This window comes from Trachypithecus francoisi, unplaced genomic scaffold, assembly GCF_009764315.1.
Source record: "Trachypithecus francoisi isolate TF-2019V2 unplaced genomic scaffold, Tfra_2.0 Lachesis_group18, whole genome shotgun sequence".
NCBI classification, from domain to species: Eukaryota; Metazoa; Chordata; class Mammalia; order Primates; family Cercopithecidae; genus Trachypithecus; species Trachypithecus francoisi.
This window is the reverse complement of record NW_022681463.1, coordinates 27,483,767-27,555,855: the sequence shown is the minus strand read 5'-3', so window position 1 is coordinate 27,555,855 and position 72,089 is coordinate 27,483,767.

The following is a 72,089-nucleotide window of genomic DNA, read 5'->3' as shown; positions in this document are numbered from 1 at the left end:
CTACCCACTGGAAATGGATGCCCAGATGTTGAAAATATATATATCGGGATAGGGATAGAAATATATGAATATAGATCATGTAAACTATGGAAAAGGGGAAGGTAGGATTATGATTGGATGGACAGAAAAGATTTAGATTTGTGTGTATTTTTTATTTATATATGTATATATCACAGTGATATATATATATACATATACAAAATATTTATATATAGATTTTTAAAATTTTCTCCCATGGACTTGATATTTTAGGTGATCCTTATTTAGCTCTTAATCTTTTGAATCAGATACATTTCACATAAGACACAATGTAAAACAACCAACATTTTTTCCAGATTAAAAAGAAAAAATTATAATACTAGCTTTTAAATAATACATCCATCCTGCAGTAATCTCTATCCTAAAGCCATCTCTATAATGTCAGCCTCCAGGTATGAATAAGATTTCTATTGTGCTTTACTGATATGTTTTCCTTCTGCACGCATATTTTGTACCGTTTATATAACTGCTACTTTGAATTAATCCTTATATCTACTTATATCTACATGAACTGTCTTCCCTGTGTGTTCTTCTCTTTCAAACTTGTCTTGGCTCTACCTGCATTTTTATTGTTACTTACTTTCAGAATCAGCTTCCAATACAAACTTGTTGCCATGTTGATGAGCTTTGTATTTATTAACATGGGAACTGACATACATTAATTCACATATTTCCCTATGAAGATCTAAGGACATACGTAAATTGAAAAATTGTCTTCCTCAAGGGAAAATCTAGGGATACGTTAATTCAAAAATCTCCCTAAGAATATTTTTGTTGCTAGTGTAAAGGCATATTAATGTTTATTGTATTTTCTAGTTGGTAATTCCTGATATATAGAAAAGGTATTGATTTTCCATGCTGACCACACAAAATTGCTGAAAGCACTTTACAGTTCCTTGAAATGTATGTATAAATTATTTTTGATTTATCATGTTGGTGATTATGATGTATCAGTCAGGCCTCTCCAGAGAAAGAGAAGCAATAGGAGAGATAGATTCTATAAATAGATAAATGGCTATATGTAAATATATATTTTATATTAACATATTACAATTTGATATTACATAGATGATTAATACATAGTGTTATAAATATCTTATTTTATATATGTATACACATATATGTGAATATTTGTGTATTATATATGTATACATGTATGTGTCTGTATATATGTATTATATATAGGAATTAGTTCAGATAACTGGATGCTGGAAAGTCTGAAATCCATAGGGCAGGCTGGAACCTCAGGAAGGAATTTTATGCTAAAGTCTTGAGACAGAATTTATTCTTTCCTGGGAAATTTGTTTTTTCTGTTAAGGTCTTCAACTAATTGAATGAGGTCCACCCTCATCATCCACGATAATGTGCTTTACTTAAAGTGAACTGATTTTAGATGTTAATCACTCATACAAAATACCTTTATAGCAATATCTAGACTAGTGTTTGGCCAAACAACCGAGCACCATAGCCTGCCAAACTGACACACACAATTAACCATTACACATGCAATCTACAAATTACTGTAAAAAAATTTTCCCTCACAGTCTTTAGGCTTCCTATTTAGTTTACGTACTGAACTTTTCAGTTACTTAAAAATGATTTTAAACATTAGTGGTAAAAGCAGGCATTCTTGTCCTTTTAATCTGTAATAAGAAGATGTTTTTAAGTTTTTTCATTGACTTTGATGCCCGCCTTCTTCTGCCTTATTCCTTCTCAGGGTGTGTTTATATTCTATGTCAAAATAAGAATCTCTTACCTGTTTCTTGTTTCCTAAAAGTTTATTTACATTTTCATTTTTGAACTTTGAAAAATTATCTTTTTCAATATATTAGCATTTTCTTCACAATATTTATCAAGATTTTCTATGACAATCATTTTCTTCATTAATTATTTACAGAAATTTTCAATGCCATTAGCTCTCACACATGGGATAAAACCTACTGAAGCAAAATCAGTAATGTTTAATACACTATATAACAAACTGGCTAATTATACCAAGATTATCAAACTCTGTTCTTAAGGGTATTTTGCTCATAATTTTTTCTCCTGTAATGCTTTGAAGTATTTTATCACAAAAGTAGATTGAATTTATAAATTGAGTTGAACAAAATTTTTCACACTTTCTACTTCCAGATATATTTGTGAGAGGTAGACATTATCTGCTTCTAAATAATTTGTTGGAATTTGCCTATAAATTGCTTGGTTCTGAGGCTTTTGTCAGGGTGTACAGGGTGGGAGATAGGTGACTGGTTTCCATTGCATGCTATCAGATGTTTATTGTAGCACTCAAAGTAGTTTTTATAACCAAGTTTGCTTATTATAAATTCTAGAAAATATTGCAATTTCAGTTAGAATTTTTATATTTTGCCATTTAAAGTTTGTAGAATCTATTATGGTCTTTAAAAGCTCTGCAACCGATTTTATTACTTCATACATTTATTTCACTTTCTCTTTGCCACCCTTTGAAAAAATTATTTTTGTAATAATTTCATCATAATACTTTTTATTTTTTATTTTAATTCAACTTAGTAAGTTGAATTAAAATGAAATTTAAGTTTAATTTAATATACAAATTAAAACTTAATTTAAGTTTACACTTGTATATTTAGTACCTTAGCAATCTTTTAATGGTGTATTTTTCTTAATGTTGTGTTTTCTTAACGATGTATTTTCTTAAGCATTTTTCTTAAAAGCAGTGTTCATATATATAAAATTTCTCTAAATACAGATTTGGCTTAACTGATAATGCAGTTCTACGTTACATACGATTTTCTTGTAAACCAAGGATTATATAGTAGTATATCATTTGATCTTCAGTTATATTTTTAAAATTTACATTTCTGTAATATATTTTAATATTTGGATTATTGTTGGAAAATTTCATGTGCATTTGCAGGGAAGCTTCTTAAGATTTCCCTTGTAGCCTATTACATGGTCAGTTTGAGAGATAATTATCTGATCTAAAATTACCTCAATTTTGCTAAATCTAATGGTCAGTTTTTAACCTTACCTTACTGGACCTATAAGCAAAAGTGATAACCCACCCTCCCTGAAGTATTTTCTTTGCTAGGTTGACAGTGTACCCCATTTTCTTGGTTTTCCTTTGTTCTCACTCACAGCTTTTCTCAGTCTCCTGTGAAGGTCCTCACATCTCTAGCTCAATATATCGTAGTGAGCTTGATCTAGTTATTGATCTCTTTTGCTTTCTTCTTTCATTGTCTTCCTTCTCTTTACTTCCTTTTTCTTTCCTTCCCTCTTTCTCTTCTCTTTCTTTCTTCTTACCTCCTCCCCTTCCCTCTCCCTTGCTCCCTTACCCACTCAGTTCCGCTTTCCCTCTCTCTTCCTCTTTCTCCCCTCTCTGTTTCTCTTCTCCCTCTCATTTTCTTTCTTCCTTTTCCTCCCTAGCAGCTATATTGGAATTATCTATGGTTCTAATTAAATAAACTTATACCATCAATTTCAAGTCTTTCCAATTTGGCACATTCATATTTAGCTGCCTACTCTTCACCTCTACTTAGATATCTTATAAACACCTAAAAATGACAATTACAAAACTTAGCTGCTGATATTCTGTTCTGTATCTCTTGCTTTTCTTGCAGTATCTCCCATCTTATCAAATAAGAAAAATCTGTTTTTAGACTGGTTCAAACCAAAATATTTAGTGTCATCTTTAATTCCTAACTTTTTCTCAGCTACCACTGTAGCTAATATGGTTAAGTCAGTTTTCAAAATTAATCCACAAAAAAGCCACTTCTTAATACCTTAGGAACTATCAGTTTATGCAAACATTATTTCTTACCTGAATAATTGTCACAGCTCCCTAATCCATCATCTAGTTTCTATCTTTGCCACTTATAGGCTATTTTTAACACAGAATTCCAAAGGATCCTATTAAAATATAAATCACTCTCTGCTTAAAATACTCATGGCTTCCTGTTATACTCTGAATTACAGCCACAGTTTATAAGCTTACTTCCGAAGTCCCTGTGATAATCTCCCACTGTCTTTTCTTCTTCACCACTAGGCTGAAGTACCAGGCACTTCCCCCATTCCAATATAAAGAACGGATAATGTATATGTTCTTGGAATATTCTTCCTCACCACTTTACTCCCTAGATTCTTTCAAATCTTTACTCAACTTCACTTTCTAGGTATAGACATTCTATCCATCCCCTCCATAATTCAAACTTTCCCTGCCATATGTTTTTATCAGTACTTGTCATCATATAATGTATAATCTGTATAATTTATATAGTTTACTTATTATAGGCAACCTCCTACAATAAGGCTGTAGGATGTAAGATGTAAAATGACTTATGAGGAGACTGGGATTTTTGTTATTTTGTTTCTCACTAGAACTGCATGGTCTAGAACAGTGCTACCAACTACTAAATGCAAGGTAAGCTTTTATATAACGAATTAACTAATGAATGAAATTTCTGCACACATTAAATGTCTCTTTACCTCCCCCATGTTAGCTCATGTTGCAGGACATCTGTCAACTACCTTGGCACATAACCTGTTGGGGTTGGATTCTATCTTGAACTCAGGTAGAAGACTTTAGAGGACAAAGAGTTAACCGCTCCTCACTTACCCTGCCACCATATTTTCAGGTAACCTTGACTGTCACAGAACCTCCCAATACCACCATGTTTGTCACACTGAGTTTTTTGTAATTTCCCAGTGCATGACTTAGAGCAAAGAGTAGGCCAGCATCTACCCACCCACTATTATAGGTTTCCCAGTTTTATAGCCTTCTTTGATATTCTGACCTGTATCGATGAAGCACTGTAGCTTTTACATTCTGCTGACTGAGTTACTCACTAACTGCCCAGTACAATGTGGACAGCTTACTTCGTATAAATTGGTTCTGGCAGTCTCCTTTCATAGGCTGCCATTTCTTTCTTTCTTTTTTTTAATTTATAAAGGAAATAGGTTTAATTGACTCATAGTTCAGCATGGTTGGGAGGTCTCAGGAAACTTACAATTATGATGGAAGGGCAAGCAAACATGTCCTTCTTCACATGACAGCAGTAAGGAGAAGTACTGAACAAATGGGGAAAAAGCCCCTTACAAAACCATCATGTCTCATGAGAATTCACCCACTATTAAGAGAACAGTATGGGGGAAACCACCCATGATTCAGTTATCTCTCTACCTGGTTCACCCTTGACACGTGGGATTATTACAATTCAAGATGAGTTTTGGGTGGGGACACTTAAGAACGTAGAGTTCCCTGACTCATTTCTAGAACTCTGTGTTTTTCCTTGTAGTTTCTTTGGTTAGCATTGGAATCATCCATACCCATCTCATGTTTGTGGCACTTCTAAACTTGAGGTCAGAGTAGGAAGTGAACAGCCTTTACTGGTGAGCCACAGTATCTGGAACTTGACGCAAATTGTAAAGGCCAAAAGTTGCAATATATTACTGAAACTCTGCTTACAGAATTATTACACTTCAATGAAATTACAAATGGTTCCAGATGGAGTAAATGGCAGAAAATGATGATCATTTCACTCATTTCTTACAAGGTTATAATTATTTCTTTTGTATAGGAAAAAATAGCATAACTGCCATAGTTCAACACCAAACCATATTAGCTTTCTGTTTGTGTTTTAAAATAGTATAAAAATATTTAAAATATTCTAGTATTCAAGGAAAGAGAAACAAAGTTTTATTTTCCTCTGTGCTCTTCCATTTTTATATTACCAAACTTTATCTTTGCCCCATTAAATAAGTCCTTGCTCTGGTAGGCCAGAGGTGGAACCAGTAGACAATATTGCCTGCAGAAAAGGGTAAAGAGTGCTTTAAACTTTTAGGGATTTCAACATTAAAACACTTATGAGAATTAGGATTTCATGGGCATTTGAGGCATGAATTTACAATCAGACCAATTTTAGTACAATTTATGTTTTTGTTTTATATAACTTATAAGCATAATCTTCCCCTGTCTATGCTATTAGTTTTCTTCTCTATAAGAAATGCTAATACTTTATCAAATACATTTTCTGTGAACTCTAAAGACGGTATGCCTGCAAAGCATTTAGCAGTGTTTAGTATATCATGAGCACTCAATTAGGGTAGCCATTATTATTATTGTATTTTTATAATTCTGACAGGAAGAAAATATTTTACTTAATCAAATACACAAGGAAATGAAAATATAGAACTGCATATATGTAAGTTTGACATTTATAGATAATTTATTATTATTTAGAATAAAGTTATTTTAAGAGAGCTGAAATTTGCATTGCATTATAAACTCATGTATTTCAGGAAATGGAAAAAAATCCCTCCTAAGGGATGAAATTTTCAGCCTATTATAAAGTATTTGAGATTCACCATTAAAATCTTTGAATTGCTTTGTATTATTTATTAATAAATTATAATTTGATTTTATTGTAATCATCATAAGCCATTTCTAGCCAAGCCAACTTTCTGATTTTCTCATACCATAATTTATACAACTGTTAGATCATGAAACTAATACCAACTAAATTACCTGCCTTCAATTCAGAAATATAATTTAAAGCCAAATATAATCCCTCAAAATTTGATGAAAACTCTTTCTTATTCAAACAACATCTTCACTGTGGAGTTATTCATGAAGAATACACAGAATTTAATATAATGCTTTGCAATTGTGCTCATTTTTTCTATGCCATTTCTTCATTACTTTAGTAGGCAAAAACATGCACATACTTCAAGGAACTTCACTTCTATGTTTTCATAGGCATGTGCACCTCTCACTGGTTTTAATCATTGTTGAATTCATAATTACCTAGTTTTTTTTCCTTCACTTAGAATTAAATGAAGAGAAGAACTACTTTGCAGAAGACATCTATATATATATAGTGTGTGTGTGTGTGTGTGTATGTGCTAGCGTGAGTTTCTGTGAATCTATAACAATCAGTCAATAAGGAGCTTACATCTATTTTAAAATAGAGTGTTTATCTGCCTTTATTTCAGCTATTTAGGTATCTACAACTATTACAGCTATTTTGCCTTATAAACTTGCTCTTTAGATTCCTGATGGAAGATCAAGACTGATGATATCTTAGTGATTTCAATTTTTGTCACTGCATATGTTTAATCCAAATAAAAAAAAATTCTTATCAATGGTATAAAGATAAAAATCTTTAGAATCTATTTTTTTTTTTTGTTTTGAGATGGAGTCTCACTCTGTCGCCCAGGCTGGAGTGCAGTGGCCAGATCTCAGCTCACTGCAAGCTTCGCCTCCCGGGTTTACACCCTTCTCCTGCCTCAGCCTCCAGAGTAGCTGGGACTACAGGCGCCCGCCATCTCGCCCGGCTAGTTTTTTGTATTTTTAGTAGAGACGAGGTTTCACCGTGTTAGCCAGGATGGTCTCGATCTCCTGACCTCGTGATCCGCCCGTCTCGGCCTCCCAAAGTGCTGGGATTACAGGCTTGAGCCACCGCGCCCGGCCTAGAATCTATTAAAAATACTCTTCACTTTTCATAAATTCATATAATTCTAGAAGTACGTAGCTTTTATGTGGCTGCTAAACATATGGCTAAAATTAAAGACTGTCTATTTCAATCCTCTACGATGGTCTCATTGCTTCGAGCACTCTTAGCAGTCACCACCAAAAAAAGCAATGTGCCCTGTGTTAATAATAGCCATTCTGACAGGTGAGCAATGAAGAAAAAAAAAAAAAAAAAGACAAATGTTGGTGAGGATGCAGAGAAATTAGGAACCTTGCAAACTCTTGGTGGAAATGCAATACAGTTCAGTTAATTCATAGTATTTGGAAAACAGTATGGAAGTTCCTCAAAAAATAAATAAATAAAAAGAAAACTATCATTTGGGCCAGTAAGCATATTTCTGGATATATAACCAAAATAATTGAAATCAAATTCTTAAAGAGGTATCTACACTCCCAACGTTTATTGCAGCACTATTCACAACAGCCAAGATGTAGAAGCAACCTAATGTCCATTAATGGATGAATGCACAAAGAAAATGTGGTATATACATACAATACAATATTCACCCTTAAAAAACAAAGTTCTTTAATATGAGATAATATGAGTGGGCCTGGATAACATTATGTTTGGTGAAATAACCCAGTCACAGAAAGACAAATACTGCATAATTCCTTTTATATGAGGTATCTAAAATAAATTCATAGAATCAAAAACTGGAATGGTGGTTGTCAAGGCAACTATGGTAGGAGCGGATATGGACAGTTACCTATCAATGGGCACACAGTTTTTATTCAGTAAGATGAATCAATTCTGGAGCTCTGGTGCACAACATTAGGCCTACAGTCAACAACATTGTATTGGACACTTAAAATTTTATTGAAGGGTAGATCTCATGTTAAGTGTTCTTACTGTAGTAAAATAATTTAAGAAATAAATTTAGGGTACATATAACATTTCAATTGTAGCAAATGCAGTTTCCTTTTCATTGGAAATTGATTTGGTTACTGAAAAAGTTATTTTCAAAGAAAATTACATTTTAAAATCAACTATTAAGTCAAAATATACTAAACACATATTATAAGAAGAAAACATAGAATGAGGAGCATACTGCTAATTGTAGCTAAATAAAGGGGGTATCTCCAAAGTATGAATTGCACTCCTTTTAGACAAATTCATTCATATGTAGTGATTATCATTTCTCATTCAAGAGCTCAACTGACTTATATTTCTAACACTGATGCTTTCAGTGCTGCCTCTCAAAACCTCGCAGAATATGCTAAACAATAAAAAAAAAGATGCTATGCCAAAAAAAAAAAAAAAAAGCAAGCAAGCAAGCAGGCAATGTGCCCCGTTTCAGAGGTCAGGGAAAAACCAATTTCTCTCATATCTAGCACATCATTTACAACAAATGTGATATAGCAACTCATTTTGGACAACCATGATTGAAATTGGCCCCGATATTTTGTATTTATATAATGCAGGAACAAAAAAGAGGCTATGATTTTCCTAATTGTGTCATCTGAGTGAAAACAAAAACAAAAACAAAAACAAAAACCAAGCTGCCCGCACTACACTTCAGTAGCTTGGCCCTGTAAATAAACATGGTGCTGTTTGAGAGTTTGTCCCATTCCTGCTCATTAGAAATTTGAATAGTTTTATACTGGTTCATTTCTCTTGATGGCTTATTTTCCATTGGGTTTTAAGTTTTAGTATGTGCTAAAAGCAGGGATATAAGGATTTATTTTTATAATAAAAATTATCATTGGTTTACTTTTTCTGTTCTGCAGAGGAAAACAAAGGTAAACTTATGAGACAAATCAAAACTTTTGCCTCTTGGTCTGAATTGTTCATACAAATTAAAATCTGCTTCACTGACTTAGAGGAGTATATTCTAAACTAAAACATATAAAACTTTAATTATCTGTATTTCTATAGTGACATAATATTTTTTAGGAAATTCTCTAGAGAATAGAAGTTTATTAAAAAATTTTAATTGCTGATTTAATTTCACTTCCTGCTTTGTTTACCTTTCTGGATTACTGGGTTACATAATTTAGAGAATTCAGAGCTTTTGCCAAGAATTAAATTCAGCTATTTCCATTCTTCTAATTAATACATACATATAGGATGTATATGATTCCCTCATGTTTCTGAATACCAGACTGAATAGTATTTGATGTTTTGGTATCCACTTGCAATGCTTTTGTTCTCTGAAGTTTAAAAAGCAAATATCATTCTTGCAAATACTTTAAGACTTCAAATAGCACACATATTTGTTCAAAATAATTGGCATATTTTCCTTGCAACTCTATTGTGCTAAATCTGCATTCTAACGTAGTTTAAGATATTTTCCCTTTCTCAGCTAATTTAGTGACTGAGAATTGCGTAAAATTTAGTGTATAATGCAAAGTTCATGCTGCATTTTCAGAATAAGAATGGGAGATGAATGAATTCAAACTCTTTTTTAAGGGGAAAAATGGACCCTACTGAGAAAGACTTCTTAATGGTGCATAACTGTTTTATGAATCAGAGAAAATGAGTTGGTGTAGGCTATAAAACAATTAATGTTATTCACTGGGTCTAGAGTAGTAAAGCGAGAATTCAGTGCTAACAGCACTTCATCATTTGAAGTAGCAGAGAACAAGGATGTATTTATCATTAAGCTCTAACTGCAAGCACAATTTATGGTGGGATGTTTTTGTTTCTGCTATGCTGATAGAACAAATAAAATCTGTGAAGAATTAATTTTCTGGAAATCAGGTCAACAATGAAGACATTTAAAAGGATAATATCAAACCAAAAAAAAAAAAAAAAGAGAGAAAGTAACTGCTTTAATGCTTTGTCACATTGATGAACTGTATTATCAAATTAAGTTGATCAACTCAGTAGTAATTTTAGATACCATTTCTGATTTTCAGTGAATAACACAAAACTTAAATCACTGAAGTCAAACACATCTTTTAAATTATATACATTAGTTTATAGTATTCAACATATAATGACTGACTTCATTTACAGTATGCAGTTTGTTTGAGTAAATTACCAGAAGCATTTAAAAAAATGGAGCATACCCAACATTAAATGGATACAGCAGACACTACTAATTATAAGAACATTTTAATATTTTGGAGACTTCATTATTCATTGGGCAGAGTATATAAGCAAACAATCGCATTACAGATTTTTATGGCAAGACTAAAAACTTTAATATTATAATCGGAAGTGAGAGCAACATTTCAAAAGGAAAATAATTGAGAGAATGACCATAATACATATTGCCTTCGTGAAAAATAGTGCAAAGTTTATTACCTGAACTATGCAGTAGTTGTGTATTCAACTGCCTGCCTAGATGTGATAGGGTGAAAAGCTTGAGTTATAGTGGTAAAAGATATTTTTAGAGAAAGATAAAAATGTGTTAAATGCTGCCAAATCTAGATTTCAAGTCTCTATAACTAGATTTTATGTTATACAGTAGTATAATTTGACGAAGTGATAATAGACTTCAGTGAGAAGAGAACCAAATTATACTGACTCTGAAGAGAAAATCTCATTTGAAGACTCAACTACTCTCCTCTCTACTGTTTAGCTAGAGCATTACACTTTAATGAGAAACAGACATTCAGATGCCAATCAGCAAGTCTAGACAGTATTTCAATATTGTGGGACCAGATGAGAACTCTAAATTTGATTCTTATTTTCTGAGAATTAATATCCAACATTCATGGTGTAATAGCCCTCCTTACATTCCCTCTGTTCTGCTCTGAACGAAAGGTAAGAATAATTCTACCTCTGTCTTTTCACTCTCTTGCTCACCACTGCTTTGATACTGGTATATTTCTAATCATGGAATTCATTTGTTTAAACTTCATCTTTGGTTTAGAATTACTCTTAGGATGCACGCAAAAATCCTAAATATTGTTCACAAAGTTCTTCATTATTAACCTTTATTTCAAGGCAATTAACCTTCCAGTTTTCTACTCATATACAGTGATTATATTGAAAATATTTATACACTGGTAAAACACAGGCATGTAATTGCCAGATGAGATGCCACCTGGAGGACCTTTGCTCTGCCAGACATTTATCTCTTAGTTGACAGATCTTGGGTGGCTGGAGGTTTTCTAGGCAGGGCTGGGAGTACATGAGGGGCTCAGGGTAAAGAGGCTTTATTCCTCTTTTTTCAGACTTTCCATTATGCGTTCAATCACATAAATACTTCCCTAGCACACAACCGTGGTAAACTGTAGTTTAGTTATTGGGATCTCGACACTTGTTTGTTTCCTCTTTCTGGACATCTCTCCCATCTCCTAACATTTGCATCTGGTTAAGTAGTATACACCTTTCAGGTCTCATAGTGCCACTCAATGCTCATCACAGTCTTAATTACATTTTTCCAGTTGTCCACATATACTATAATGTTTTTTGCTTGCACAAAACAGTTAATCTTATTATATATTATTATGTAGTTAATTAACATATTCTCTTACTCTGAACCTTTGTTTTCATTTAGGGGAACTATAACTCCCTGGGGTCTGTGAAAAAAAGTAAAATCTCAGGACCCCAATTCATTATCCCAAAAAGAAAAAATGAAGCGGAAAGATGAGTCACGCAAGAACCTACTTTCGTTTTGTTCCTACCAAGCAGGGAGCTACAGATAAAGGTTATGTATCTCCATAGACAGCTACTCTGTTCACCTTATGTTATATAAAGTGCTGATTTACTGCGAGTTAGTTGAAAACTTAATGGACTATTCCCCTACCTGCTCCTTTTCTATTACAAGATGTGGATTTAGCAATGTCACAATACCGTCTCTCTTTCCCCTCCAGCCCGCATTTTCCCTTTAAATACTGAAGGTTTCAAAATCATCTTTGGAAAAAGTATGGACCACAGATTGTTCCTGTGGATTTGTGATTTTTCTTTTCAAGCAAATCCTTAACTTTGGCACAATAAACCTCTAAAGTGATTGATTCTTGCTTCCGATATTTTTTGGTTTACAAATTGGTGACAAAGTGGACTCTGAGTGGAGGTGGCCCTAACCTTTGACAAATCTTCTGTTGGTGCTTGGTACCAGCCTGGGTACCAAACCTCAAACCTTGGTACCCAGGATGGTACCAAGATTTTATTGCTCAAACCAACAGGACAATTTGCTGAGGTACTGAAGGTTTTATTTACCCTCCAGAGAATCTAGATCTCCCCTAATTTGGTTGAGATCTAAGGTTGATTTAACTGTATGACTCTTTTTCTGAGGTTTTACTCACTTACAACAGGTAAGGCAAGTTTGAGCTTTTTCCTGCTTCTAAGATGGTGGAGATCAGCTTTCAGCATTGGCCACATTCCTAGGTAAGTAGCTGAATTGGGGTTTTGCCTTGAAATAAATGTCTTAAGTCATTTTCTTTTCTTTTCTTTCTTTTTTTTATTTTTATTATATTTTATTTATTTATTTACTTATTTATTTATTTATTTTGAGACTAAGCTTTGATCTTTTTGCCTGGGCTGGAGTACAATGGTGCAATCTCGGCTCACCTCAACCTCTGCCACCTAGGTTCAAGCGATTCTCCTGCCTCAGCCTCCTGAGTAGCTGGGATTACAGGCATGCACCACCATTCCCAGTCTGTCACTTTCCTTTTTTTTTAAAAAAAAAAAATTTAAAATTATTATTATACTGTAAGTTCTAGGGTACATGTGAACAATGTGCAGGTTTGTTATGACTAAAACTTAAGATTGACAACCAGCTGGCCTTGATTTCTCCTTACCATTAGAGTGCTCAGTAATCCTATTGCTTGTTTTTCTTGTTCTTGTGTTGGCCTTTCACTCCTGTTCCCACTGGATTTCACCAACTCCACCTGGTTTGGTCAAATCTGAATGAGAATTCCCACTTATGCAGACCAAGTCCTCTGAATTGGCTGAAATCCCCTACAGCTGCAAAACTGAAAAACAAAACAAAAATAAAAACAAACAAAAAACAAACAAAAACAGCCAGAAAAAAGGATTAAAAAATGTTTTTCTACCGGGGGGCTTCAGTCACAAAACAAGGGTACCTTTTACTAAAACAGCTGCCTCTAGTTTTTCTTCTTCTAAGAAGAGCAACGGCAGCTACCATTAGCTATAGTTCAGTGGCTAAGACTCTGCCCCCTTTACTGTTGTAACCTAGGTTTGCTTCCTAAATCAAGTCCTTTCTTGTTTGATATTTATGCTCCTTTTGAATATCAGCTGATTATCTCTGCTAAAATATAATAGTAAGAGATTTGAAAGGATTTTTAAAGCGTTATATTTAAAAGTCAGCTTAATTAAAAGCTGGTATCTAAGATATCTATACCTCTACCTACCTATCTATCTATCTATCTATCTATCTATCTATCTATGTCTTCGTGCTCCTATGAGAATCTAATGCTGCCATTGATCTGACAGGAGGTGAAGCTCAGGTGTCAACACTTGCCAACCTGTCACTTATCTCTTGCTGTGTGACCCAATTCCTAACAGGCCACAAGCTAGTGCTGGTCCACAGCCTGGCAGGTGGGAACCTCTGCAATATGGGCTGCATTGGAAGAACTCAGTGGCCCAGTTAAAATACACAGAATAAATTTAAAACTACCTATCTAAATAAAATTGGTCTCCTTGTAAAATCCTATGGTAGATTTCTATAATTTTGTGTTTGGCTTGGCATCCATTTTAATCTTCCTGCAACACACCCTGACTAACTCTCTCTCTCTCTCTGTACTTTGCAATGTAAATTTTGCTGATTTTCACCTAAGAATTTCCTTTGTTATGCAAATTTAGGGTTATGTTGCTGACGATTGCTTAGGGTAATGAAAAAGGTTATCAGGAAGGCTGGGCATGGTGGCTCACTCCTGTAATCCCAACATTTTGGGAGGCTGATGGGAACAGAATGCTTGAGCCCAGGAGTTTGAGACTAGCCTGGGCAACATGGCAAAACCCCGTCTCTACTAAAAAATACGAAAATTAGCGGAGTCCGAAGGCATGTGTTTGTTACACCAGCTACTCCAGAGGATGAGGTGGGAGTATTAACTGAGCCATGGAGTTTGACGCTGCAGTGAGCCACGACTGTGCTACTGCACTCCAGCCTGTATTAAGAGTGAAACTGAATGCACTTTAACCAACACTAAATAATTGGTTAGAGTGATAACATTTTTAAAGTGTTGATTTACTTTTAATAAAATTGCAATAAATTTTAATTTCTCACCCTAAAATTCAAATTGAACTTCTGTTGCATCTAATTTTCAGCTTTCTTTTCTATTTGAAGAGGCCTGATACAATAAATCTCTCCTTCAAGCTTTTTATCACCTTATGCAACTTTTTTCTCAGGTTGTAACTGTCATTGTGGTCTGATACTAAAAATAATTTATTTTGAAGATCTAAAATAAATGTATTTTCCTGATATAATAATTTTATATTCTTGGCTTCTCCTAATATGTCTAAATGGCTCTATGAAATGTGAAACCTTCACTGATGATCAAGGATACACTCTTACTATGTCCTTTTCATTAGTTTGAAATTGCAGGTTATATCTAAATGAACTCCCCATAAAGAAATGCAATCACACTGCACAAGATCCGTTTTTTTGCTTTTTTGTAATTAGTCTAAGAAACACATTTTGATTTTATTGAAAAGTTTCCTATGTCAACGTTACTAAGTTTTTTAAAAATCTGCATTTGCTTAGAAAAAACTGAGATTTTCAAAAATTAATTAATGTTATTATATCCATGTAACTTTCTGTAAGGCTTTTAAAATCCTTGCTCTGGTATGTTACAGGGCTTTGACTCTTGGGTATAAAAAGGACCCCAACTCTTACTAAATCTTAAACATTGACCATGGTTAAAACCTCACTGTCAGACTCATGAGAAGATGACTATAAAAATGAACTGTGTTCTTGAGACACAGGGATGAAAATTAAGACTACTCAACCCCTCTAGGCCCAGGAACTATGTAGAAAAGGTAGGTATGTGAGATTGTAGGAGTCAATTTTGAGAGAAACAGTAAGTTCAGTTGCTCTACAAATTAAACATTAACATCAAAGGCACAGTGATGCAAGACCAGCACTGAGGCCCCAGGTTTTCTTAGATCTTTAATCCTCATTTTAGGGGGAAAAAAAAGTTTATAGAAAGATTTGCAAACATATCTTGTGGTAAAGATATTAATAGTTTAATAGATTTGTTTATAAGATCTGAGATTTTTAACTGGCATCATGCTGTTATTAGAGATTCTTATTTGAGAAAGTACTCTCTTCTAATAAAGAGTAAGGGCTTTTACTTTAAAAAAACAAAAAAACTTGGGTTATGTAGGCTAAATTAATGACTTGCTTTACAATAATCTCTGATCCCATTTGTTATATCTTAAATATAAATCTTTGCTATTTCACAAACTTTCCAAAATCAAATGCTAAATTTATTTTTTGATTTCATTTTTTTTTAATATTAGGTTTCTCTAAAATCCAAAACAGATATATTTGCTTATATTGGTATAATAAAACCACAGAAAGCATTGTCAACTATGAAATAATGTCTAACATGTTTTGATTATATTTATATACATGTATTATTAGTATGAGTTCCAAAATTATGAGAGATTTCTGTGACTCTGATACGTCTTAGTATATAATATTAGTAGTAATTATGATTATGTTAAACAGTTGCAAACCACAGAAATAACCAAATTTTCCTGCCATTTTTTTTTTATCATGGTTGTTCTAAGACTTATTTCATCCACAATTGTTATAGCTTAACCTTTTAAAAGGGTTATTTATAATCAGCTACAGAGCTCTGAGGAGTTCTCTAAAATATAGGTTTCTGATAAATTTAGAGACTGTGCCATTGGAATGAAGAGAAAATCTTCCAGGACTCTCATGGAGATGTGATATATTCATGAGGATTGCTGATCAAATATGGAGCAGAAAAGAAGTTCACTGCATGGAGTGAACTAATAGACGACTGAAAATAACCTTTTACGACCTTTGTTTAAAACACTGCCAGTTCTTTTTATATTTCAGAGTCAATAAAACTTTTTCCTCTTTTATGCCATTTAAACTTTTAACAACTGAATAAAATCAACTCTTATGAGCAAAATTTAAAACATAATTCTTTTTTTTTCAACGTGTTTCCAAAATTTGGAAGCTTTTTGATTATTCTTAATTTGTAGGTTATATAGCTATTTGTATAAATTCACTAAGAATCTGTTTTCTTTTATAATAAGACATGATTAGAGACAACGGTTATTTGATCAAGGCTTTGACTAGGATGACATGTTTTCAGATGACCTTGAGAAAATAGGGCTGACCTACAGAGTTTTAAAAGCCCCTTGGAAAAACAGGTCTCATATTTTGTCTTTAAGACAGTGCTGACCTGTGGTAGGTAAAGAATGTTACTTTCTGACAGACCCAGGAACCCCAAGCTTACTTGGTACCTCAAAAAAGGAGAAATTCATTCAATTCATACCAGTATCTACAGGCACGGGAAAAATCTTTGGCTGGGATCAAGACTTTTAGAAAGGTTCCAGCAAGACCGATTTTTTTTTTTTGAACACTTATATGGCAAATGATCATCCTTGTTCCATTTTAGGCAAATAACCATGTCAAATACAATAAAACTAAAATTTATTTTACAAACAAACAAAAAAAATTGGTCCTGCTATGATTTTGCCTTTAATAAAATTGGGTAATTAGAGACATAAATTATTTTTTCAAAATAATCTACAGGATACTTCTTACTAGATTCTAAGTTTGTCCAATAATTTTCACTTTTTATTATTTCCTAAAATTTGAACTAAATCCTAACATTTTCCTGGCTACAGTCTCTAAAGTCATGTTTTCTACTTTTTTCCCTCTTTTCTTTTTGTCTCCATTTTCAATGATTTGAAATCACAAGAAGTTAAAATACTGCTTTTCTTAAAGCTCTGTAACCTGAAGCTAGAAAACTTAAACATTGGAAGAAAAGGACAACAATCCCTATATATATAATATTTTATTATACATTATATATTATACATAAAATGTATACTATATTATATGTTATATATAAATATACATTTATTACTTCCTACTGATGTATGAACTTCAGAGTAATATGACCTATATACGTTTTTCAGGATTGTTTTACCTTTCTATGTGTTAATTCTCTTTTTTGTTCTTCTGTTTTCTTTCTCTGTTCCTTCCCCAATTTTCTTTAATGGAATGGGAGACTTCACAACTTGCTAACAATGAACTTTCCTCACAATATGGGAACTATCCATCTAGGAACAAACCATCTTAGCCATGAGAGATTGGACAAAATCTGAAACCAGAGACTCATTTTCATCTAATACGCTTTCTCTAAAGGAAAAAAATTTTTTAAGGAGGGGTGGGAGATGAATGTGAAATGAAAAATAAAATCTAAGGAACCCAATTATGGCCAAAAGTATAAATTAAGTTAAAAGCTGAATCATGTATGAAGCTTCCTTTCCTTTTGTTCCTAAGCAGATAGTTACAGATAAAAGGTTAAATATCACCACAGGTAACTACTCTATGCTCACATTTCTCATGTAACATTCTGAGTTACTGAGTGCTAGTTGAACTAATTGACTCTTTCTTTACTGCTACTTTTCCCTTGCAACATGTGGATTCAGTAACGTGACTGTACCCTTCCTCTTTCTCGTCTAGTCCACTTTTTTCCCTTTAAATATTTAAGTCCTCAAAATCATCATTGGAAAAAGGTATGGACCACAGATTGTTCTTGTGGATTTGTGATCCTTTTTTTCCAGGCATGTCTTTAACCTTGATTAAAAAAAAATTTCTACATTGATTGAGATCTGTCTCAATCACTTTTTGGTTTATAGATCATGGTTAAAGGTTCCAATTCCTGGAGTTCATTTTCTAACAAAGTAATAAATTCACTTTGCTATGCCTCAAACATTGACAATTTAACAAGATTCTTAGTGATTCACATGCAACTTATAATTTAAGAACTGCTCTGTGAAGACAGTATTTAAACATGCTTTTTCACATGTTGAGAAAATAACCCAAAACACAGCACAAAATGGAAAATCTTGTTGAATGAATGAATGCCTGTCAAAAATGCGTCAATGATTAAAGTTTATTTTCACGTGTCAGCTTGTGAAGTTAGATAATATTTAGTTAGCTGGAAATAGAATTAAAGTTAAGGTATAAAGAAACTTGTATGCTGTATAAAAATAAACTCTGTTGCTGAGTATTTCAGTAAGAGAGCTCTTGCTGTTTCACGGTTCCTGTGTGTCAGAGGATATTTAAACTAACTCTAAATCGCTGGTCAGTATTACTCTCTTTAAACACGTTTCTTCTTTTCCTCTTCTTCCTCTTTCCTTGTCCTTCTCTTCCTCCTTTCCTTCTCCATCTCTTTATTATCAGTTTGTTACCATTTGGTACTCTTTTGTCTCATTATTTTTTTTTTGAGACGGAGTCTCGCTCTGTGGCCCAGGCTGGAGTGCTGTGGCCGGATCTCAGCTCACTGCAAGCTCCGCCTCCCGGGTTCACGCCATTCTCCTGCCTCAGCCTCCCGAGTAGCTGGGACTATAGGCGCCCGCCACCACGCCCGGCTAATTTTTTGTATATTTAGTAAAGACGGGGTTTCACCGGGTTAGCCAGGATGGTCTCATCTCCTGATCTCGTGATTTGCCCGCCTCAGCCTCCCAAAGTGCTGGGATTACAGGTGTGAAAACTTTTTAACTTTTATTTTAGATTTCTCTTTTGTTCTGATTGGTAATCAAAGGAATGATTTAGATCGTCCTTAGCCTCTCAAGCCTAAGAAAATTATGAGGTAAATATGAGTGTAAAAATCACCCCAAAACATAAATGATTTGAAATGTTATACCAATAATTATCTAATTGTTTTGATATGTAAATTCGAATATTACATTTTCTGAACTAGTGGTGGCCTCTTTATACTTACAAATTTATACTAGTAAAAAAAAAAATACAGCATGAATTCCTAAATCAATTAAATTTGAAATAATAGAGTCTGCATTTGTATCACATAGAATATTTTGAGTTTAAGTCAAGCTTTGACGTTCTGTTCACTTAATGTATAAAGGCTTTATAAATGTCACTTATTTGACACACATGTTCATAGTCTCGGGCAGATAAACCCAAATATAGTTAACGTATAAATTATTCAACAAACCCATACATAGTAAATATGTATCTGTGAGTAAAATATATATATATACATACACACACACACACACACACACACACACACATATATATATTTACTTCTGGGAATGTTAATGTTAAAATAATAAGATATTAGCTTGCAAAGAGCTATAGAGTCCTAGTCTAAATAAGAATTGTACAGACATGTATAGGAACTTCACGATATGGTCTGTTCAGTGATTTGCTCAACTATTCTTAGCAGAGATAGGGTGAAATGCTATAACTTCCTACTTCCAGTGGAAGCCCACTCCACCAAAATATGAAGAATTTGGACTAATATTACCTGTCAATATGGTTTATAGTCTATGTGTCTCAGAGAGAATATACAAAGCTAAATTTGTTTTGGTTTCTAGTCAAAGAGCTTGGAATTTTTGTCTCATTACTAGAATTCGCCAACTAGTAACATCTTTTCAAGTAATAGACTAGTTTGGATATATTTTAGTTTTTAAAGCTACAAATTTAGCAGACATACAAACTATAAACTTCTACATAGAGGAAAGTTAGCAGTAAAATAGATTACATAAATCTTCTTTGTTACTAATCACAGATATGCTCTTTCTCATAAACTATTAATAAAAGTCAAGCCTTAAGGAGCATTATAATTTTCAGAGGCTTAGTTGAAAACATGTAAAATTTAATTTAATTTGTAAAGATATGTCTTCAACTGTTGTGCATGCAAATTGGAACATTCGGTTTTATTGTTCTAGAAATATATTCAAAGTCACAGTTAATATATGCCCTTAGGGTGATGATTTTCACATTTTTAAAATGATTACATAACCAACTGTTCAACAAAGCATACAAAACAAATTGGGGAAAGGACATCTTTTTCAATAAATGGTGCTGGAAAAACTGGCAAGCCACATGCAGAAGAACGAAACTGGATTTCCATCTCTCACCTATACAAAAATCAACTCAAGTTGAATCAAAGACTTAAATCTAATATCTGAAACCATACAAATTCTTGAAGATAATATTGTAAAACTCTTTTAGTCATTGGCTTAGGCAAATAATTTATATCTAAGACCCCAAAAGGAAATGCAACAAAAAGAAATAAATGGGACCTAATTAAACTAAAAAGCTTCTGCTCAGCAAAATGAATGATCAGAAGAGTAAACAGACAACACACAGAGTGAGAGAAAATATTTACAACCTATGCATCTGACAAAGGACTAATACCCAGAATCCATAAAGGACTCAAACTAATTAGCAAGAAGAAAACAAATAATCCCATAAAAAAGTAGGCAAAGGGCATGAATAGACAATTCTCAAAAGCAGTTATATAAAAAGCAAACAAACCTATGAAAAACTGCTCCACATCACTGTTAGGGAGATGCAGATTAAAACCACAATGAGAGACCACCCTACTCCTGCAAGAATGAGCATGATATAAAAGTCAAAAAACAATAGATGTTGGCATGGATGTGGAGAAAAGGGAACACTTTAACACTGCTGGTGAAATGTAAACTAATACAACCATTATGGAAAACAGTATGGGGATTCCTTAAAGAACTAAATGTAGAACTACCATTCGATCCAGCGATCTACCCAAAGGAACTTAAAGCATTATATGAAAAAGACACATGCACACACATGTTTATAACAGCACAATTTGCAATTGCAGAGGTATGGAATCAACTTAAATGTCCAACAACCAATGAGTGGATTAAAAAAAATGTGATACACATACACCATGGAAATCTACTCAGTCATAAAACGGAATGAAATAATGTTTCTTGCAGCAACTTGAATGAAACTGGAGGACACTATTCTATGTGAAGTAATTCAGGAATGGAAAATCAGATATTGTATGTTCTCACTTATAAGTGGGAGCTCAGGAAAATGCAAAGGCAAACAAATCATATACTGAACTTTGGGAACTCTGAGTAGGGGATGTTAGGAGCAGGGTGAGGGATAAAAGACTACATATTAGATACAGTGTACACTGCTCTGGTGACAGATGCACCAAAATCTCAAAAATCGTGACTAAAGAACTTACTCATGTAACCCCAAACCACCCATACCCCAAAACTATTGAAATAAGAATAAAGATTAACTTTTAAAAATGCTTACAAATAGAAAATAATTTTGCTGCTAGTTTTGGAGTAATGCTTCAAGAGGGAGAGCATCTATAAACTTACTGATCCTCCAGTGAGAGGACTGTATAACAGATAAGACGAAATGACAAGAATATTTCAGAAAAAGGCTAAATAATGATTTCGAATATACTATCCTTCTACAATAGTTGTTCCGGTGAAATCCTTTAGTGCAATAAAATATTACATGCAAAACATATTTTGATAAGGATATATACTTTTTTCTGGTGGATTCCTTTTTCTAAATTTATATAAATTTATGAGGTACAGTTTAATTTTGTTAAATGCATAGATTGCATAGTGGTGAAGTCAGAGCATTTAGGGTATCCATCACCCAAACTGTGTACATTGTACTCATTAAGTAGTTTTTCATCCTCCACCTGCCTCCCACACCCTCACCCTTCCAAGACACCATTGTCTATCATTTCACACTCTACATCCATGTGCACCCATCATTTAGCTTCAAATTGTAATTGAAAAGAAGCAGTATTGGTTTTTCTGTGTCTTGCCTGATTCACTGAAATAATGGCTGCCAGTTCCATTCATGGTGTACAAAATACATGATTTCATTATTTTTAAAACCGAGTAGTATTCCATTGGGTATATGTACCACATTTTATTTATCCAGTCATGGTTTGATGAACACTTAGGTTGATTCCATATGTTCATTATTGTGAATAATTCTGTGATCAACATAAAAGCGCAGTTTTTTTTTAAAATAATGATTTCTTTTCCTTTGGGTAGATAAGTAGTAGTGGGATTGCTGAATTGAATGGTAGTTGTATTTTTAGCTCTTTGAGAAACATCAATAATGCTTTCTATAGATGTTGCATTAATTTACATTCTAACCAACAGTGTATAAGCATTCCTGGCAACATCTTTTTTAGGAAATTGTTATTAATGATGGTCTTCCTAATGATGGACATTTGTATGTCTCCTTTTGAAAAGTGTCTATTCAGGTCCTTGCCTATGTTTAAATGAGGTTGCTTTTTTTTTTTTTTTTTTTTTTTTTTGGTGATGGAGGTGGTTGTTGAGATCCTTGTATATTCTGGATATTAGAACCTTGTTGGATGCACATGTGGTAAATATTTTATCCTATTCTACAAGTTGGATGTCAACGCTATTGAATATTTCTTTTGCTGTGCAGAAGCTGTATAGTTTTATTTGGTCCTACTTGTTGATTTTTGTTTTTGTGGACTGTGATATTGAGATCTTAGATATTAATTTGTTGCCTGGACCAATGTCCACCAGAGTTTTCCCTAGGTTTTCTTCTACTATGTTCATAGTTTCAGGTCTTACATTTTACTCTTTGATAGATCTTGCATTGGATTTTTTATATGGTGAAAGATTGGGGTCCTGTTTCATTCTTCTGCATAAAGTTCTCCAATTTTCCAAGCACTGTTTATTGAAAAGGGTGTCCTTTCCCCAATGTATGTACTTGCAACTTTGGCATATATAAGTTGGCTGTACATATTGTCTTTAATTCTGGGTTCTGTATTCTGTTCCATTAAACTATAAGTCAATTTTCATGCCAGTAACATGATTTTATGGTTACTATAGTAATGTTAAGTCAGGAAATGTCATGCCTCCAGATTTACTCTTTGTGCCTAGAATTGCCTTGGTTATTCCAGGCTCTTTTTTGGTTCATAGGAACTTTTGGATTGTTTTTTCTCTCTGTGAAAAATAATATTGTTATTGTGATAGGAACTGCATTACATCTATAGATTGCATGAAGCAAAATGTTCATTCAAAAATATCAATGTTTTAAATCCATGAGCATGGATGTTTTTCCATTTGTTTGTGTCATCTACAGTTTCTGTCATCAGTGTTTTTGTTTTCTTGTACAGATCTTACACCGGTTTGATTAATTACATTCTTAGGTATTAAAGTTTTGGTAGCTATTGTAAATGAGATTGCCTTCTTGATTTTATTCTCAGCTGGATATTATTGGTGTATAAAAATGTGACTAATTTTTGTCCATGATTTTGTAACCTGAAACATTGTTGAAGTTATTATTATTATTATTATTATATCTAGCAGCCTTTGGGCAAAGTCTATGGAGTTTTCTTGTTTCCATTTCATTCAGTTTAGTTCTGATTGTGGTTAATTTATTTTTCTGCTAGCTTTGGAGTTAGTTTGCTTTTGCTTTTCAAGTTTGGCTAGGTGTGATATTAGCTTGTTAGTTTGAGCTCTTTCTAACTTTTTAATGTAAGTGTTTAGCACTGTTATCTTTTCCCTTAAAAATGCTTTAGCTGTGTCCCAGAGATTCTGATATGCGGTATCTTTGTTTTCATTAGTTTTGAAGAATTCATTGATTTCTGTCTTAATTTTATTATTTACCCCAAATTCAGGAGCAAATTGTTTAACTCCCACATAATTGTACGGTTTTGAGAGATTTTCTTAGTACTGATTTCTGTTTCTATTGCACTGTGGTCCCATAGTGTTGGTATGATTTTTTTTTATTTGTGGGAAATTGCTTTATGGCAAGTTTAAGATACATTTTAGAGTATGTGCCATCTACAAATGAAAAGAATGTGCATTCTGTTTTTGTTAGATGGATTGCTCTGTAGTTGTCTGTTAGATCCATTTGGTCTAGTAACTAGTTTAGATCCCAAGTATCTTTGTTAATATTCTTCCCTGATGATCTGCCCAATACATTTGTTGGAGTGTTGAAGTTTCTTATTGAGTGGTAATGAAAGTCTCTTTGCCAATCTCTAAGATTTTGTTTTATGAATCTGTGTGCTCCAATGTTGGGTGCATATATATTTAGGATAGTTAAGTCTTCTTGTTGAATTGAATCTTTTATCATTATGTAATGCTCTGCTTTGTCTTTTTTGATTGTTGTTGGTTTAAAGTTGATTCTGTCTAAAATAAAAATAGCAAGCTCTGCTTTTTAAAAATTTCCTATTGCTTGATAGCTCTTTCTCCATCCTTTTACTTTGAGCCTGTGGGTGTCCTTCCATGTGAGACGGATCTCTTGAAGATAGCCTAGAGTTGGGTCTTGCTTCTTTATGCAATTTGCCACTCTGTACATTTTAGGTAGGTTGTTTAACCTATTTATATTTTAGTCTAATATTGATATGTACAGATTTGTCATCATGATGTTAGCTGTTTTTACATCTTGATTGGGGATTTGTTTTATAATACGGATGGTCTATATATTTGAGTGTGCTTTTGTGATGGCTGGAAATGACCTTTCATTTCCATGTTGTATGCTCCCTTAAGGACCTCTTGTTATACAGGCCTGTTGGTAATGAATTTGCTTGTCTGAAAAGAATTTTATTTCTCCTTCACTCATAAAGCTTAGTATGGTTGGAGATAAACTCCTTGGTTGGAATTTCTTTTCCTTAAGGATCCTGAATATAGGTCCCCAATCTCTTCTGTCTTGCAGGGTTTCTGCTGAAAGATCTCCTGTTGGCCTGATGAGGTTCCCTTTGTAGGTAATCTGCCCCTTATTTCTATCTGCCTTTCATACTTTTTCTGTTGTTCTGACCTTGAAGAATCTCATAACTGTGTGTCTTGGGGATGGTCTTTTCATTTAGTATCTTGTGGGGGTCCTTTGAACTTCCTGAATTTGCATGTCAATCTCTCTAGGGTTAGGGGGTGGAATTTTGTGGGCAGTATCTTCAAATAGAATTTCCAGGTTACTTGCTCTCTCTCCCTCTCTTTCAAGAATGCACATGATTTGTAGATTTGTTATATTTACATAATACCATATTTCTCAGGAGTTTTGCTCATTTTAAAATTATTTTTTCTAATTTTTTTTCTGAGTGAGTTAATTTGAAGAACCAGCATTCAAACTCAGAGATTCTTTCCTCAGCTTGGCGTATTATGCTGTCAAAACTTGACATTCTGTTATGAAATATTTGTAGTGAGTTTCTCAGTTCAATCAGCTCAGATTGGCTCCTCATTAAAATGGCTATTTTATCTTTCTTCCCTTGAAACATTTTACTGGTTCTTTGGATTGGGTCTGTGTTCCCACCCAAATGTGATGTCAAATTGTTTTGCCTTGAAGGCATTTCAGAGACCTTCATGTCAGACCCTCCCATCACAGGCCCAGAGGCCTAGGAGTAGAATGGTTTCATGGGCCAGGCCCATGGTGTCACTGCCCTGTGCAGCATCAGGACACTACTGCATGCATCCCAGTCACTCCAGCTCCAACCGTGGCTAAAAGGACCCACATACAGCTCAGGCCACTGCTTTAGAGGGTGCAAGCCATAAGTCTTTGTGGTGTTCATGTGGTGGTAAGCCTGTGGGTTCACAGACTGCAAGAGTTGAGGCTTGGGATTCTTTGCCTATATTTTGGAGGATGTATGGAAAATCTGGAATGTCCAGGCAGAAGCCCGCTGCGGGGATGGAGTCATCATGGAGAACCCATACTAGGAGAGTAGGAGGGGAAATGTGAGGCTGGAGTCTCCACATAGAGTACCCACTGGGGCACTGCCTAGTGGAGCTGTAAGAAAAGGGCCACTATTCTCCAGACCCTGTAATGGTAGAGCCACTGAGGGCTTGCACCATGTGCCTGGAAAAATTGAAAGTGTTCAACAGCAGCCCATGAGAGCAGCTGTGGAGACTGACCCCAGCAAAGCCACAGGGGCAGAGCTGCCCAAGGCCTTGGGAGCCCACCCCTCACACCAATGTATCCTGCATGTGGAGCATGAATTCAAAGGAGATTATATTGGAGCTTTAGAGTTTAGTGACTTCCCTGCTGGGTTTCAGATTTGCATGAGGCCTTTAGCCCCGTTTTTGGCTGATTTTTCCCATTTAGAATGGGAATATTTACCCAATACCTTACCCCCATTATATCTTGGAAGTAACACATTTTTTTATTTTACAGGCTCAGCACAGAAGGAACTAGTCTCGTCTGAGATGAGACTTTGGACTTTGGGATTTTTGAGTTATATGTTGGAATGAGTTAAGACTTTGGGGGACTGCTGTGAGAAGGACATGAGATTTGAGAGGGGCCAAGGGAGGAAATAATATGGTTTGGCCTGTGCCCTTGCCCAAATCTCATGTCAAATTGTAATCCCCACCACCGGAGGCAGGGTCTGGTGGGCGATTGGATCATGGGAGCAGAATTCCCCCTTGGTGCTGTTCTTGTGATAGTGAATTCTCATGAGATATGGTCATTTGAAAGTGTCTGGCAACTCCCCTGCTCTCTCACTTCCTGCTGCTCTGGCCATGTGAAGTGCTGGCTTCCCCTTCCCCTTCTGCCATGATTGTAAATTTCCTGAAGCCTCTCAAGAAGCTGAGCAGTTGCTGCCATGCTTCCTGTACAGCCTGCAGAATCATGAGCCAATTAAACCTTTTTTCTTTATAAATTAGCCAGTCTCAGGTATTTTTTACAGCAATGTGAGAACTGACTAATACAACTGGATTCCGTAGAATCCTTGGAATTTGTTTCAACATTCTTCTGAATCTCAAGAATCTTAATTGCTATCCAGACTCCAGATTCTATGTCTTTTACTTCAGCTATTTCCTTCTGACTAATAACCATTGCTGGGGAGCTATTGTGGTATTTGGAGGTAAGAAGACACTCTGGATTTTAGAGTTGCCAGAATTCTTGCACTGGTGCTTTCTCATCTCTGTGGATCAATGTTCCCTTTACCTTGGTGTGTAATTTGAGGTCAGTTGGCTCCATTTCTTCAGGTTTTCAGAGGGTCAAGGCTTTGTGCAGCATTGTTATTTTTGGCTGAATTCTTGTTCTTGGTTCCACAGGGGGATATAGTACTATTATCTAAGTATTTTTGTTGTTGAAGTTTGGGCTGTGATCCAGTAGATGACGCTTAAGCATAATGTCCTTTAGGTACGCTTTTGCTCAGCCAGGCAGCTCCTCTGTATTTCCTCCTGTTTGTAGCCATGCTCCCTCTCAGGGCTCTGAGAGTGTGAGCTCCTCGCTTACTTGAGTGCTGGCTACAGATCTTAGCTTGGCATTCTTGGGCGGTGCACCACAGCCATGGGGCAAGCTCAGGCTTTTTTCCATCTCAAGCTTGGGGGAAGCAGGGACTAGGACTTTGGTAGTGGTAATGGGAGAAGGCCTTTTCCTTGTCTCTTGGAGCTCCACCCTAGAGCAATGAAGAGCACCTGCCAATGGGAACAATGAGCCCAGGGCATGGTGGCTGCATTTCAGGCCCAAACCAGGGGCCCAAACCAGGGGTCCCTGCCTGGTAAAGAGCAGGGGGTTGGGGACTCACTGAGAAGAGAGACTCATCTCAATTCCCTGTGGTGACTGTAGCATGCTGGACGTATGAGTAAAGCACGCAGGCTGCTTGTTTCTTCCCCAGTTAGAGGGCACTACTGCTGCATCGGCAGTGGCAGAAGGCAGGGGGGATGTCTCTGATATTTACTCCTCAGACAAATGCAGAGCCCCCACCAACTGATGTGCTGTGCCCTGGCAGGGGCAGGGCAGCTACGCTAGGGGGCCAGGTTGAGAGATCCTGGCCACTGAGGAGTTACAGGATCAGGGGTTCACATACAACACAGTCTGGCCACTTTTCTGGAAGGCAGCTGTGTTATGCTGGAGGCCTGCAATAGTCCTTCATCTCTCTGCTCCCTACAGAGTCTGAAGGCAGTTGGGTTGGGGGCAGCAGCAGCAGCAGCAGCAGCAGCAGCAGCAAAAATGTCAGACCTGTCCCAGGGAAATGCAGAACTGCCACTGGCCTAAGAGCTCAGGCAGCTTGGGGTGGCTGTGCTAAGGTCCTAGGCCAATTGTCTGTCTAATGAGGCGTAGCAGAGGCTAAGCCTGCAGACCATTCACTCCTCAGCACCACGGATGAGGCCCCTTTCCTGGGGAGTGTGAAAGAGCCTGGCCTCCCTTGTTGGTAGAGCTACAGCCACTGGTGTCAAGGTGCTCAGGGGTCCGAGGCCCCTGGGACTCTGTGTGTCTTAGTGGAGGCTCTGCCCATACTCCATGCAACATTCTCTGTCACTCTGGAGGTCCCAGGAAGGGAAGAGTATCAGGGGAGATCTCCTATGCCCAGGTTTGCAAAGGTCTGTGGCAGAAGTGTGTCTGTGAGAAGAGCCAGGGGCTCTTGCTCACTCACCATTTCCCTATGGTAGGGAGCCTCACTTGGTTCCATGCCAATCCTAGGTGGGTGGCTGTCCTATCTCACTTCTCTGTTCTCCGTGGGTTCCCGTTGCTTCTTTAATGAATCACAAAGTGTTCTTGACAATACAGTTAAAAAAAAATAGTGTTTACTCACCACGCTATCTCCTCTCTCTGGGAGTGGCACACACTAGCTGCTTCTAGTTAGCCATCTTCTGGCCTTTATCACTTGAAGGATGTTTCTTCTACGCCTAAGTTGTTGAGGGTGTTTAGCATGAAGACACACAGGATTTTATCAAATGCTTTTTTTTACATCTATTGAGATGCTCATGTGAGTTGCGTACTTACTTTTGTTTATATGACGTTCATATTTATTCATTTGCATATGTTGAATTATCCTTGCATTTCTGGTATAAAACCCACTTGATTGTCATTTATTATCTTTATGATACACTGTTGGATTTGATTGGATGGTATTTTGACGAGGGTTTTGCATCTATGTTAATCAGGAATATTGGTCTGCAGTTTTCTTCTTTCAGTGTGTGCTTGTCTGATTTTGGTATAAAAGAGATATTGGCCTTGTAGAATAAGTTAGGGATAATTCTCTCTTCGTATCTTGTTTTTGTTGACAATTTCAGGAGGATTTCTATTAGTTCTTTGTAGGTTGGTAGAATAATTCAGCTTCTAATTCATCTGGTCCTGGGCTTTTCTTTGTTGGGAGATTTTTAAAAACTGCTACAGTCTCACCACTCATTATTATTGGTCTGTTCAGGTTTTCTATTTCTTTTTGATAAATCTTAAAAAGTGGTATGTTTGGGAATTTTTCTGTTTCCTCTAGGTTTTCTAGTTTGTGAGCATACAGTTGGTAATAGTCTCTGATGATCTTTGTATTTATGTGGTATCAGTTGTAATCTCGTTTGTTATATTTGATTTTGACTATTTGGATCTTCATTCTTATTTTCCTGTTTAGACTAGCTAGGAGTTTATCAATTATCTTCATCTTTTTGATGAATCAACTGTTTATTTCTTCAATCCTTTGTAATTTTTTGTTTACATCTTAATATTGTAATTTTTGTTTAGGTCTTAATATCTTTTACGTTATTTTCTTGAGCAAATTTTGGGTTTGGTTTATTCTTGCTTTTCTAGTTCATTGAGGTATGATGCCTGGTTGTTTATTTTTAACCTTTCTACCTTTTATGTAAGCATTTAAAGCTGTAAACTTCACTCTTTGCACTACTTGTGTTGTATGTCAGCAGTTTTGGTAAGCTGTATTTCCATTTTTATTTGTTTCAAGAAATTTTTAAATTTCCATCTTATTTGTTGGCCCAATGATCATTCGTAAATGTGTTTTATAATTTCCATGTATTTGTATAATTTCCAAATACTTCTTTGGTATTGTTTTCTACTTGTATTCCACTGTGATCTGAGTAAATACTTGATATGATTTCTGTTTTGCTTTTAATTTGTTGAGACCTGTTTTGTGGTCTAATACGTAGCCTATCTAAGAGAATATTCCATGTGCTGATGAGAACTATCTGTATTTTGTGGTTGTTGGGTAGAATATTCTGTAAATGCATATTAGGTCTATTTGGTCTAATGTGCAATTTAAATCCAGTGGGTTAATTTTTGTTGTTGATTTTATGTCTTGATGATCTATCTAAGCTTTGAGTGGGATGTTGAAATCCTCACTATTATTTTATTGCTGTCTGTTTCTTTGGGTCTAGTAACATTTGTTTTATGAATCTAGTACATATATGAATGGGTACATATATATTTCAAATTATTATATTCTCTTGATGAATTGATAGCTTTATCATATATAATGAACTTTTTAAAAACTGGTTTCAATTTAAAATCTGTTTTATCTAATATTAACATAGTTATTCTTAATTTTGTATTTTGTTTGTGTGGAATATCTTTTTCCACACCTTTACTTTCAGTCTTTCTGTGTCTTTACAAGTAAGGTGTACTTATTGTAAGTAGTATATAGTCAGATCATTACTTTTTACATCAGTTGCGTCAATCTGTATCTCTTAAGTGGAACATTTAATCCATTTACATTTATGGTTAATACTGGTATGTGAGGTTTTGTTCCTGTTATATTTTTAATTGTTTTTTAATTTTTTTCTGTCTACTTATCTTTGATTCAGTGGAACTCTGTAGTATTATTATTTGATTTCTTTTTTTTGATATTGAGTGTGGTGGTACAATCTTGGCTCACTGCAACATCCACCTCCTGGGTTCAAGCGATTCTTCTGCCTCAGTCTCCCAAGTAACTGGGACCACAAGTGCCTGCCACCACCCCTGACGAATTTTTGTATTTTCAGTAGATGTAGGCTTTCACCATGTTGGCCAAGCTGATCTGGAACTCCTGACTTCAAGTGATCTGTCCACCTCAGCCTGCCAAAGTGCTGGGATTACAGGCATGAGCCATTGCACCTGGCCCCTTATTATTCGATTTATTTCTCTTTTTTGTGTGTGATTGCTTTACCTGTGAGTTTTATACATTCATATGTTGTTACAGTGGTGAACGTTATTCTTTCATTTCTAGTTAGGACTCTTGATTATTTTTTGTAGGACTAGTCTGGTGGTGATGAATTCCCTCAGCATTTGTGTGGCTGGGAAAGATTTTATTTCTCCTTTATTTATAAACCTCAATTTTGCTGGATATAGAGTTCTGGGCTAGAAGTTTTATTTGTTTCAGCAGTTCTGACATGCCTTCCCATTCCCTTCTGTCCTGTATGATTTCTGGTGAGATGTCTGCTTGTTAGTCTCATGGGCTTTCTTTATAAGTGACTAGATGCTTTTCTCTTGTTAATTTTAGAATTCTTTCTTTCACTTTGACTTTAGACTGATTACAATTTGTGGTAAAGCTCTTTTTGCAATAAATTTCCTAGGGATTATTGGTCCTACTATACCTGGATGATTAAATCTCTTGATAGATGGGAAATTTTCATTAACTATTTTATTAAATAGGTCTTCAAAATATTTTAATTTGTATTTACCCCTGGGGAATATGATTCTTAAGTTCAACTACCTGATGTAGTCTCAAATGTGTTGAAGCCTATGCACATTCTTTTTAATTTCTTTTTTCTTTATTTTTGTCTGACTGTATTATTTCAAAAGACCTTTTCTGAAGTTGTAAAATTTTTTTCCTTGATCTTATCATTGTTGAGGCTTTTGAAATTTTTTAAAATTCATTTGATAAAGTTTTGAGGTCTAGAATTTTTGTATATATGTACATGTGTGTGTGTGTGTGTGTGAGAGAGAGAGAGATTGTTTTTTTTTTCTTTTTTCAGATATCAATCTCCCTGGTAAAGTTCTCATTTATATCCTGAATTTTTTTTTTATTTCTTTGTATTGGTTTTTAAATTTATCTTGCATCTCATTGAATTTCATTAAAATCAATATTTTGAATTTATTATATGACATTTCAATGACATTTTTTGTTAACACCTACTTCTGGAGAACTATTGTGTTTCTCTGAAGGTGTCATATTACTTTGTTTTTTGCTCTGGAGCAACAGTTGCTTCTTTTTAATTTAAAATTACTTTCATGGGAGGGGATTTTTTTCTCGAACATATTGCTGTGATAGTTACTTGGTACGGCATTTGACTCTGGTTCTTTGCAGTGATGAAGACTGTGTAAGATTTCCTTGGCTATACCTAGCCTTGGTATCTGTGGGTTCCTCAGTAGTTAGGGTGCCGCCATGGGTGGGGGATGTGGGGAAGTTGTGCTGAGGACTGGAATACCTAAAAGCTCTTCAGGTTTCATTCATAGTAGTGGTGGGCTCAGCATGTTTATCATTGTGACCTGGGGTCAGGTATGCTGGCACCCGAGGTGGCAGTTCCAGGCAGGCTGGTTCCTGGGCTTCTGAGTGGCTTTCTCAGATGCCAGTAGTAGCAGTGGTGCAATAAGGAGGTGAGTGGGCTTTTGGCATCCTTGGAACCTGGGGTGTTGTGGGTGATGACAGTAGCAGTGGTCATGAGATCCTTCTGTAGTTCCTGAATGTTTTTGTGCTAGCAGTTGCTATAATGGAACGAAATACATGGGCTATCCTCTAGGCCAGTAGGTGGCACTGACAGGTAAAAAAAGTAATAATAATACAGCTGTGGGAGTAGTGGTAGGATGTATAAATCTGACTTATGTTCCCTGAGGGAAGTGCTTGGGTGTCCCACGTGGTGGATTGATTTGTGGAACACCCATGAGCATGGATCCCGCACTGTTTCAGAGAGTGCGGAGAAGTTTGGCAGAGCTGAACCAGGCAACCTTGAACCCAGGCCTCCTAATGGTAGGTACAAGCACCACGCTCGTCAGGACAGGACAAGGCAATCCTCAGGGTGCCCAGCTCCACCAGTGGCTAGATCCCACCCCACACTCAATTCTCAGAACTACTGTGGTAACCTATCCTGCAGTAAAGTCCCATTTTCATAACTGCCTGCTAAGCATCCGTACCAGCCAGGACCAATGCTGCTGCTCTCAAGGACCATGCACAGTTGGCTCAGAACTAGGCTCAAGAATGGCATTCCAGGTCTATAAAGGGGCATGAAACACTCCTGAAGCAATTCCTTCTCACAGTCTTCTGGCTGCTTCTCAAGCTAGATTCAGGGATTGGGAGGTTCAGGTACTCCCCTTGTTCCTCAACCCGCACAATTCCACAGTAGGAAAGCGGACCACGGAAGCACACACACTCATCCTTTTCCATATTGAGGATTTGCACCCAACTCCTGGCTGATCCTGGCCACTCAGCCTGCACATTTTCTTTTTTCTTCCCAGATTTGAAGACTTCCCTTCAACTTTCTGTTGAAGTCCTGTGTTCCTTCCTGAATAATGTATTCAAAGTGTGATTGTCCACATACTATTTTGGTTCTGCCAAGTGGAGGAGGAATGCTTGAAATGCTTCTAGTCAGCTATCTTGGAGGAAAAAACAAACAAACAAACAAAAAACAGTTTTGGTAGACGACAATGATATTTTGATTAGTTAAAATGGTAAAACCGTTTATGTACTTATGATAACATTCATGGTTAAAAGAGAGACATAATACCTCAGTATAAATATTTAATCACCATCATGAAACAACAGTATATGCTATCTTCCTTTTTTGTTGCACATTTTACATATTAAATATATGTGCTATATTTTTAGAATAAGAACAGGAATTAATATTTTAAATACATGAAAATTGATTTAGAAAATTTTAAAGCACAACACTTACTTATCTGAATGGCTCAGTTTGATATTGATAGAAATAATCATACAGAATATCTAGTAATGATTATTAATTTAAAATTGTAAGTGCCTGTTCTGTGGAGAAATATGATTGCAAGTCCTGTAATAGCTTATACTTGGGTTTATTTACTTTCTGAATGTTCATGCTGGATGGTGCACTCGATAAACACTCTATGAAGTCACCTGATTTGAACTTGTTTCTAATGTGACTGTTATGAATTACAGCTTCATAACAAATCAGACATTACCTGTGAGGTTAATGAAATCTTTAAGTATTTCCTATTCTTGATTTTAGCATTCTCTCAGAGTCCCTAATCTAGGGAGACACAAAATATTTTTGAGATTCACTATGTCAAGAAAAGGGTACCCATCATTAATTAATACCTGCTATAACTTAATGTATTAATGGAGACTGCCGAGGATGAGAAAGATCATTGTATAAGAAATGATAAATTGGACAATTATGACCTCATCTGGAGGTCATTCCTGGCCTTCCAGAATATGTGGACAGAAATCTTAGGATGGTTCCTGAGACTGCATTATTTTTGCTTTTATGGTTATCAGAGAATGAAAATTTGATTTTTGAATGTCATTATTTACTTATATTTAACATTTCTTTATAATGAGAGTCCTTTTGTAGTTCCTGATGACATGTTTGTCATACATTACATTTTATTAATATTTAATAAAATTATCTCAAGTTATTAACAGGCAATAACTTAAAATGGCATGTTCTGGATGTTTACTGAAGTCATATGACCATTGACAAATTAGACAAGAATTGTATTTTTTTACATGTTTGTTTTCTTGTTAACAATATATGAGTAATAGGATGGGCCTCTATTGACTTGTACCCAATTAGACTTAAATTTTACAATTGTTTACACAATTAAATTTGACTACTTTAGTACAAAAATATTCATGTTCGTATAGAGAGGGAAATAAAACTTTTTTTTTTTTTTTTTTTGAGGCAGAGTCTCACTCTGTTGCCTGGACTGGAGTGCAGTGGCCAGATCTCAGCTCACTGCAAGCTCCGCCTCCCGAGTTTACGCCATTCTCCTGCCTCAGCCTCCCGAGTAGCTGGGACTACAGGCGCCCGCCACCTCGCCCGGCTAGTTTTTTTGTATTTTTAGTAGAGACGGGGTTTCACCGTGTTAGCCAGGATGGTCTCGATCTCCTGACCTCGTCATCCGCTCGTCTCGGCCTCCCAAAGTGCTGGGATTACAGGCTTGAGCCACCGCGCCCGGCCAAAACTTTTATAACATAATGTTATTTAACATATAATGCAGCATAACATATATTGTAATATGATATACTCTACTACAGCATAGTATAATAAAATGTAACATAATATGTACTATTGGGTTTGTAAGAAATGTGTCTTCTGAGTTTTGTGAAAGTTACAATTCCATGGCAGGTATAAAAGTGTTCCAAACTACTGCTTCCACAAAAACAAACAAACAAACAAACAAAACACCCATCAATTTTGAAGATATCTTTCCCTATACAGTCTGTTATGTCATTTATTTGTGGTTTTATTTGTGTGTGATGTGTTTACTAATTTGCACGTTTTAGTCATTACTTTTTGAATTGACCCTTTTATTGTTATATAATGATCTTCTTTGTCTCTTTTTACAGTTTTTGATTTAAACATATTTTATCTAATACAGGAATTCTAATCTCTTTTGATTTTATTTGAACAGAATATGTTTTTCCGTTTCTTCATTTTCGCTCCGTGTGTCTTTACAGTTGAAGTGAGTCTCTTATAGACAGCATACAGTTGAGTTGTGTTTACTTTTCATCCAGTAACTCAATGTGTTTTTATTTGAGAATTTGATCCCTTTATTTTAAAGGTGATTATTGACATATATTGACTTTATACTGATAATTTACTATTTTTTTCTACTTGTTTTGTATATCCTTTTCCTCTTTCTTCTTCTTTTGCTATTATCTTCCTTTATTGTTAAGTAGTTTTCTCCAGTGGTATATTTTTATTTTTTGAATTTCATTTTTTGTGTGTGTGTATCTACTATAAGTCTTTGCTGTAGTTACCAGGAAGCTTTAAAAATTATGCATTAAACAGCTTATTTAAGCCAATAATAACTTAAGTTTGATCACATAAAATACCTCTATACTTTTACTCCCCTTCCATAATATTTTACATTTTTATGTGATGATTTACATATTTTTATATTTCATATTGTTTAACAAATTATAGCAATTATATTTTTAAGTTTTGTCTTTTAACCTTTATATTACAAATATAAGTGAATTACACGTCACCATTACAGTAATAGAGTATTCTGAATTTAACTATGTACTTTTTTCAGTGCTTTATACTTCCAGATGTTTTTATGTTACTTATTAGTATCTTTTCTTTGAGCTTGAAGGACTTCCTTTATCATTTCTCATAAGATGGGGCTTGTGCACAACGGGCAAGTTTGTTACATAGGTATACATGTGCCATGTTGGTTTGCTGTACTCATCAACTAGTCATTTACATTAGGTATTTCTCCTAATGCTGTCCCTCTCCCAGTCCCTCACCCCTGGTGTGTGATGTTCCCCTCCCTGTGTCCATGTGTTCTCATTGTTCACCTCTCACTTATGAGAGAGAACATGCAGTGATTGTTTTTTTCTTCTTGTGTTACTTTGCTGAGAATGATGGTTTCCAGTTTCATCCATGTCCCTGCAAAGGACATCAACTCATCCTTTTTTATGGGTGCATAGTATTCCATGGTGTATATATGCCAAATTTTCTTTATACAGTCTATCATTGATAGAACTTAAAGTATAAGATGGGTGTCATGAAGCTTACTGCCTCAGTCTTTATTTATCTGGAAAATTCTTTACTTCATTTCTAAAGGATAACTTTGCTGAGAACAGTATTCTTTATTGAAAGTGTTTTTTTCTGTTTTTTTTTTTTTTTTTTTTTTTTTTTTTTCCTCTTCAGGTACTGATCTCCGTCTCTCCTGGCCTGTAAGGGCTGTGCTGAGAAACCTTCTACTAGTCTTATGGAAACTGTCTTTTGTTTCTTGCTTTTCTCTTGCTGCTTTTAGGATCTTCTCTTTGTCTTTGATTTTGGACAGTTTGATTATAATATGTCTTGAGGTCATCTTATTTGAATTGAATCTGGAGATGTTTGACATTTCTGTACTTAGATAGTTATATCTTTCACCAGATTTGGAAAGTTTTCTGCTATTATTTATTTAAATAAACTTTCTACTCCTTGACCTTTTTTTTTCCTACTTTATCCTCTATAACTCAGTAATTTGCCTTTATGATGCTGTCCTGTAAGTCTCATAAGCTTTATTCATTCCTTTTTTTCTTTTCTGTATATTTTCAAATAACCTGCCTTCACTTTCGCAGATTCTTTATTCTATTAATTATGCAACTGATGCTCTGCATTATAATTTTCATTTTGTTCATTATATTTTTCAGCTCAATAATTTGTGTCAGTTTTGTTTCAATCATTTCCATCTCTGTTAAATTCTGCTCCCTTATATTTCTTTTTTTTTTTTTTTTTTTTTTTTTTTTTTTTTTTTTTTTTTTTGAGACGGAGTCTGGCTCTGTCACCCAGGCTGGAGTGCGGTGGCCGGATCTCAGCTCACTGCAAGCTCCGCCTCCCAGGTTCACGCCATTCTCCTGCCTCCGCCTCCCAAGTAGCTGGGACTACAGGCGCCCGCCTCGTCGCCCGGCTAGTTTTTTGTATTCTTTAGTAGAGACGGGGTTTCACCGTATTAGCCAGGATGGTCTCGATCTCCTGACCTTGTGATCCGCCCGTCTCGGCCTCCCAAAGTGCTGGGATTACAGGCTTGAGCCACCGCACCCGGCCCCTTATATTTCTTTGAATTGTTCCCCTGTGTTTGTTTTTAAAGTTCTCTGAGGCCCCTTAAAGCAGTTATTTTGAATTCTTTGTCAAGTACTTTATACATCTTCCTTTGTTTATGGTTGATCACTAGCACTTTGTTTTGTCCCTTTAATGATGTCATATTCCCCTTCTTTTCTTATTCCTTATGGCCATGCATAGTCAGCACATTTGAAAAAGTGGGTCTTCATTCCAGTCATTAGAGACTAGCTTTTTCTGAAAATTCCTTCAACGGTCAGCCCATTCAGAGATTCTAGGCAGGCTGTCCGGCATGTTTCGTAACCTGGAGACCATTCTGGTTGACAAAGCACTGGATATGCCCAATGTTTGGGTCTGCTGCAGCCAGTATGGCATTGAGACAAAGCTGAAGTCAGTCTTCTGTGACCACTGAGGTTCTGGGGCAGAATAGAAACACAGGACTGCTAAAGCCTGTCTGCCACTGAAGGCTGTCTGGGTCCTGGGACCACTGAAGCCAGGCCATGGTGTGGACTAGCCATTGAATTTGTCTCACAGGCCTTAAACTTTGTACTGCAAGTTCCCCACTCCTACCAAGGTGGGTCTGGAGGTTTATCCTCAAGACTCTAACCCGGTTTTGAAGGCCATGGGAGCCTGCCTGCTTCTGAGTTTTACTGTGGGGATCACATTTTGAGGTCCAGGTAAAAGTCCTGTGCTCACCCTCCTCTCTTCCCCTGAAGCAAAGAGTATCTCTTTCCATGGTGTGCTGCTCGGGGCTGTGGGGAGGGTTGATACGGGTCGTGTAAAAGTCTTTCCTACCCGCATCAATGCCTTTTCAATGCGTCTTTTCTTATTATTGTGGTGCAGTCAGGCATCGTGATCTCTCACCTGGTTTCCTTAGCTCTTGTGAAGGTACTTTTGAATGTAGATAGCTGTTCATATTGACATTTCGGCAGCAGGAAGAACTCTGAAGAATCTTATTTTCCCGTCATTCTCTAGTTCTCTCGTTTATTTTTGACTCACATAACAATTTTAATTTATTGCTCTCTTTTCAGATATTAGGCACATGCATGTATTCAGATAGAAAAGTTCCACAATGATTCAAAAAAAAGGTTTGTTTTTTTTAAAAAAATACTTATTCTATGTGGGTATTACTTTTATTTTTATATTAAAAAATCCCTCTATAATAGTTATGATTATTGCATGGTGATGGAAAAGCTGTACTTTATACATTACATAGCTTACTCTGTCCCACAAATCTGATTGGTTTTTACACTGCAAACAAACTTATCTTTTTAAAATGTAAGTCTAGTAATATCACTGAATTTGTAAAATGTATTTTACATCTTATTATTCATAGACCAAAAACACAAACATTTAACTTGGCCTACAAAATGCAGTACTTTCTATTCCTTGCAAAATCTTTTTACTTTATCTCATACTTTTTGTCCCCAGCTGCATATTTTCAAGCCTCAGTATTCTGAGAACATTGTAAGATGCCAAGCATCTCTGAAGTGACATGCCCCAACTCATCTCTAAACCTTTAAGGGGATCAATGTGAAGGTATATTATTTGCTGTTGCTGGTTGTATATGAAACTTGTTAAATATTTTATAGTTGCAAATGCATTGAAAGACACTGACTTAAATAGAACAGTACCATCAGAAAGGCAAAGTATTATTAGAAACCCAACACTCTTTCTCATATATATATGTATAATGCACTCTTTCTCTTCCCATTTGTGTATCAATGTCATTTAATACATCTTTTAGGTTAGTAGTAATGAGGATTTATCCCTAACTCCCAGGCCCTCAAGATAACTAAAATTCATTTCTTTTCAATTCTAAGTTAATATCATCTCTTTTAGTATTCTCTAATTTTAGACAGAAATGATTACTGTATTCAATAGGATAAATAAGATTAAAACTCAAGAACAAAGGAAGAATTATCTGTAGCTTTTAAGTCTTAGACAAATCCACATTGAAGTATTATCTGCTCAGAATTTGTGTTTGCCATTTCAACTGAAGAGCTTTAAACCAAAGATGCAAGTGATAGATGGATAAAACCCTTACATATTTATAGTGTGCTGATTGGAACTAATTACAGAAGCACATAAATGTGGAATTTATTTTCAAGAGAGCTGGAATCAAATTTATGGTGCCATTTGCATTCAGTTAGCTCTACAAGGAATCTTTCTTCATTTTGAACTTTGAAAAAAAAATCATTTTTTTCTCAACCAGTTGCTAAATAGAAGTCTGAATTCCAAATTCAACTTTGATGTTTAGTTGATATCAAAAAATGAAAAATAAATTATTTTTCCAACCAGTAAGACTCACGGAAAAAGTAATGTTTACTTCAGAACCTTGACATTTACACAATAAGAAGTTTCAATGTCTTTTATTTTATAGGAAGTGTAGTATACATTAGATTTCTTCACAAATATGCTAGCTCTTTTTTCTTTTTAGTCACTTTGTAGGTTTGCACTTTCCCATCTTTTTAAGGTTGTTTCTTTTTGTGATTATTTCCAGTGAAATGGGACCAGAAATGATTTGTCTCATTTACAAGTGATTTAAATTTCCAGGTGATTTAAATCTATTTAAAATTCAGAGAATGCTTTGTGACATTGCTTGTTTATTTGTTTTCTTCTAGAGAGAACATTTCTGATAGTGGCTACTTTATTAGGAGGATGGTGACACAGTTCAGAGACTCTAAATGACTATTTTTTTTTTTTTGAGACGGAGTCTTGGCTTGTCGCCCAGGCTGGACTAAAGTGGCCGGATCTCAGCTCACTGCAAACTCCGCCTCCCAGGTTTATGCCCTTCTCCTGCCTCAGCCTCCCAAGTAGCTGGGACTACAGGCGCCCGCCACCTCGCCCGGCTAGTTTTTTGTATTTTTTAGTAGAGACGGGGTTTCACCGTGTTAGCCAGGATGGTCTCCATCTCCTGATCTCGTGATCCTCCCGTCTCGGCCTCCCAAAGTGCAGGGATTACAGGCTTGAGCCACCGCGCCCGGCTCTAAATGACTATTTTTAAATATGTAACTTGGGTGAGAAGTTAAGAAACAAAAGCAAAAACATACAACCATTTTAGCTTTAAGCCAATGAGTGTTAGTGGTTGTTTGTTATTGCCACATAAGCTAATCTTGACTGATTGATTCATATCCCTTTCAAACTATGATAAAATATGGCTAAAATAACAAAACATTGCTAAATAATCCCCATGAGCATGATTGTATGAAACAGCCATTTGTTGACCATTCCAGAGGGCGATTTTAGACAAGGTATATAATGTTCTTAGTTCTTGTTACTGAATTTGAAATTCATGGATTATAGAAACCTTTCAAAGATAATTTTTAGCAATACTTTTGCTGTATATTGCATTTTAAAGATAACACATCAATAATATATTGTAATTCTGTATATAGGTAATTAAGAACTTCATAATACAACTTTCAAAATGCCATGTATTTATTTGCTCTCAGTTGCTAAAACTTCTGTGATCAATTAAAAATGTTAACTTTACACCTTTTCTTTTCACTTATTGATTGTGTAGTCTAACTGTTGTAGTTTCCACCTAATGCTCTTATGTATTCTATTGTAGGATAATGAAAAACAAATCCCCTTAACTGGCTTCTGCTTTTCCTTCATGGTATACCCATTTAATATATTCATAGCTCTAGTTATTTCCATTTCTCCTCCCTCTCTGGCTTGTGGAGCTCTTTACTGTGTATACGGTACAATACATAAAAAATAAATAAGGAGCTTCAACTGCGTGCTCAACAACAACAAAGGGACATTTTGTTGTATTTCTTTTTCTACTTTCTAAAATAACTCGATTTTATCTTCTCTATTCTCCTAAAATCCCATATTTTTTACCCTTCTTTTTTTCCCCCAGTTTTACATGTCATGGAGATAACAAATATTTATAAAAGAATTTCCGTAATTTGTAGACCAGAACTTTATTATAACTTCTCTCTTCTCCTTAAATCCCATATTCTTTTTTTGTTTGTTTGCTTGTTTGAGATGAAGTCTCGCTGTTGTCGCCCAGGATGGAGTGCAATGGTGCGATCGCTGCTCACTGCAACCTCCGCCTCCCAGGTTCCAGCAATTCTCCTGCCTCATCCTCTTGAGTAGCTGAGATTACAGGTGCCCATCACCATGCCGCCTAATTTTTGTCTTTTTAGTAGAGACAGGGTTGCACCATGTTGGCTAGGCTAGTCTCAGACTCCTGACATCTGGTGATCCACACACCTCGACCTCCCAGAATGCTGGGATTACAGGTGTGAGCTGCCGCACCCGGCCTTAAATCCTATATTCTTTTATCCTCCTTTTTTTTTTTTTCCTAGTCTTACATGTCATGGAGATAATAAATATGTATAAAAATTTTTCTTAACTTATAGACCCTAAACCTATGACTCTAGCTGTCTCCACATTTACTTATTTCCTCCTGACACAAAATATTTATGTGCCTCATAATGAGATTTCAGTGAATAAACACATATTTGATGATATTCTCATAAAATAATAATGGAGCCTAAAACTTCTATACCCTAGTGACGTCATAGCCATCATAATGCTGGCCATAACACATTACTCACTTCTTTGTGATGACACTTGTGTAAAAAACTACTATGTTGCCAGTCATATAAAAGTGTAACACATACAAATATAATCATAATAAATATTACCCTATTACTGGTTTATGTATTTATTATACTGTACATTTTATGATTATTTCAGAATGTACTGCTTCTACTTTTTTTTTTTTTCAAAAGTAAACTTAATACAGCCACAGAAAGGTCCTTTAGGAAGATTTGTGGAAGAATGCATTGTTATCTTAGTAGATGACAATTCCATGTGTGTTACTGTCCCTGAAGACCTTCCAGGGGGACAGGATGTGGAAGTGGTAGGCAGTGATACTGATGATCCTTACCTTGTGTGTGTAGGCTTAGAATAGCGTGTATGTTTGTGTCTTACTTCCCAACAAAATAAGTTTAAAAAGTAAACAATAAAAATCAAAGAAACTAAAATAGGGAAAAGCTTATAGAATATGAATAAAGAAAATATTTTTGTACAGTTGCACAATGTGTTTGTGTTTTAAGGTAAGTGTTGTACAAAAGAATCAAAATGTTAAAATAATTTAGTAGTTTATAAAATAAAGAAGTTTCAGTAAGCTAAGTTTAACTTATTATTGAATGAAAATTATTTTTTAGAAATTTAGTGTGGCCCAAGTGTACAATGTTTATAAAGTCTATGGTAATGTACATTATTACCTTAGGATTTCATATTCATTCACCACTCACTTACTGACTCACTCAGAGCAACTTCTGTTTCTGCAAGCTCCATCCATGCTAAGTGCCCTGTACAGGTGTAGCATTCTTTAGCTTTTATTCCATATTTTTATTATACCTTTTCTATGTTAAGATTCATTTATATACACAAACATCATTTTGTTACAGTTGCCTACAGTATTGAGTAAAGCAATATGCTGTACTCTTAGTACAGTAGTAACATGCTGTACTGTTAGAGTAACATGCTGTACTGCAGAATTGAGTAGACTAACATGCTTTGAGTAGACTAACATGCTGTACTCTCTGTAGCCTAGGAGCAATAGGCTATACCATATAGCCTGTGTGTGGAGTAGGCTACCCCATCTAGTTTTGTGTGAGTATGCTCTGTGATGTTTGAACAAAGGCAAAGTTGCCTAAAGACACATTCCTCTGAATGTGTACCCACTGGTAAGCAACACTGTACGTAGCGAAGGTGACTCCTTCTTTATATACACTTCACTCCATATACTGTTATCTTCTGCATCTATCCTGCATTTCATCTGCTGCTGCCTGTTCTAGATCCTAATTTATCTGTCTTCTTTCTTGTGCATGTACATTGTCTTTCCCACACCTATATACTTCTCAAAGCATCAAACATGCCTAACAGGGCTGTAAAGAATAAATAATATAATATATTTTTAAAGTCTTCCATATTTTCATTTTGAAAAAAATTGAATCCCTTCATAAGCATTTATTCCAAGTGAATTTTAAAAATTATTTTTTCTAATTTTTTAAGCTGGAAAGATTTAGCTAGCAAATCTCTTCATTATAAGTGGAATAAAGTAGACGAACTTAAAATTAAACGTTAGAGAAAGAACCAGTGATATGGTTTGGCTGTTTCCCCATCCAAGTCTCATCTTGAATTTTAGTTCCCATAATCTCCATGTGTCATGAGAAGAACCCAGTGGGAGATAACTGAATCATGGAGGTGGTTACTTTTATGTTCTTCTCATTATAGTGAGTGAGTTTTCAAGAGATCTGATCGTTTTATAAGAGGTTTTTGCTGCTTTTGCTTGGCACTTTCTCTTGCTGCCATCATGTGAAGAAGGACATGTTTTCTTTCCCTTCCACCACGATTGTAAGTTTCCTGAAACCTTCCCAAACATGTGGAACTATGAGTCAATTAAACCTCTCTCCTTTATAAATAACCCAGTCTTAGGTATGTCTTTATTAGCAGCATGAGAATGAACTAATACAGTAAATTGGTACTGGGTAGTGGGGCACTGCTGTAAAGATACCTGAAAGTGAGAAAGCAACTTTGGAGCCGGGAACATTTTGAAGAGCTCAGAAGACAGGAAAATGTGGGAAAATTTGGAATTTCCTAGAGACTTGGAGGTCTCAGAAGACAGGAAGATGTGGGAAAGTTTTCAACTTCCTAGAGACTTATTGCATGTCTTTGACCAAACCAAAATGCTGATGGTGATATGGACAATAAAGTCCAGGCTGAGATGGTCTCAGATGAAGACGAGAAACTTTTTGGGAACTGGAGCAAAGATGACTCTTGTTATGCTTTAGTGAAGAGACTGGTGGCAATTTGTCCCTGCCCTAGATATCTGTGGAAATTTGAACTTGAGAGAAAGATTTAGGTTATCTGGCAGAAGAAATTTCTAAGCAGCAAAGTATTCAAGAGGTGACAGAGCATAAAACTTTAGAAAATTTGCAGTCTGATGAGATAGAAAAGAAAAACCCATTTGCTGGGGAGAAATTCAAGCCCACTTCAGAAAGTTGCATAAGTAATGAAGAGCTGAAAGTTAATAACCAAAAGGATGGGAAAAATGTCTCCAGTGCATATCAGAGACAATTCATGACAGCCCCTCTCATCACAGGCATGGAGGCTTAGGGAAAAGAGGCCTTCCCTGGAGGCCTGGGGAAAAATTCCATACCTGGGCTGGGTGCAGGTCCCTGCTGCTGTGTGCAGCCTTGGAACTTGGTGCTCTACATCCCAGCTGCTCCAGCCATCACTAATAGGGGCAAATGTACAGCTCAGGCCATGGCTTCAGATGGTGCAAGCACCAAGCCTTGGTAACTTCCATGTGGTGTTGGACCTGCAGGTGAACAGAAGTCCACTATTGAGGTTTGGGGAATTCTGCCTAGATTTCAGAGAATGTATGGAATGCCTGGATGTCCAGGTAGAAGGCTACTGCAGGGATGGAACCCTCATGGAGAAACTCTGGTAGGACAGTGAGGAAGGGAAATGTGGGATTGGAGCCCCCCCACAGAGTCCCCAGTGGGACATTGCCTAGTGGAGCTGTGAGAGGAAGGCCACCAACCTCCAGACCCCAGAATGGTAGATTCACCGATAGCTTGCACTGTGAACCTGGAAAAGCCACAGGCACTCAACAGCAGCCCATGAAAAGAGCCAGCCGTGGAACATTACCCTGCAAAGCCACAGGGGCTGAGCTGTGCAAGGCTGTGGGAGCCCACCTCTTGCATTAGCATGGCCTGGATGTAAGACATTGAGTCGAGGAAGATCATTTTGAAACTTTAAGGTTTAATGATTGCCCTAATGAATTTCAGACATTTATGGGGTCTGTGGCCCCTTGGTTTTGGCCATTTTCTCCCATTTGGAATGGTTATATTTACCCAAGGCCTGTACCCTCATTGTGTCTAGGAAGTAACTAACTTGCTTTTAATTTTATAGGCTCATAATTGGAAAGGTCTTGCCTTGTCTTAGATAAGAGTTTGGATTTGGACTTTTGAGTCAATACTGGAATTAGTTAAAATTTTAGGAGACTGTTGAGAGGGCATGATTGTATTTTTAAATATGAGCACAAGAGATTTTGGAGGGGCCAAGGGTGGGATGATACAGTTTGGCTGTGTCTCCACCCGAGTCTTATCTTGAATCTTAGCTCCCATAATCCCCATGTGTCCTGGTAGCGGCCCAGTGGGAGGTAATTTAATCATAGGGGTAATTACCGTGATGTTGCTCTCTTGATAGTAAGTAAGTAGGTTCTCAAGAGATCCAATGATTTCACAAGGTGCTTTTCTGCCTTTTGCTTGGCACTTCTCTTTGTTGCTGCCATGTGAAGAAGGACTTGTTTGCCTCCCCTTCATTCATGGTTGTAAGATTCCTGAAGTCTCCCCAACCCTGTGGAACTGTGAGTCAATTAAACATCTTTTGTTTATAAAGTACCCAGTCTTGGATATATCTTTATTAGCACCTTGAGAACTAACTAATATAGCCAACTTAATCAAAACCATTTTAATGCATTTACTTACATAAATCATTAAAAACGCAAAACACTATTAGTTTTTCTCTGTGCTACCTTTATTCTTCTATTTGGTCAATTGAGGCTATACCACATTTCCTCATCACTACATGCTATACTTCTTATATATCACCCATACAAATGAAAGTTCTTCAAATTTTAAAACATGTCACACTCTTAGAAAAGGCAGAAGAACACATAAAAATCCCCTGGAGCGATTAGTAAACTATTCTTTTTTTACCTGCAAAGTTAATTAAGGATCCCCAGAAGAAAAAATAATATGATTTGGTAATATTAATTTGAAAACAAAAATGAAAACAAAACAATATTTTCTGGTTCTTCATATACACTCCACACATCAATCACACTCCTGCTTCTCATTTAAAACCAGTGTTGTAGATTCAATTCACGTATCTTTTATTTTTGGAAACTTTGATAACATTTTATAATTTATTTTTTACTCATATTAAAACAAATTTTATCCCACTTTACAAAAGCTAGTAATACAATAAGATTTCTATAACAATATTGAGCAATTTAATGGGACGTCTTCTGTAAGTCACTTAGATGATATGCTACATACTTCAATTCTATGCACTGTTCCAAGTAAAAATTATTTTAAATGCTCTAAGCATGGTCTTTTCCTAATATAACTTCTGATAGTTATCTCAACACATTCCTCTAAAGGATTTTCAAATTCAAATTTTAGAACTTCTCTTTGTGAAGCTGGCAAAAAAAAAAAAAAAAAAAAAAGGTATTTTCATCTACTTTGGAGAATAATAGCTGGCAGATAAAGCCTATAAAATAGCTACTTTTTGATTAACCCTCATTTGTCTTTGTAAACACTCTGAGTAACACAATGTCAATAATATTGTTGAGCATTCATAATAAGCACAGCCTTGAAAGACAGTAGGTTAGCCAGAAAAAAAAGTATGATAACCAGCAAATCAAAGCTGAATAAAAAAACTACAATGAATGTGGTTAAAGACTCAGTTAATAAATAATATGTTGTTTCACTGCATACGAAAATTTTGAGTGTGTATGTCTGTTACATTCTTACTGTGTTGCCATGATACTGGCTTTTAGTTTTGTAATCTGGCATTGCTCTCCTTTCTGCCTGATGTTTACAAAAGAAGACTTCTCTCCTGATAATTGACGTTGCTTCCCATATATCAGTCTTTGTGACCTAGCTCAGTGTTGGCAGCAAAATATGTTGACATGGAAATTGACTTGATTATTTCTTTGAATTGGGATTTGAGTCTGGCATTCTTGAAGCTGAACTATATGGTGGCTAGTCTTTTTTTTTTTTTTTTAAATAAGACTGCCCATTCTTGAGACTTTCACCATGTATTTGGTAGCTTAAAACAGATGTGAAACCACACGTCTCAAATTAAACCACAAATTCCACTAAGTAAAATAAATACATAGTGTGTCTCAGAACACTGAAGTACAAATTGAATAAAAAATTGAAAGGAAATATTGCAAAACTGAAAAAAGTCAGGAAGTGAAAATGTCAGCTTGACCTAATTTTGTAAGGTACTGATCATGATTAGTTACATTCAAGCAGACTGATTCCATCCATACATGGGAATTCTATCTAGAAGATTCTGGAAGATATCCACTTATTTGGCAAATCACTATGGAATCTTTATTATATTTTATGTATTTTAAGTTTCTTCTTGAAAATTAACTATGTAAGGACTATTTTTACATACACGCATGCACACAGGACTGTATTACTTAGGTATGAAAAATAAAAATAAAATTCTTAAACTTCAGTGGTTTATTCCCATAGAAATGAGATCCTCGTTGTTCTCATTTCATTCTAATGAGGTTGGTTTAGAGGCAGCGAGTTGACCTAAATGTGGTAATTTCAGAGACGATAACTCTTTCCATGTCTTAGTACATCTGGATCCTCTACATTTAGTAGCAAAGAGAAGGTAAGGAAAGCATGATCAGTTCCTGTGTTTTTAAATACAGAGGTGCCATTTATTATTTTGTCTCGAATTCTGTCAATAAAAAAATCATATGGCCCCGATTAGTCCCCAGGAGAGTGAAAAGCAGTCCTGGCTGTAGACCTGTCAGTCGTCTAATACATCAAGTGTTATTAAAATAAGTTATATTGTTTTACCATGTTCTTTTCAGGACACTAAATGCTATTTTGGTTAAGTTTGAATATCACACAAAGGTCTTTCATCAGCAAAATGAAAAATAAGTTTAATTTTGCCCTAATACAAATTAAATTACTATCCTGGTTCCAGGTGAACAGAAATAATTATTGATAACTATCTGACTTTTGTCAGCAACTGACTCTGTTCCTTCAAAATTAAACATGGAAATGAAAGCTTTGCTCTCAAGGGTTTATTTTTTTCTCTTAAAATAAATGACATGAATTACTTCTCCTTTCAGAATTATCTTTTCCCAAGTGTTGCTGATGGCTTCTTTTTAAAATGTTTTACATTAGCAAGTGCCATCCAGATGAAAAGCCCATTTCGACTTGACATTAATTTTACACTCAGTGCATAACACTCGACCTTGTCATTAGGTCAACCATAAACTGCCATGAGTGAAATGTAATTTCTCTACTGCATTGCTATTTGTCCTTCTCTTATTTGTACCCTGAGGTGTGCAGTTGCCCTCTAGTGTCATCTTTGTCTCCTTTGTATGTTGCTCTTTTACTCATTAACTCTCATCACCAATGTACCTTTGCTTACAAAAGGTAAAGGTGCTTCTACTATAAATATACATGAGTTTCTTTTTCCCTCCATTTCTAAACAAAACAAAACTCCAAAAATCTACTTCGGTAGCTAAAAAACCCAGGAGTTTAAGCCTATAAAGGCCATGTATCAAGAAATGTTCCCGTAAGCTGGTACGTAGAAACGTGCATGTTACCAGAGTACTTTTCTATAAGGTGCCTTTCAAGCTCTGCTCCTTTCTCTGCTGAACACACTGTGGATTCTGTTTCCCAACACTCACCATCTGGAAATCACTCACAGATAAATAACTAAATGTTTCCTTATAGTTCATGCAAATACATTCTTGAGCAATCTTCTGATTTTTCTGCAATTCTGACAATTACTTTTATCTCCAAAAATTACAGACCAGTTAGCATTAAATGCATATAAAAATATGATTTTTTTACAATACAAATACATTTTTTAAGGGTGCACATAACAAAAATGAGAATTCATTGTGAACTCAAAATTATAAAATGACATCATTTCAGATACATTGTTGCAATCATATTTTCTATATCCAATGAAAGCAAGTTTAAACCAAATGGTAAGAGTGTGTCATTAATATGAATTTTATGTACTACATTACATAATTTGATTTATTTCAAGTTAGTCCAAAAATATGTATCATTCTTACAATCCATTTTTGTACTTGAAAACTATCTCTTTGTCAGATGAGGTTCATTGATTGTTCCTCTCTTGATATCCAACTGAACCTTCTTTGAGGAGTACATTTTCTTTGGAAGTGGTAGGCTATTGAAACTTACACAAATGTTTTGCAATATAGGAGGAGGATGGAGGAGGAGGAGGAGGGCAAAGAAAATGAGGAGACAGAGAGAAAGAGGAGAAGAAGGAGAAAAAGAGGGAAAACATGGAGATTAAAATTGTTCATATAAATTTTGGAAATTGTCAGTAAAAGCAATAATAAGAAAATATATTTAAGGAAAAGGCTGAAAGAACAGTGCTAGGAAATTATAACTACAACTGCAGAAACATTTTTCCTTCTAGAAAGCAAACTATGTGTATTGTTATTCTACTTGGGAAGTAGATAATAAAATTATTTACTTTCTTTGGAATTAGCTTACAATTTGATATGTTTATCTCAGTTGTCATTATAAATAAAAATGTGTCACAAGCTTGGATATAGTTTTACAATTACTTCAGCTGTGTAAAATAATGAAAACAATTTCATGTATAATTATTTGACACTTAGGAACCACCTAAAAAGCAAAACCTTTATTGTATCTTATTATATTAATTATTTTATATTATATCTCATTCCTGCTGCTATATTTTACTTTTCTTCAATAATTCTAGCAATTCGAAAATAATGTCAGTGTTACGATGAATGAATTAGTATAAAATATGAATAATATACATTATAGATATCTTTAAACTTCTGATTTGTAGCAAAAAAGTGGAATATATTTGAAAGTATATGTAAATATTTGATAAAAATATTTTAAATATGGAGCCCAGACCTTTTTTAGAAAAATTTCTATCAATCAAATAGTTTTTAAAGTAACCCATGCATGCTACAAATTGGGATTAAAACCAATAAAATTTATCAGTAGAAAGGAAAAGAAATTATGACAGTAACACAGGATAAAGCCACACAATCAAGCCTTAGAAAGTATTGCTTTTAGCAAATAACTCCCTTTGAATCTCTTATTCTCCTTTAACTCTTAAAAGATGTAGTATTCTTTTCAAAACATGCAGATCCCTACAGTGCTCGGTCTACTTTGAAAACAGTGCTATAGAAAAGTATGCATTTTATTTGAAAAATGAACGAGTCAATATCATACGAATTACTGGCCTACATATTGTATACAATACAGAAAAAGGCTGATGATAGCTGGACCAGAATTATGTCCTGGGTTTATGGTCAGAGTCAGCATGAGGTAACTCTCAAAGTCAAAACACTAAAGAAGTGTCAAAGAGCAAACAAAACTGAAATATCGGTGGTGAGTTCATTGACATTATCAAACAGAAGAGGCCATGGCCAAGACTGCAAACACAAACACCTGTAGGTTCTAGACCATCAACTAACTGAGTTCAGGCAACAAAGATGTAAAAGTCAATAGCAACTGATCATTGATTTTCAGGTTCTGAGAACCAATACAAGGTACTGAGGACTAGGACCAAGAAGAAAGGAAGTGCACAGTAGAAGTACTCCTTTCATTTACATGTGATATGGAATAATAAAGTTACATGTCCCTTTAAAATACCCTGTGAAATGTCTTCCAATGCCATTTGGCTTCTCTTTTTACAATTTCACTTTCTGTGTCATGAGTCTTCACACTGCCTTCCACATGATGGCATTACTAGAGAACAGCTCACTTCAATTCAACTTTTTGTAGTCAAAGAGTCATGTACAGTCTGAGTGCTGAACTTAACTTTAGTCTTACGTAGTATCCTCAAATAAAACAGAGTCAACCATAGCTTTATAAGGGATGAAATTTAAACATTTCACACTTCCATGTCTGCTAATAACAAACTCAAGTGCTTCAAATATAGCTATTTTTTAAATATTTAATAGTTTAAGAATATTTCTGTATGCTCTAAACTTACTGGGTGCTCATAGATTGATCCCAATGACTATACTGTTTTGAAATTATTCAACTTATTTCTCATTGAAGACAGGTACAATAGTTTTATTCCTTTCAGAGAACCCATACACAGTTTTCTCCTGAATTGATTCCTTTGGCTCTCCTCCAAGTTAGCAAAGTGTTAATGGCATTCCAACGGTATTTATATTCTACTTTAAAATGTTTAGAATCTACTCTATAATTTGTAGGAATCATTTTGAAATATGAGAAATGAAAAATGAAAGTTATAATGTTTGCATGTGAAAGTAACAGATAAAATAAAAACATGTCTGGCAGTAAGGTTATACTGATATGGCTAACTCAGTGGCTGAATAGGAATGTAGTTTTCCATTCTACCTTCCTCGGAATGTTATCTTCTAGTAGTTCCAGTATGGCAACTTGTGTCACATGTAGATGCCAAAATTAAGAAGCAGAAAAAAAAAAAATAATCTGTCTTTCATCTCCATCAGGAACAAGAAAATCCATCATAGAATACATTCACATTGAGAGAACTTCTCTGTAAAATTGAACTGGCATAATTTTGTCAGACGACCTTGCTGAAAACAATCACTCATCAGGCAAATGAGACCACATTTTTGTCAGAAACAGGTTAAGAGCCATTCCATGTTTCCTAGGAAGGCAGAGCACTGCTGAAAGCAAATTGGAGAATGGTGAGCCCATGTGGAGTTTTCATAGCAAGGAAGATGTCTAGGAGATAGTGATGAGGAGACAATCCAGAATGACTGTCAGAAACAAAGGTAACTTTGGCTGCTTTGCTTTGGGCTCCTTTGTCTCTTACCTGAAAACTATTATAGAAAACAATGTTTCCTACTCTATCAGATATTAGAGCAGCTGAGAATAATCTTCATTCTTGACCCAAAATGCCAGTAAAATGTTATCTATATTCCAATTTAAATTCACAAACATTCTGACATTATTAAAAGGAATTTTTAAAGTTTTATCCAAGGATATTTTGGCTTGCTCCAAATCCTACAGACTTAGAGGAAGAAAACACTTTTAATAAAGGGAGCCAAGAATGATTTTTGTTTAATTCTACCCAAATATGCCATTTTTGGAAGGATTTCTGGCAGGAGCAGTTTTAAGAAGCACACTGTTAATGTTGTAATGGGTTTTGAACTTGTGGCTGTTATTCCAGGAAAAATTCACTCTTTTTTTGTGCCCCTATGCACAGCAGAAGATATAAGCATTTGTTTTAAATGTAGGCATTAGTTCTGAATTCTGTAAAAAAGATATTCTGTAATAATAGACAATACATACTCTAATTATTGTTAGATTAAGTAATATGTTACATTTCTAGGACAAAAGTAACATTGTGTCACACACAATTGGCACTGTATACATAATTTTTGTTTTCTAACAATCTTCAAAACTTAGAATCAAATTCCTTCCACTGTTGTGGGTTCTTTATTTTCAAATCTTACAATTTTCAAAAATGAAAGCTATTTGTAGTAAAATGCTATGAAAGGTCATTCATTTTTATGTAACAGTAAACTCATGCGATTATAGAGTCCTTATAAACCTGAAATTGAATGCTTTGCTACAGTCATGTTTAGAATACCATACTTAATATGGTTTGAATTTGTATTCCCACCCAAATCTCATGTCGAATTGTAATTCCCAGTGTGGAAGAGGGGCCTGGTGGGAGGCAGTTTGCTTATGAGGGTTATTACTAATGGTTGAGCACCATCCCCCTACTGCTGTCTTGTGATAGAGTTCTCCTGAGATCTGCTTGTTTCAACTGTGTAGCACCTTCCCCTCTTCTCCTGCTCTGGCCACGTGTCAGCGACCTGTTCACCTACTGCCATCACTGTGTCTCTTGGGGCATCACCCCGGCAATGCTTTCTGTACAGCCTGCAGGACTGTGAGCCAATTAAACCTCTTCTCTTTATAAATTACTCAGTTTCAAGTATTTCTTTATAGCAATGTGAGAATGGACTAAGGCAATGTTCTAAGATATTAAAAAATAGGATAACAATAGAAGATGATTCTACTTTACTTTTTAAGTAGATTGCACACTTGTCTATAATATAGTATGCTTTTGGTATAATATTACAATAGTGAAAGAAAGAAACTGTGAATACATGTACTTCACAGTGGTACACTAATATGTGGTTTATAAAATACAATTATATATGGCTTACTTTGTGAACTACAGAATGAAGATTGTTTTCCTTGGCAAATGTATTATTTTATAATATTTACTGTTGATTTAGCATGGACAAAAATTGCCAAATATTCTTATTTCCCTCTTTGAAGTCATCTCATATGACAAGTCTACATGTATTAAATGTGTAGTACATGTAATACACATAAAGATTGTGTAACTGCTACTCAAGCCGACTCCCTCATAACATGCTCCAGTCAGGATCATACCCAGTTGTAAACACTATTGTGATTAACTCATTCTACTGCTATTGGACATTTGAATTTTGCCAAGTTTGGGGCTGCAATGAATAAATTTCCATGTTCACTTTTTCATATTGGTTTTGGTGTATTTCTGTTGGGCATATAGAATATAGGAATGGCGTTGCTAATTCCAGGCATATGAAAGGATACTATTATTTTTCTTCAAATAGGTTATATCAAAACATTTTCTTTTAAATGCTTTCACATTTTTTGTAATCACTACCAATATAGTTACTGTTATTCCACATCCTCAGAAACTCTTGGTATTTTCAACCATTTATTTATGTATTCTGATAGGTAGTGATAGTTCATTGAAATATTAATTTGCATATCTGTGATCAATAATAATAAAATATTTCCACAAGTTTATGCAAATTTTTGATATCTTTTGTGAAGCACACATTCAATTCAACCTATTTTTCTGCATGTGTACATATGTATGTGTATATATATATTATATATATATATATATATATATATATATAGAGAGAGAGAGAGAGAGGAGAGAGAGAGAGAGAATATCTTCTCCCAGACTGTTGCTTTTGCATCACTTCCCTTAATTATCAGGTTTGTTGAAAACTAAATATTTTTTCTTAATGAAGCATCATTTATCAATGTTTATTATATATACTACTTACTGCAAGTTATTTGAGAAATTTATTCAGAGATTGAGTTAATGAAGACTTTTATGTGTTTTCTTCTAGAAATTTGATAAATATACGTATAATATTTAGGTGTATCTGCCATTTAACATTAGTTTGTGTTTGTTTGGAAAGAGAAGTGAATTAATATAACCATTTTCCCCCATAGACTGTAAAAACCATCCTTTCCCCAGAGAATCTGTAGTGGGGACTTTAAAAAATCAATTATAGATTAATGTGCACGTCTCTAACTAGACTCTGTATTCTGTACCATTGGACCATTTGTCTGTCCTTGAAACAATGTCACATTGTTTGGATTACTATGTATTTATAGTAAGTCTTGGTATGTGGTAATATCTGTTCTGCTTTGCTCTGCTTCAAAATTGCTTTAGTGATTCTAGGACATTGGACTTTCAATCTACATGTTAGGATCATACTCTCAATTTCCATAAAAGGAGAATCAGGCTGAAATTTTTATGGGGACTGCAAAGAAGCTTTAGGGAAACTTGAGGAAAATAGGCATTTTACTAGTAAGAGTAGAACAATCCATTAACTTGGAATAACTCTCCATTTTACTTAGACGTAATTTAAGAAATGCTTTGCACAGTTTTCAGTGTGAAGATATTGCAAAGTTTTCATATATTTACCAGATTCATTCATAGAAAGGTAATGATTTGGCTATTGTAACAGAGTTCTCTAAATTTCATTCTCATTTTTATTGCTAGTAGAAAAAAGGTAACTGACAATTATATACCCACCATGTATCCAGCTAAATTCCATTCTTATTAAATACTTCCTATGGTTGGCTTGTAGGGTTTGTTTTTGTTTTTGTTTTTTTTGTAGGAGAGGAGTGATTTTCTGTATCACGATGTGCGTCAGAAACTTCTTTTTCCAATATTCTTAGCTATTATCATGTCTTCTAAAGTAGATATAGTTTCGTTTAGCTTTGCACTAAAACAGTGCTGCCTTATATATGAAACGATCCATAATAGAGTCAATCCTGCGTATCCATGGGTTTTACAACCATGGAGTCAACCAACCATGGATCAAAAACATTTGGAAAAAAATGCATAGCTACCTCTGCACTGAATATGTACTTTTTCCACTTTATTCTTACCTAGACAATACAGTATAACAACTATTTACACATCATTTACATTTTATTAGGTATTATAAGTAATTTAGAGATGATTTAAAGTATATAAGAGGGTGTTAGTGGGTTATAATCAAATACTACATAATTGTATAAAAGGGACTTAAGTATCCGTGGATTTTGGTATCCACAGGAGGTCCTAGAACCAATCTCCTGTGAATACTGAGGAGCGACTCTATTTTACTGTGATTTTCAACCAGTATACAACTTCAATCTTTCAACGCTTCATTTGATGAAGATGCAGATGTGTATAACCGCTTGTCTCTTCTGTATACAGACATGAGTTAGCCTTGGCTTGGCACAGTTACTGTTACCTTTACAATTTCAAACATTCTTAAGTCTCCTAAAGTTCTGGTTATGGTGGAACTTTCCAAGATCTTGATCTCAGAAGCTTCTGGGCTCTCTAATTTCTTATTGTAAATATAAATGTCCTCTATGTCTACCCCTGTATCTAACATTCACTGTAGCAGTGATGTTTTATCTTCTCTTTTACTTTTCCCACATATTCCTTTTGTTATGCCTGTATGTTGACACTTCATCTATGCTCAGCATACAGAATTTTTAAGTATTTCCTTGCATCAAACTTTCTTTTATTTTTTCTCTCTTGGTGGTCTAACTCTTAAGAAAGCATAAAGTATAGTATCTAAGTTTCAGGCATTAGGTGTTAGGCATTTTTATCTTGTTGACAATTATATATTTAAGTTTTATATTATATATAATTTTACATTCTCTAAGCAACAAATATCAAACCCTTGATAAATAAAATACAATAAGCATTAATGTGCATACAGTCTCTTTATGCCTTTTTTTTGGTCAACAGGACCAGTGTCATCACCGTATAAACCATCTGTCCATCTGAAGGTCATGTTTAGCTCCTCAATGCCTTGAGTAATTTTGGGAGATCAAATGTACAGTTACAAATTATGTTTTAACTAACCAACGTGGTTTTATAGATAATAATTAGGCACTTATATTTAATGACTTTGATGGACAATAAATTTAGAATAGTGTATAAAAACATGGGGTGAACTAATATTTTATCATAGAAATTTTTGATAACATTTTCAAATTTATATATATGTAGATAGATCTATTTTATGATTATGAAAATATGTGAGCATATCTATATCAATCTGTATATAATATATATGTGAAAACATGTACAAACACACACACACAGACCCTTACTGGCACACATATTTTACTTCTATGGTAAATGTTAAGATAAATGCTAGAGTTAAGAAGTTAAGAAGACACTTTCCTGTCATAAATATGTAAGACTGAAGTCATATGATTTTTTTAAGTCAGAAACAATTGCAACAAAAAAAATATTGCCTGGGACATGATATTAAAAAAAAAAAAGTGATTGTAACCAGGAGCAGCAACACCTCAGAATTACTTATGTCAAAGGACAGACAAATTATTCCCTATGTGCCAATTTCTAGGATTTTTCTTTTTTTTATTCTCAATAATAATACATCATTATACATCATTTACCTTGGGCCAAAGATAAAGTGAGAAAATAATATAGTAAGACATGTTACATTTTTATAAATTTATAAACTTAAAAAATTTAGTAACACTATGTAGATCTGAGTAAATTTTCACTTCACTCCTTAACAATGGATTCAATGCTTAATATTATTACAGAAATTTGGTTATAAAGTAAAATGTAACATTTATTTCTTTTCCCCAAGTTAAATATTGTGTGCTCTTCATATCACTAGAAAAACATTGTCTCAATAAAATAAAATCAGCCTTTCTCATCAATGATTTCAAAACATTGCTCATTTATATTCTAAGGCACCAACAATAATTAGTGAATCAAAGAAATCCAATGTAAGCTTCTTAAGATTAACAACCATTCCTTATGGATTTTTTTATCTTTGGGTTCATAAGTTTCTCTCACTTGAATTAATAACTGTATGTTGCCAAAGTAAACAAATCTTTCTTGAGCTAATTTATTAATACATCTCCCAAGACTATTTATGTTGATCTTTTTTCTCATATTTCTATTTCCTTTTAATGACATTAGGGTGACAGCGTATAACCAAATATATGTATATAAATGAATACATAATGGATCATATATTATATATGCATGTAGTATGTATGTGTATATTATATATAGCTACTGATATAGAACAAATAAATTAGCAGCAAATATTTTGTTAAAAGAATTTTTAAATAATATGCCAGTAGGAATAATAGTAACAGCAGCGGTAATAAATATAACAAAAGGAATAGCATATTTGTAAAATATACAGGTGTAAATTATGTAAATGAGAAGAATGGGCTAACTGCTTATATGTATTATCTCGTTTCATATTAACTATAAGCATATATTGCTCATAATATTCTTCTTGTAGATAAAGAAACTTGGGGTCTCAAAAGTTATGTTATAATCCATAAGCCATAAAGGTAATACATATCAGAGCTAGTGTTTGAGGTCATGTATACCAGAATTTCCACTCTTAATCATTAATGCATAATGATCTGTAGGTCTACAGATAGAGATTTTATTCTGATGAAAATACTTTTTCAAATATTTCACAACAGATGAAAGAAACCAATGTCCTATTGAAAAGAATTGCCCTCAATTCCGAGTTTGATGAATCATTTTCACACAAATGTATTTGCAATGAGTCAGAAAGTACTTCTAGGAAACAAATGAACAAAAAAATCACAACTCTGGAAGCTTGGTTAATGAAGCAATTATGGTGAAAATGTTTCAAATGAATCATGGTGAATTGAGAACTTAGTGATTTACAGATACTTCTGGGTATTTAATCATTGAAAACCATACATGGCCACATATGAACAACCTGGGATGCAATGAAACTATTTGGACATGATGATGTTGTAGGTTGGATGCTTGTGCAAACAGATATTTGAACTAAGTCAGAACAGAGGAATATTTTGGGAAATTAATGTTTTATCTCTGAAGGCCACAAGGCCTCTGACAATAATATCAGATTTGTTAATGCCCTTTACATTTTATTTAAAGTACCTCATTATATCACCGTGTATTCCATTTTGCCAAGTTACGTATGAAAGGATAACTTGACTGTCTTTGGAGGTTCTATTTAATAACTTGTGTTCGGGGAAAAGATTCATTATGTGGAATATCAATATTCACAACCAGTCATCTCAGTTAATATCATGGCAAGTCCAGAGTAACTGTATCACAGGTGAAATTTCCTGTGTTCTTCTGTGTCAATAACATGTGGGATAAGGGTTGATAAAATTCTATTGTATGTTAATGTTTACATCCTTGTGAATGATTGGATCTCTGAGATATCAACTATGTGAATATATTTGAAGTGACAATATGTGTGGAAAGTAGGGGTTAGAGTATGGAGGATGGGAGGTGAGGATGGAAAATTTGGAGGTGAGAACAAAGAATGTAAGATAGAAAATGAAAGATCAAGACCATTTAGGATATTTGCATCATATTAATGATTTTGGATTTTAAATCTGAAAAGTCATGATTGCAAGTTTTATTACTTAATTCACTTTTAAATATTGTTCCTTATGCTTTCACCAGTTGTTTTTTATGACTTTCTTCTCTCATTGCTCTCCATTTGTCCTTGCCCTCATCACTGCTTCATTTCCTAATTTAATCATCACTTAATTGTCTTCTCTAATTTTAGCTCCTTTTCTTTTGCTTGTCATGTTGTTAGTGGTGTTATGCATTATCTCCTTTGTCAATTCTTAGAGAGAAACAAGTAATGCATTATTTGAGAAATACTTGAGTATTTTCTAGGCTTCTTGATTTATGTATTTTGACATTTAGATATTACATTTTACTTGGTTCTATATCTTTTCCTCAGAAATTTATTTATATTGTTCTCTGTAGTATATACATATTTTAAATAATTTTCACCAGTTTCACTTCATTTAATTAGTCCTCTCTAAATTATATCAATTTTTACTTTAGTATCTGTGTATCGAATGAATTGGATAAGATGAAGTAACAAGTTTAGGTAATAGGTGTTATTACTTTATCAATTTGTGCTCAGACCTTGCAAAACCAGCATATAAACCTGATTTTTATGAACAATTAATGTTGTTCCCAGATCAAAACTCATTTTAATGTTGAATAAGATTCTTTTTTGGTGATATTCTCTAAAGAGCAGAATACATTCAAGGATAAATAATTAATTATTATTTTTATTTTATTTTTTCGAGATGGAGTCTCTCTCCATAACCCAGGCTGGAGTACAGTGGCGCGATCTTGGCTCACTGCAAACTCCACCTCCCAGGTTCACACCATTCTCCTGCCTCAGCCTCCCGAGTAGCTGGGACTACAGGTGCCCGCCACCACGCCCAGCTAATTTTTTGTATTTTTAATAGAGACGAGGTTTCACCATGTTAGCCAGGATAATCTCGATCTCCTGACCTCGTGATCCCCCTGCCTTAGCCTCCCACGCCTGGGATTACAGGTGTGAGCCACCATACCCGGCCAAATAATTCATTATTATAGATTTTTAGAAAGAGTGTTTTTCTAGGCCTTATCTTTTTATTAACCAAAGGCTATACTTGTATCAAATATAGTTTGATTATGCTCAGCACATGAAATCTAATTTTTCAGCTATTGAGTGTGGAAAAAAACAAAAACATATGCTTACATAAACTTGCCTACTGGTATCAGAAAGTTGGCCAGTGCTAATATATTGGTTTGACTATATGGATAAGAATGCAATTGACCATTTTTTAAATATCAGAAACATTTACTCAGCTGAAGATATGATTCTCTGGATGCAGTGTTAGTGCACCATATTAAGAATATTATTTTTATCTCTGATTATTTCACCCTTATCTACTCATTTAATCTTCAGCCTTGCTTTCTGATTGGTCACTAGCACTCACAGAAACAAATCACATTTCACTTCAGTGCTGTAGGAGCTGGAAAGCCCCACATTGCTCTATAAGTGATAAGGTTTTTTTTTTTTTGAGACGGAGTCTCGCTCTGCCGCCCAGGCTGGAGTGCAGTGGCCGGATCTCAGCTCACTGCAAGCTCCGCCTCCTGGGTTTACGCCATTCTCCTGCCTCAGCCTCCCGAGTAGCTGGGACTACAGGCGCCCGCCACCTCGCCCGGCTAGTTTTTTGTATTTTTTAGTAGAGACGGGGTTTCACCATGTTAGCCAGGATGGTCTTGATCTCCTGACCTCGTGATCCGCCCGTCTCGGCCTCCCAAAGTGCTGGGATTACAGGCTTGAGCCACCGCGCCCGGCCAGTGATAAGGTTTTTGACCTCAGTGTCTATTTATATTCTTCTCTGACACACGGGGACCCAGGAAAGAGTTGACAATAGCTAGGGTAATTAACCAATTGTGAAGCCCTTCACATTCATGTAAAAAACTCAGTAAGTCAATGGTTAGGCTCAAACTCATCAACATGAAAAAAATGCTCAAGAACCAGCCTGGACTATGATTGCCAATTTATCAAAGACATTTTGATTAGGAATTTTAATCGCTTTAGTTTTAAGTAGTAGATGAGACCCTTGGTCTTATTAAGCCAGGACTTAAAGATTTGAGAAGTGGTAATGATTGGTTAAAACCTGGCTACTGGTGCAGAGTACGAAGGAAATAAGCTCCAAATGTGAGGCACTAAGAACATAGAGAAAAACTGAGGATGTCATCAATGGCATTATGCAAGGTTAAATAGAGCAAAAAGGCAGAATTGTTTTGGGAAATGAACACATTTTCTTGGATTTTAAGGAAAAAGTACCACAGATGTTTAAATATTTTAATAAACAGAAAGACAGAAAATAATCAGTACTGATGACTGTATTTTATCCATCTCAGTGATTGAAATGAAATGCCCACACCATTTGAAGTTAAATTTTTTTGTGCAATGGTATAATTATAGCTCATTTTAACTCTGAACTCCTAGACTCAAGCAATCCTCCTGCCTCAGCCTCTTGATTAGCTGGGACTACAGGTTTGAGAATATATGCCCTTCCTAAGTGAGTTTTTATAAAGAACCAGTATTAGCAGCAGCAGCCTTTGAAAATGTCAGAAGTCTTCTTTTTAAATTTGACTTTTTAATTTTTAATTGCTGTGGGTACATAGTAGGTATATATATTTATGGGGTACATGAGATATTTTAATACAGGCATAAATTGTATAATAATCACATCAGGGTCAATAGGGGATTCATAACTTCAAGCACTTATTCTTTCTTTGTGTTACAAACAACCCAATTATACTTTTAGTTATTTTAGAATATACAATAAATTATTGTTGACTGTAGTCACCCTGCTGTGCTATCAAATACTAGATCTTATCCATTCCATCTAGCTTTGTTTCAAGTTTCAAAAACCATATACTTTTTCATTTTCTATTTAAAATTTCTTTAAACTTCAGTTTCAAAGAAAATGAAAACTATATTTTATCTAATTTTATTTTCACTTTAGTTACTGACACTGCAATATTTAAGCAATGTACTTCTTACCTCTTAAAATTTATCGTATTAGGTTTTGACCAATAGTTGACACAACCCAAACTATTAACCATTTCTGCTGCTTCATTATTTTATTGAAAGTAAACATTTGAATGACCACATTAGGATTACATGTTTTAATATGAAACTACAAAGCCATTTTCAAAACTTTATCATGTTTATGTTCTCACATATATGTGAGAGACTTAAAAGTTTATCTCATAGAGGTAGAGATTAGAATGCTGGATACGAGAGGCTAAGAAGAGAGGGGATAGAAGGTGAAGAGAGGTTCATTAAGGGGTACAAACATATAGTTACAAGGAATAAATTCTAGTGTTTTATTGCACACTAGGGTGACTGAACTTTTCAATAATTTGCTGTACATTTCAAAATAGTTAGAATATTTGAAATATTCTCAACACAAATAAATGATCAATGTTTGAAGTGATGGATATTGCAATTACTCTGATTTGATGATTATACATTGCATCTATCAAAAATTACAAATAACCTATAAATATGTATGATTATTACCATAAATAAAAATAAACAGGTTATCAAATGTTAATGTGAAAATACTTTGCAACGTTAGAAAATGACTTGCAAGTAAGAGCATGATCTTCCATAAGCTGAATTTTCTTTTCAAAGCAGTGGCAAGTAGATTGTCAGTACCAAGATACTTTGGCATTTAGAAATACAAAATGTGACTTGAGGGCAAATTGATTAATTTTATCATATATTTGCTTTTTCTTTTTGAATTAAAAGATTTAAAACATATTTAAAAAATACAAGCCTGAAAACATTGGTAAAAAGCTGATTTTATAATGATGAAAAATTTAATATCCAAGTAGCTTATAATATATATTAGGGTGTCCATTTATTTTAGAATTAGCATAGGATATCTTGCTGTTTGTTTGAATATAAGACATTTATTATAAATACTACTTCATAGAAATTAATTTTATTTATTTATTTATTTTGAGATGGAGTCTCACTGTGTCACCCAGGCTGGAGTGCACTAGCGCTACCTTGGCTCACTGCAACCTCTGCCTCCCGGGTTCACGCGATTCTTCTGCCTCAGCCTCCTGAGTAGCTGGGATTACAGGCTCATGTCACCATGCCCAGCTAATTTTTTTTTTTGTATTTTTATTAGAGATGGGGTTTCACCATATTGGCCAGGCTGGTCTCGAACCCCTGACCTCTTGATCTGCCTGCCTTGGCCTCCCAAAACACTGGAATTATAGGCGTGAGCCACCGTGCCCGGTTGATAATTTCTATTGAATCATAAAAATGATTAATAAAATGATAAAACAATACTCTTTGTGAGATAAATTTAAAATGTTTTTTTTTTGGAAAGTAGTAATATTTTATGTAATATCTACTTAGGACTAAATATGAATCAGGGGTGAGTCCTTAAAAACAAAAGATATATTAGAGGGTAAGTTTAAATTAAGACCCTTTGACAAATAAAATAAAGGATAGAACCAAAGAAACTTTCAAACAACATTAATTTTCAGAAGTCATAGTATTTGAATAACAATAATTTATGTATCAATAAGTCACGTAATCACCAGGAAAATATAAATATACAATTTTCAATACAAAAGAAGTAATGATAGAGTAGAATTGAAAAACTAATATGAGAACTGTAAGAAAAATATTAATTTTGAAATTGTTTGCAGAGGAGTAAGAATTTGTTCTATGGCAAGGAACTAAGAGTTAACCAGGCAGAAGGGAGTGTGATGGGGATATTCATTTTAAATATTTATACACTGTGAGCAAAAATGCAGAGAAAGAAGTTAACGTGTTCTGTTGATTAAGGAAATATTTATACTGTCAAAGTATTCACTGTCTAGTTAGTTAGAATATATAACAATTATAAGTCTGAATAATTGTATGTGTATAATAAGAACACAAATTCAACAGAAGCAGATTCACCTAATAAATGCACATTTATTTATGCACTAGTTAATGCATTAGACCCTGAGGACACATCTGTCAGCCAAAAAAGGCAGGGCTGCAGTCCTTGAAGAATGTGTATCTATTCTTCAGTGTTTGCTTTTACCAATTTCATGACAAAAAATATGGAATCTGTGTTACGTCAAGCTGCTCTTTTGGAATCGGGCAATAGCAGTTAAGATTTGGTGAACATCAGAAAAATTAAAAGCAACATCACAACGAGATATTACTTTACACCTCTTAGGATGCCTATTGTCAAAAACAAAAACAAAACGTGTCGGAAAGGATGGTTGGAACCCTTTACATTTTGGTAGAAATAATTGTAAAATGGCACATCTAATATGGAAAACATGGAGGTTCTTCAAAACATGAAAAATGTAACCACGATGTGATTCAGCAATCCTACTCCTGGGCATATATTAAAAAGACTTGAAGTCAGGGTCTCAAAGAGATACCTACACTCCCATGTTTATTGTAGCATTACTAACAATAGCCAAGATATGAAATAACCCAAATGTCCACTGACAGATGAATGGGTCAAGAAAAACGAAAATGTGAAATATACATGCAACATTTGCAACAACATACCTGCATCTGGATGACATTATGTTAAGTGAAATATCAGTGACGGAACGACAAATGCTGAATGACTTCTCTTACATGAGATATCTAAAATGGCCAAGGTATAGAAAGGAAAAATAGAATAGTGACTACCAGGAGGTAGGAGGAGGATGCAATGGTTATTGTTGTTCAGTGGGTATAAAGTTACATTTATACAAAATAAGTAAGTTCTAGATATGTGGTATACAGCGTAATGCCTATAATTCAAAGTACTGTTTGTGAACTTAAAAATTTAAGAGGATAGAGCTCATGTTAAATGTTCTTACAAACAAACAAACAACAAAGGGACATGGGAAAACCTTTGGAAGTGATGGATATGTTTACTACCTTAACTGAGGTGATGGTATCATGTGTATACACTTATATCCATACTCATCAAATTTTATACATTAAATAGGTGTGGTTTTCAAGATATATCAATTATACATTCATAAATCTGTAAAAAGTATATGGTGTAATTTTTTCCTCTGCTCTTTAATTCTGAAGAATATGTTACTATATGTAAAGGAATTCACAGAAAAGAATGAAAGCTTTTATTTCTCATATGATAATTCTAGCTTAAATAAATAATATGCCAATACTGACTCTCCCATTCAGCAGTTCTAAAACATCTTGTAAATTATTTGGCCACTTTGTGTTTCTTCATATGAAAACAAAAATAATATAGTTGTAAAGATTATAAAGTAAACATATATAACACTTTTACAGCTATGCTTGGCATAAAGATGGCATTACAGATGTGTTGGTTATTATAGTAAAAATAATTTGATGATAATAATTTCATTGTGGCTTAGTTTGCATTTTCCTGATAAACAATGATATTGAGCCTCTCTTCATATGGTTATTAGTCATTTGTTTATCTTGTTTATTTGAAATGCCTATTTGTTTCTAGCTCATTTTGTTATTACATTTTTCACTTTTATATACTGAAATTTTTAATACATTTGATGTGTGAATCCATTGATCAGTGTAAGTATTTCAACTATATTCTTTATGTCTGTGGTTTGCCTTTTCAATTTTTAAAGTTTTTGATTAATAGAAGATCTTAATTATACTGTTTTCCAACTTTCAAATTTTATGGTTAGTTGTTTTTGCTTTTTTCTTGCATTCATTTTAGAAAATCTTTGTATGCCCTCAGTTCATGATCACATTAACTGGCTTGTCTCTCTTTGAGCCAGTACCATACTGTCTTAATTCTTGTGGGCCTAAAAGTCTTGGTATCAAATAGGGTGCTTCTCAAATTTCATTCCTCAGATGCTTTACTTCCTGTTGGCCTCTTACTTACTTGTCCATATAAAATTAGAATTAGTTTGTCAGTACACACACACATACACATACACACTCTCTCGCTCCCCCCCCCCCTTTTCTAATATTTTCTTTGGGATTTCTTTGACTGTGTAGACTAATTTGCAAAAAATTGACGTTTTTACACTGTTGAATCTTCCAAACCACAAACATCAAATGCAGTTTATATTTCTATCTATTTAGACCTGTTATGATTTTGCTCAGTTAAATTTAGTATTGTTTTATTCTTGCATAACTCTTTCTAGGTTTATTCTAGATGCTTGTTTATAGTACTATTCATTAAAATGATATATTTTATTTGTTGGATACTTTTATATAAAAATAGATATTTGACATGAGTGTGTCTGATAACCTTGCTAAAAGTTTGTACAAATTTCTATAATTCAGAGTTTTTCTTGGATTATTCATACAGACCATAATGTTGTATATGGATCAAGACAGACTTATTTCTTTCTTTCCAACTTCCTTTAATTTTTCCTTTTTACTTTATTCCTAAGAGCTGTGGGCCAGTTATAAACAGAAGTGGTAATTGGTGGTCTCAGGGAAAGCATTCAGTAAGATCTATTGTTAATGACTGTAGCACATGTAGTGATGCCTCTTTTTTCACCTCTGATATTGATATAACTTTGTTTAATTTTGTTGGAAATTTTTTACAATTATACATTTTCAAATAACAAACAAGAGTTTAGAAGGATTTTGTACAATTTTAAATTTGATCTCAATATTTCACTGTCTTATCTGTCTTATTTATGCTCTTGATTTTTACGCCTATTTTTAACACCTTAAGCTGGATAATTAGACTGTGTTAACTGTTCAATCTTTCAATTATAAGAACTACAATTACATATTTTCCTTTATATAAGCTTTAGCTGCATAGCATAATTTATAAGACGTTGTATTTTTATCATCATTAAGAACACTAAATTTCAAACAGCTTGAGAATTTTCTAAGTTAATTATTGATATTTAGCTGAATCTCCCTATGACATGGTAACATCTTCTGAAGGTTTATTCTTGAGGTTTGTTGAGACTTGTTCCTCATATTTTAAAATAAATGTTATAGTGTATTTTAAGACTCTATTTAACAAGCTCATAAGCCTATAGAGCATTTTTTTGAGTCTCACATTGTCTGGCAGTTATTGATTCATTTTATATAATTTTGCTAGTCTCAAACCAGTCATGGTTTAGGGTAGAATTTCTTTTGTCTTGTACATTCTGTTTTCCAATATAATCTTTCTTCAACAACTGCCACTGGCTGTATAATAAGAAACAACAATTTCTGGTAAGATAATTTTAAGATTAGTAGGTTATAAATAAAGAGTTTATCTTATTCATAACCATTTCCTTTTCACAACATATTCCTTTACTTAGAAATGCAGCATTTTAGATCTAGACAAAATATTTGACATACTATAATTTATCTGTTTAAATGTAAAAGCATTTAGAAGTTTTAAATAAAAGTTACATAGAATCTTAGTACTTGATGTAGAAGAACGTAAGTGCAGCCACTGTATGTGAAGTGAAGAGAGAGGGTGCAATATTCTGGATGCTGAAGCTTCACATTGACCATCCTGAGTTGCTTGCCTTTATCTTCCAATAATCCCATTGGAAATCTAAGAAGCAGAGCTGAAAGCACCCTCATACGGATCATCTTCCTTTAGCAGAGGATGCAGCCCAGAGAAACTCTTTCTATCATCTTCTACAGAGTTGGTTTGTGGACCACTTTCATCTAAAGTTTATTCTCCTAAATATGTTTATCAAATGTTCCACCATTGTCTAACTGTTTGCAAAGAAGACCATATCATTGAAAAAGCAAAGTAAGTAAATAAATACTGTAATCTATTTTGTTAGAATGGCTTGTCGATCTGAATATAAAATTATTATCTCTCTTCTACCCCAAATTTCCTTTCCTGAAAAAGGTGACATGAGAGAAAAAATGTACATTTTGGAATAAAAGGGTTAATATATTTCTAATAACACTTATCCATGATGGCAAGATAAATTCAAATATTATTAATTAACCATCTTTTTCCACTCTCTCTTTCTTTACCCAGATCTATTTTGTATTTGAAAGCAGTCATATGATGAGTAAAGACAAAGTCAGGCCAACTTCTAAGGCTGTACTACAATTAATCTAATATTAACTGAATACACAATGCAAATCTTATGCTTCCTGAAAATAAGTAATATAATTTCATATACAGAAAATAGCAATCAACATAGTGATGCTAAGTTATTAGCCAAAGCTTAATTGAGTTTATTTGTAAACTCTTGTAGTTCATAATGGAGTTTTAAAGTTTTGAAGTAGTTGAAATTAAACACTGTGCATAGTTGTCACTTTGAATGCAATCTATTTATACTTCTTCCATTTATTTACCATTATTGAATGTCAAAAAGAAATGTTATAGCACTTTGCTTAGCCAAATAATTTTTGTGCCAAATGTAAGTTATTTTTCAGTAAGTTGTACTGAATTGTCAAATTAATTATTCTTGCATTGACTCTGTTTTCCTTGGAGGGGAACAGAAGTGAAAAAAGGTTTAAAGTGTTCAATAGCCAAATCTATTGGTATTTGGAAAATACTGAAGCTTTTCTTTTTCATGTAAAGAGGCAGAAAAGATAAAGTAAATATAAAGAAAAAGAAGCAAAAGAATGAAGAGGATGAAAATAAAAGAGAAAGGAACAGGTATTTTATTTAAAAATTAAATATGATATCTAAGGGTATTTTTTATTTGTAATAAAGCACAGAAGATAAATTAAATGTATGAATTGTGCTACATTTATATACTAATTTATCTATGATGTATTGAATAATTACTATGTTCCCAGCACTCTGCAGGTTGCTAAGAATGAAAACTCTTTTGAGACACTGGCAAGCCAACTGGCAACCACGATATTGTGTAGTGAGTGTTTTAATAAACGTAAAAGAGAGTATATAAGAGAGATATTCTTAGAGTTCTATATGTTGGAAGTACTGTATGGGTCATAAAGGCATCTGCATGGCTCTGTTTCTTTCTGGAAGCTCCTAGAAGAAAATTCATGTCTTTCCTCAATTGTATTATTGCCAGAATTCAATTCCTTGCAACTGTTGAACTAAGGTCTTTATGTTTCTCTGGTTGTAAACTGTGGACCATTCCAAACTTTCATAGGCTGCCACATTCTTTGGCTCCTAGCCTACTTCCTTTCCCCCAAAACCAGCAACAGTGGGTGCAGCCCTTCTCACACCAAATCTCTCTGACTCACTTTTCTGGCTTCCTCTTTCCCTCCTAAAGGCTCACATGGTGCAACTGGCCCCACAGAGGTACTATAACATAATATTCCTAAATCAGTGTCCTTTGTCTTAATTATATTTCAATTCTTTTTGCAATTTTACATTACATATTTTCAGAGCTGGAGTGAGAGATGAGCAGACAAGGAAGCAGTGGGTAGGTAGATAGGTATCTATACATTAAAGAATCAATTGATCCCGAGGAAAGAAAAAAATGAATTTAGCAGGAACATTTTTAAAAAGTGGTTTGTAATTCAGAGAAAAATAAATGACAATTTTGGAAAAGTTTCTTCCGTTTAGCAAGTGATGTTGATGTCATGAGAAGCTGAAGAGATTACCAGCTGGAATGAAGCATCTCCTATGCCATGGTTGGGTATTTCAGTTTTATTTTAAATGTAGCAGAAAACCATGGAAGCATTTTAAGAGAGAAAATGCCATTATATACTCATTGTATAAAAGTCACTGACAGCAGCATGGGAAGGAATGGCAGGGGAGGGTCAAAGCTTGAGAAATAAAGAAAAGTTAAGAGGATAATACTATAGATGAGAGGAGAAATAGCCTGATCATGGGCAGTGACAGTAATGACCTTGCAGAGGGGAAGGATTCTAACAATATTCAGGAAATATAAGTGAGAGAACCTGACAGAAAATTGGATGTGGAGGAGAAAGTTAACAGGGAAGAACAATAATTTCAAGAATTCTAGCTTTGAAAACTGCAGCTGTGAAATGAAAGTGTCAACTCATGTGCTTTTTAATGTGTGCCTGAAGAACTGTCATAATTAACCCTGAAAAGACTGATGTATTCTGTGATGAACCGGGATTGGTTGTCCCTCAAGGAAACTTCCATTGAAACTGAGTTCACAGGCAGTAAAAAGAAGACTCAGTCCTTATAAAATCTATACCATTGTTGTTCCCAATTAATATCATAACATCTATAAATCGAACTGACATGGATGTTCACTATGCTAAGAGTCTAAAGTCTTGAAGTTTAAAAGGTACAGAGAAGGTACTATCAATAAATGAGAACATCTTTGGTACCCATAACCCCTCACATTGAAGGAAAGCTATAACTAGTGTAATAACGAAAACATTAACTGGAAATCATGACTTACAAAATACATATTTTTCAAACTCTATTATTCCTAACCATATCTTAATATTATAACTGCACTTTTTTCCATGAAAAACTCTCATGAAAGCCCATACAAAACAACTGAGATACTATTTTGTTTCCATTACTAATGTCTACTAAAAGTAACTAGGGCTCCTTGAAGCACATTTGATTATGTGCCATGGGACAAGAAAAATAAAGGCCTGAGTCTGGAACCTCTTGTAAAAGTTCAAATTTTAGGATAGTTTTGAGGTTTTCATAGGTATTAAAGCCATCTTGAAGGGGCTATTACTGGGCAAGTGGTAACAATTAAGTAGACAATGGAATATTAAAATTATTAATATTTGCCATTTGGTCAAAATCAATGGCCATTTGAATCAGCTTACAATGATAAAAATCTACATGTTCAGAAGCATAAAGTGTAACACAATCTATGTACTTATAAAGGAGAAAAAAGATGACAATGTTAGAATAATTATATTTTTGAATTTCTTCATACAAAGTGACATTCTATATGTATGCACTTGATTATGGAACATGTAAATATATGCATATATGTATATGTGTGTACATATACGCACATATACAAAGGAAACTTTAAAAACATATAAGTACAAATACTAAAATTGTCAGAAAAAAATATCATCAAAAGCTGAAGAAATGCCGCAAGAAAACGGTTTACAGTGAGTGCAACTGTTGACTTTCACTGGTGGTCATACCAAAAGATCAGTTAACAAAATGGTCAAAAAGTCAATATTCCAAAAACATAAATATCAAATGTGTCAAAGAATAGCCTTATGATTTGTGTCACACATCCTCTTACTCTAGAATTGAGAAAACTTCAAAATCACCTTACAAGTTTTTTAAAAAACTGCTGCTCCATGATAAATTTTCAATAATACTGAGAAATAATGTTAAAATATCATTAAAACATGGCCTTATGCTAGTTCCTGGTCATGGAAAATGTAATTAATATATCATTTTAAGAAAACATACCAAATTTCAAAATCTACCATTTATGTCAAAGACAGAGACATGAAACCCATGATATAAAAACCAAAGCTTCACTGCATTAAGAAAAAACAAAAGCTCAGGCTCATATTGAATGCTGTAACTTGCAGCAATCTCATTGGACTAAACATCTCTATCTTGGCTTCTACTTGAAGATCTTCCCTCTAGAAATCAAAATTTTATTACTTTGGTATGGTATTACTTTATTGTGGCTTAAAAGACAACTAAGGGTAAATGTAAACATAACATATAGTAGAATAAATGAAACCCTAGGAATATGTAGAAATGGCAAATAAAAGAAGTTACATATATAGGATATAATCCAGTTTATGTCATAAGCACTGTATAACTTTGAGCTCGATCTCTGTCACCTCAGTTCAATAAGACCATGATCTACTCAGAATCCCTTCTCTGCACTGCCATTTGGAAAGTTCCTTCA